Source organism: Carex rostrata, chromosome 13 (genome assembly GCF_964058835.1).
Source record: "Carex rostrata chromosome 13, lpCarRost1.2, whole genome shotgun sequence".
NCBI lineage: Eukaryota > Viridiplantae > Streptophyta > Magnoliopsida > Poales > Cyperaceae > Carex > Carex rostrata.
The window spans coordinates 11,302,794-11,354,987 of NC_135930.1; the positions used below are offsets into that span (position 1 = coordinate 11,302,794).

The window sequence follows — 52,194 nt, forward strand, 5'->3', positions numbered from 1 at the left end:
GTGCTGCAAATGTAAGAATTTAAACCAATACGCGGTATATGCACCTTATTTGCATAAGTTATAACTTTAGAAAATCAATCAGCGGGAGAGCCTTGAGCTCTGATACCACTGTTGGGTTTTCGTGAACGGTTCAAACCCATTTAATTAGCTTAAGCTGCGGAAAGAGTAAAAAAAAAAATTTTTACATCTAACTTAAGCTACGGATTAAATGAATCAAGAAGATTCGTTTAATCCTATTTACAGATCTACTCCATAATTGATTTCCTAAAGCATTAAATCTATTTATAAATTAAATAGATTAATATAACAATTTATACCTTGATTCCAAATCTCAGTTGGAATGCAGACCGAGCGAGTAGAGCCTCACCAGGGATGGAATCGACTCGCAGTATCACACGTGTGATACCTCTATTGGTTATCCACCAGGACTAACCGGAGAGCGATTTACTTCTTCTGCCAGAAATACCGTAAACCGCGGAATTCTGCAGAAACACTATTCACCGAAATAGGGACATATTAAATATATTTAAGACTCCAAGTTATTCAGTTTCACTTAAAAAGCAAAACACGAAATACCGCAGAGTTTGCAAAAATATATTTTTCCGAATCTCGTAATAACCAAAATCAGGGAAGAGAGAAAAACCGATTAACAAAGTAATCAGATTAACATGTGAATTAGCAAATTTTCTCTCTACCCTCACCCCTCTATTTATAGTGTTTTGAGGAGGTTCGCAAAAGACCAAAATACCCCTCAAAACAAATCTATTTACCAAAAGCCCTTGACACCTCATCCTTTAATATGTGAAAAGACCAAAATACCCCTTCCACACCCTTCCACACTCTTCTCCATGTTTCTACACCCCTAAGGTGTCATGCAAGGTGGCATAGGTGTGAAATGACCATTTTGCCCTTGGCCCATTAAGGCATGAATAGTAAAAGGCTTTGATTTTGGGCTTTGACTTTGGGCCTTTAATTTTAATTAAGGCTTTGATTATTTTGGGCTTTTAAACCCATAATTCAAATCCATAATTAACAATTAAAATTCCAAATCATATATATATAATTGTCATGTACAATTATATTTCTTTTCGGTTATTGTTCGGTAACTTTTATACAACGTAACGTGTACGTTTATAAATTAACCGTTGTTTCTGCTTGTCATTCTAAATGACATTTATAATTTAATTATATCACGTATAATTAATTATAACCATCTTAATATTAATTATAATCAATTTATAATTAATCAGTAAGATTCTCCGAGTAGCTCCTATATGGTGTGACCCAATAGGATCTGTGTTATGTTGGTAAACAGAGTTAAAACTGTTTTAACTTCTGTTAGTCATGGGTGGCATCTGGCAACACATCATGACCATCCAATTACACAGATGATGCTGTACTGTACAATATCACGATCCAGTAAACAATTTACTTGTGTCAGTTCTTCTGTCTCATAGCTATCAGATCAGTTTTAAGGTAGATATGTGTCATCCTTGTTAACTGTATCTTTTCTTGATCTTGAGTAGATTATCAAATATAATTACTCTTGTAATTATACCGCATGCAGATAATCTAACTCTATCAAGGGGCCCAGTGATGCTATAGCTCGTATAGAGATACGAGGGACAGATAGTATTCTTGGCAGACTATCACTTCCTCAGCTAAGTTATATATATGGAAATGCTACCGTTATGGCTGCTTTTTACGGACAGCGTTAGATAACACTTACTCATATATATTTCTTAGTGGGAACGATAAATACCTCATACTGTAGAACTTTGACACTGAATGAAAAACATAAATGACACGAACACAATTCTATTTAATGTTTCATTCGGGGTCTGTCAAATACCATGTTCCTTGAACATGTATCTATGTGATTAAAATGACATCTCGTGTCAGGTGGTTTGTAAAACTTAACCATCTTTCAATCCACATACTAACCTTATAGCGGTAATTAGTGTTCCTGCTAATTACCTTGGTTAGTGACCTTTTAAGATTAAGAGTATATATCATCTATATTATGGAGTTTCACAATTTCAGTCATGAACTCGAAATGATCCATAAATGCAATAATACTCAAGGCAACAAAATGATTTATAAATAAACATTCAATTCATGAACAAAGCTTTATGATTAATTATCGTATTATTGACTTCTAGATTATTACAAACTAACAATTTGGATAAACTCCTGCCCATTAGCATCTAGCTATCCTCAACTTTATGAAATTTGTTTATCTAAAGATATCACTATTGCTGATGTAGTCAATTCACAGGGGCAAAAGATATTTTTTAGTAGAATTCTTACAGGAATACTCCTCAAGGAATGGAATCACATCCTCAGCATACTCAGTCAGATTTCTTTTACTCACTTTACTGACAAACTTTCTTGGAGATGGGAGTCAACAGGAACCTTTTCTGTGAAATCTTTATACAACTTTCTTAATTTTGGAGGAATTGCTGTAGATAACCCTTTGCTTATTTGGTCCCTTCCTATTCCCCCAAAAATCAGAATTTTCATTTGGCTTGCTTTCAAAAATAAAATACTATCCAAGACAAACTTGAGTAAGAAAGGGTGGACAGGTTCGCTCACATGTGTGTTATGTGACAGAGAGGAATCAGTCAACCATTTGTTCATACATTGTACAATGGCAAAACAAATATGGTTTTGGATGGGTAAAAATCAACAAGTTTTCCAATCTTGGAGAACTATGCGAGATATACTCATTTTTGCTAAAACACTACCCCCTGTACAAAGAAGAAGAACCTTTTTGATAGTTTTTGTGCTACGTGTTGGACTATATGGAAACACCGCAATGAGATTTGTTTTCAAAATACACAACCTAAAACAGCTCGAACTCTTATTTTACTTACTATGTCATTGGTTGTTTATTGGACAGGTCATTCTAAGAAGGATAAGAAGAAAAAGGTACAAGGCGCAACTGAGCAATGGATGCCTGCTGCAGGCGATATTGACGCAATCCCACTTCGGATCTGGTATCCTGACGATGATCAGCTTGTTCCTTATCAGCTGCCAGCCGAGGGGAATGAGCAGTGAAGATACAGGCCCCTAACTATAGGGCTAACGTTAGTGGTAGACAAAGAGTACTAGATAAACTCTCCAACACACTCACTTTGCGTTTTGTTGTTCTTAGAGTTCATTTTGCTTGTCTAATGATGCACAATAGCAAATGACTGCTTTTGTTGGAAGTTAGCTTGAGTTTTTTAGATGTCTTAGATGGTATGGCAGAGTTGAGTCTCTGGTTTTTGATGAGGAGCTATATTTGATTCTAAACTGAGATGTATTATTTAACTGTTTCAGTGAAATGGAACCGGGCTTCAGCCTTTTAAAAAAAAAAAAAAAAATTGGTCCTAGTGATCTCATTCTTGTTGTGTAGTCCGTCACAAAAAGTCATTTTTTTATCCTCGCGAAAAGTGTCTCATTCTTGTTGTGTTTTATTTCCCCCGGTTGCTTAAAAAGTTAAAATTAATCGACCGGACTATATATCGCTTCACGAATTGCTTACCCCCAGAACGCGCCTCTCTCTCTCTCTCTCAGAATAGACGGTTAGTCTTTTCCCCATGTCGCTCTTCACTCGGCGGCACTCTCTCTCTTTTCGTTTACTGATCGCGCTCTCTAATCTCTCCGCATGCTTCAAGACGTTAATATCGCTAACCTATCAACGAAATCTCTTTTCCTTTTCCATGGCCTCAACCCTTATGTCACTGTGACACTCAATTCCACACGAACAAGAGATTATTGAGGATAATGATGTGACCACCCCCTTCAAATTACCTTCAATTGCCTTCAATCGCCATATTTTGGAATTTCGACAAATGATGAAGGTGTTGTATATTGTTATTTATTTTTTATCACTTTATCTCATATAACAGAGGAGTACAGACTCATATAAAGAAGGAATGCTTGAAATGATATTTTTTATGCCTTTATTTCAGGCACTCAATCGCATTGTCCTTTGGGTTGTGCTCGATGTAGTGGACAATGATCTGTACCTAAATGGGCATTTAAATGATTGTTCTGTTCTTGACAATGTAGTAATTTTGTTTTTTTATTTGAACTTGTTTCCTTGAGGACTTTCATGTAATTTGGGTTGGGTCTGAACTATGGACTGAAGCCTGTTTTATATATTTATTTATTATTTATTTCTTCATTTTAATTTGTAATGTATTGTTATTACTTGTAAACAATAAAGAAATACTCTTATCTTGGTTTTCTAAACTATTGGAGTCAACAAATGAATATTAAGGTAATTTTTGTTTGTTTTTGTATGGCAATCATTTTGTTTGTTCCCTTGTACCAGTTATTGTTTGTTTAGTAGTCAGTACGAGAGCAGTGAGGCATTTGGTTCCAGAATATGTACTAAGCTTTGTTAATTATCATCAGAAGATTAATCTCAGTTGTCAGTACTCAGTAGTGTAATCAAGCTACATTGCAACTCAATTTTGCATAATTTTGCTCACTAAAAAATCACATGGAGTGCTGGACATAGGATATTTTAAATAATTTAGTGTCTGTATTTTATTTTAGTTCTTTTATTTTTATTTTTTCCAAGCAAAATAATTATCTAGTACTGTTATATTTGACTAGAATCATATCTCGTAGGTACCTAACTCCTAGTGATGTTGGCACTGTTGGTGCAATTCGGGTTGTGGCACCTTGCCTTAACTAAACTGATATTCTGGTAATTGAAATACATATTTCTGTGATCTCATTTTTGATTACTTATGGTAAGGTCCTTATAAGTAGTAATCAGGTGCTTCCTTAATGCTTAATACTTGTGGGTAGTAAAATATTCAGGGTTGCACACACAGTAGACCATAGCAATGTTAGGATTGTTTAATACTTAATTTGGTATTCAATGCTGAAGTGAACTGTTACTCAGGGGCAGAGGCAGAATTTTGGACTATGGAGGTCAATATGTACATAAGCGTTAATTTTTGTAAGAGAGAAGAGATGTAAGAAAGACAATTTTTATTATTATAATCTTAATTTGAGTTTTACATGTGTCTCTATTTATAGAAAAATTCAAAAACTAGCCGTTACAACTACCAACTACCTATTAATTACAATTATTAACTTATGTCTCCTAATTTATTTTTTAATTACAAATCCCTAAACTAGCCGTTAGCTAGTTACTATTTTCAACAGTAAGTTACTGACGTTTGTTTTTCGAAAGGTATGGGGTCATTTGGTGTTGCAATCCAGAAGGCTCGCACTTAGGACGAAGACATTGCCTTTAATTTCTGCACTACTCCTGTCGAAAATTTCTTTCAGGTCTCTCTTCCCTATCTCTTTTGTCACTCAATTTTGGTTCATTTTCTCTGAATTTAATTAGTTTGCATAAGGCAAATTTATCGAATTATATATATATTTTTAAGGTTGACATTGCTTGCAATTAGAGGGATTTTGTTTTGACATGTCATAGTGGGAAGTGGTTAGTAAATCATCTTGTTTTTATACATAAAAATACTTGAAATAATGATCATCTGTTATATTTGATAGATACAAGCAGTTAATGAGTTTTTATGTGCTTTTGAGACAGAACATAACGGCATGATTAAAGGTGAGGCAAATCACATATATATTAAGTGTTGTATATTAATGATATCTCATCACTTTATATTATTTAGATTTTGTTGGGCCTGTTTTTGTCGTTGTTTATAGAGAAACATGTGACGTCTTAACCTTCTTAATCATGCCTATTATGCTTATAACCTTCAAAGCCAATTAAATATCAAGGTCAGATATAAGTTAGAGCCAACCTTATACTGACCAACATTAGTCGCGGGTATCTTGACTTAACATATCGGCTTCATTAGACTTTCTGTACTAGTGCCAACTGATAGCAAAGTAAAAGGTTAGTTTAGTCATTGTCCATAATGATTAATTACATTTTGTATACATATGCAGGATTGCTTAGAGGAAATATATTAACTATATATCAACCTAGCTCTGCAAAATTAATTGGAAGTGATTCAATGAATAAGCCATCAGTTGTTTTCAATCTCTGTTGTATAATTCAATTTTCTATAAAATATTTATGGTTTTAGTTTCAATCTTGTGCATTATGAGGAATTGTTGCATTCTTGAGGCAAAACCATCTTATATTGAAGAAATTAAAAAGTTCAAGCAACTGTGAGTTTGTTTCTCTTTTAAAAATATTTAGTCATTTTTCCTCATTTGTCTATATATGTATATATATTGTTTAATGATGCAGTACATCTACTGGTACAGCATTTGAATTACTAATTGTTACTAAAGATACACAGTACATAGTAGTCTAAAAGAAAAAATAAAATAAAATAAAATAAAAGGTAAGAAATGAATTAACATCAGTTATTCTCACGTGGGAATATCTTTCAATAAACAGTGTGAAGATTCAAACCTATTCTCAAAACTTGCAAGAGTGTACTTCATGCATGTGACAGGTTTTATTTTTCTATTTAACAAGTTTTTTTTTCAGATTTATATTGTATGAAAACAAGGTTTTGTTTACAATAAAATAGGTCTTTTAGTTTAGGTTCATGTCATTCCTTCTGTGTTGAAAGACAAATATTAACACATGTTGCTCACATATGTATCTCTCTACAGTAAAAGAAGCAATAGTACACAATTGCATGTACAATGTTATAAATTATAATTTGATAATTACACAATATTCTTGTTTGATAATTGAGTCGAAAGAATAGCACATATGGTCATAGTTAACATATTTAAATTTGTGCAGATTTACTACAATTTGCAAATTTTATTTTGTTTGGGATTTTTTATCTTAATACTTTTCAAAATATATTGCGGTAGCAATCTTTTGATTATTCGCCTGCAAATTCTATTGAACTTGTAATTTATTTTAATATTGTGCAGCCTAACAAAAGAGGCGTAAAATTAAATAAGTTATTACTATATCTTGACAAGACAAGACAAGACAAGACAAAAAAAAACTTTTACAATTGTCGGTCAAAGAGACAGAGCTTTACTGAGGAATAAGCTATTATATTTGAACTAGATATATAATGTCTTAGTCTATTTTTTTCTCTTTAGATGACAGAGTGATTTTTTTCTTTTGTTATTATCAATGTAAATTTTAAATTTGAATAATGTATATTAATGTTTTATGAAAGTCTTTTTTCTTAATTATTGTATCTATTTATATTATAGCTATATGTTATATTATAAATTTCAGAGTATCAAAATTGAATGAATAGAATAACTAATTACAATCAATATTAGAATTACATCTGCATATTAATTTTGTTACACTATATTTTATTAATTGCAACCAAAATTTCATTGCATTAGAATTGTGTGTGCATACTAATTTTCGTTGCATTAAAATATTTAAGGTTGCATTAGACTTATCAATTGCAACCAACATTTGGTTGCATTTCTTTTACATACTGCAACTATATATTTTGTCGCGATATATTATAATATTGTTACCATTTTATGGTTGCGACAAATGCACAATTGCAATTATGAATTTCGTTGTGCTATACTATCTTATTACTATCATTTTTTTGTTGCGATAAATGCGCAATAGCAATAATTTTTTTGGTTCCAATAGATTATTGCTACACATTTTATGCAACTAAAATTTGGTTGCAATAATTGTATAAGTTGCAACCATAAATTTCATTGCGATATATTATTTTATTCCTACCATTTTTTAGTTGTGAATACTATTTTATTGCTACCATTTTTGTTGCGATAAATGTGCAATAGCAACTGTTTATTTGGTTGCAAATCTTGTTGCCATGTTGGTATAGCAACCAAATTATGGTTGCAATAAGCAAATTTTTATTGCAACCAAAGAGTTGGTTGTAAATCTATTTCTATCAAATCTATTGCAACCAAATAATAGCTATTGCAACCAACTTTTTGGTTGCCCGAAGTGGATTTTGGTGTGGTATAGAGGCAATATCACATGAGTTCTTATTTTGAATTTGGTTAGGAAGCATTCCGATGATTTGTTAGAGAAGGTTGCTCTTTTGCATTTAGTTAGAAAGCATTTCGAGAATTTGTTGGAGAAGATGTCGTGGCATCGGGATTGAATTATTTGTGGCACATGAGTGGGAAGCAGATGCATCTCCCTCGCCCAGTCTGATCCAATTTATCTCTCATTTCTCCGCCACTTTCCACCCTTTTGATCCGAGATTAGGATACAAGAACCAATACTGATCTTGGGTGTGACCCTCTTTTTTGCAATTTGAACAACTATTGAGATTGCTTTGGTGATTGGTAAGACTAAAATTCTGTGTCATGATTGTATGATTTTTTTTTTTTAAATTAAAGAAAGATTTTTAAAGAAGATTTTGGTAAGACTAAATTTATGTCCTTACTTTATCCCCTTTTTTGGTTTTTGAATTTTTTTTTGGTTCTTTACTAATAAGAACAAATACTATGATATTGTTACCATCTTACCGGTTTTCTGATATAAGCAGAGAGAGGACTATTTTGGCTCTTTGGCTCTTATCCTTCTTTCTCTTGACACTTGTTGAGTTATTACCTTATTGGCTCTTGACTCTTTTTTATTTTCTTTGCTGGTACCAGTGTTTTAAAAGTCGGTTTAGTCGGCCAAATATTCGTATTTGGTTGGCATCAGAATAGAAAATGAGTATTCGGTCCAATATTTGGTTTCGAATATTCAGCCACATATTTTTTTCCGCATATTATCTATTCGGCCGAATTTTTCCGAATAGAGAATAAGAATCCAAATAAGTTATAATTTAATTTATTTAAGAATGAACTAATGTTTTATTTATGCTTATTTGTAGTTTTGTAATTTGTACTGTGGGTTATTAACTTGTTTTAACTTATGTTATGTTTTATTTATGTTTATTTGTAATGTTTATATATGTTTATTGGAGTTAATGCCTATGATTTTTCATTTGAAAATTCGAATATATAAATCCAAATAAAAATCCGAATATGCGGCCGCATATCGTATATGCGGTGGCTTTCTGAATATCGAATAAGAACCGGTTATTAAAACACTGGCTGGTATCGACTAGCTTTGCTAGTTAAGGTGACAATTGTGCAGAATTTTAGATCTATGGCTCTGATACTATGTTATTTTTTATAAGACAAGAAAGAAGTTATTTAAAAAAATAAATTATTATTGTGATCTTATTATTTGCTTTACATGTGTCTCTATTTATAGAAAAAATAAAAAGCTAACTGTTGTACTATTAATTATAACCACTAACTCCCAGTCTATTAATTATAACTAGCCATTACAATTTAAAGCTACTTGCTGTTATAATTTTTAACATGTATATATGTTTGAACACGTTTCTTTCCATTTTTTGTGTGATTTTTCTTGGGATTTTTCTTGTCTGTACAGAAGCAATAGTGAGAAGCCAATTTATTAATTATTTATTTGTTATGATTAGTATTATTATTTGCCAGATAAACCGATTTAGGTTGGAGGGTGGTTTAACACTCTGATCGGAATGTCCACGTAATTTATCAAATGCGAAATGAAGAAGGAATTCGCGTCGCATTAATAATCGATAGCGAAGATTAAAAGCAATGCGAAATGATTCGGTGAAATTTGAGAAAGAAAAAGTCTCAGCAAAATCGCATGAAAAGTGGAGATATTTTATCTAGGTCGATTTCAGCGAAGTATTAAGACGAAATAGTTCTCATCTTCTTCTGTTTTCTTCTTACTTCCATGTAGAACCAAGATGTGGTACTTCTAAGCACTTAGCGATGGGTAAAATTTCCTATTAGATATCTTTTATTTTTATTTTTTTCTCTGCAATTGTTCTGATTCTCTATATGTAGCTTACCTCCTAATTATTTTTTCAAACTAAATTCAAAATCCTAGTTGTTAGGTTTTAATGGCAGCTTTTGGATGATCCTTTTATGTACTTGGAGGGCATGATTATTTTCGGTCGACGATTGACAATTTATTCCTTTGTAAACAACGCAGTAACAAGGTTTATTCTGACATTGAATAAGTAATATTTGCTCCACTACCAAAGAAAGATAACACGTCGATCTGCACATGTAAACCATCCTTGCTGCTCTAGTTGTTCTTTCGTATTGCTTTCTACTCAGCACATGAAATCTGAACAATTATCGTTGGCTTCTTGTCTACAGTTAGTTTTGACAATAATTCTACAATCGCTCTCTTGCGTGTACGAGAGGCGAAGCCCAAAGTAAGCTAAAATGTTGCTAAGAAAACTAACAAGGGAAAAGCCCATTTGAACCCAGCTTGGAAAAGAGAAAAGCCCAAAACAGCCTCAAACATAAATAGAGTGGTCAGTGGTATAAAGCGTTAAGCATCATTTATAAGTTACTTCTCCTGACAGCTTGAAACCAATATACTTTAATCCAAAATAATTGGAAATTGTAAAGAAATTAAATAATACAAGAAAAGAATCAAGACTTTTACATTATTAAATTTTGTAAAGTGGATAAATAAGAAAATCAAAAAGGGGCAATTATTATTGCCCTCCAAGTATTTTATCCCTAGGCTTTAGAGCAAAATTTCCAGTCTGGTTTCTCAAAACTCTTGCTCAGCTACGATTTTAATCTTCATCACAAGTTCACAACTATAAACCGCTCGATAGCTTTAAAATTCACAGATCACTAACTTCAAAATTCTTAGAAATTCAATGATTTGTACGTCAGCATTTATCATGCGGCGTGGCAGAGAATAAGGAAGGATTACGGGCCTTGCTGGCACCAAGTATAAGTGTATAACTGCATGACGAAGGACACCTCCAGTATTATACCACTGGAGACGAGCCAACCAAGTACTGTCTAACAGCTGCGCTGTTCCAATTACATTCTCCAACACGTTGATTTCTTACAACTATTTACGAAACTATAAACGCGACAACGCGGCAACTCGTCAATGATGAAATTAAGTTCCATACTATTTGTAATAGTATTTGTGCATTCGCTACGTGGAAATAGTTCGAAGCTACCGTTTAAGTTCCCAACCAAGCCAGAGATGGAGAGACCTCTGTCCATATTGAGCAACCAACGAACGTAGCTTTCCCTCTATAACTGCACATCCCTGCTTCTGCTTCAAAGAGAAGATCTAGAAGAAACGAGCAAGAAGTACCGCCAGATCAAATCCGATCTGACCGGATCTATCTATTCAACATTATCGGGTCGGGTTTCTAAATGGCGGGCGCGAGGAGGAGACCTGAGGATGAGTACGACTACCTGTTTAAGGTGGTTTTGATCGGGGATTCTGGTGTAGGTAAATCCAATCTTCTCTCCAGGTTCACCCGAAATGAGTTCTGTTTGGAGTCCAAATCCACTATCGGAGTCGAATTCGCAACCCGGACACTACAGGTATGGGCTGTTCTCCCCTTTCAGCAGCTTAATTCATTGCGAATTTTAATTATTCATCAGTTTCTGGCTTTCTGTCGATCTGTTAGTACATTGATGTCTTAGTGCATTGTGATTAGGTTAATTATTAAGTGATTACATAATTGGTGAGCTAACTATCATTTCCTGTTCACTCATGCTTAGATCTGTGGTTGTGCAATGGATCTGTTTGGTTTAAGATGATTTTTCTAGAGGAGTTTTTTACTTCCTAGTAGGCATTTTTCATAGTAAATCTATCAGATGTTCACATTAAGAAGATGGATTTGATCAAATTGCTGTTGCTAATTTGGATCTTAGTTAGCTATTTTGTGGCTTATTATTCTAAATCCACGCTTAATCTGCTCCCCTGGATTTTATGATGCAGTCAATTTTGATTTATTTTACAAGTTCACTTCTCAACAGTTACTGTTCTTCCTTCAATTAGGAAGAAAGATTGGTGGGTAATGTTGGTAAGAACTTTATCTCTGAAATGTTGATGTCTTGAGGGGTAAGACTTCAGGGCATTTAGTCATGACTCCTAAGTTGCTGATCTTAATTTAATTCCTTCACTAATCACTTATAAGATCCTCTGACTGCTTACGGCAACACAGGAGGCATCTTCCATCCAGAATTAAGATCTCCACTGATGTGTCAAAAATGAAGTGAAGTTCCCATTTTGAAAAATCTAACTTATCTTGTCTCCTATCAGCCTATTTCCAAGGATTTCAGTTCAACCAATTTGTACTGTTATCGAACTAAAACAGTACTATGTATGTTGCTTATTAAGCCTATTCACCTTGTGAGGAAAAATAAACACAAATATTATATTCAGTTGGTCTATAGTGTCTAAAGTAACTTTCAAATATTTAGATATGAACATGGTCTGTTTTATTGTTGTTCGGTAACTTCTAGTTGTTTGTTATTGCTGAGAGTATGAAGTTCACAACCAGAATTTAACTCATTTGTAAAGCACAGATGGTGCAGTAGTTCATAAAATTGCAAGCTAGACTAAAAGGTAGGAAAAAGAAGCAAATATTGCTTAAATATGTGTGTTATTTCTGTTGGGAGGTTCTGCACACATGTATGTGTGGTCATTGTCAAACACCTTGTTAGCATCTCAAAATAACAATGCATAACACTGATTGTGAACCCGAAAAACACCATACATCACACATGCAAATAATTGAAGTAAAAAAATCATCATTTCCGCCAGCATTATTCATTAATAAGGAACGAATTGCCAACATGAACCATACTTGTCAGAAATATAAAACCCACTAAATTGACAGTATAGGCCAGCTTCAGCTTAATTTGTGAACCAATTTAGGCCAATGAACCAGGCGTGTTCCCAGTAGAATAACTACCAAACATTATTTGGTACTGACACTAATTTACCTTCTCTTTTCAATTTACAGCTTTGTACTCTCTTTTTTTGTGAAATGGCTGGCAATTGGCCTACTGATTTACATTAAAAAAGAAGAAAAACTTCACTCTTTTCAAGCATCATATTTCCTCAGAACACCAAACTTAACTAATGAAAACAAAGATGCTACTGGATATCTGCCAATTCATGCATTTTTACATATCTGTACTTGCATCCCTCTCATACAATTCAAATTACACAAATGTTTACTACAATTATGGCTAGTGATTTGCTTAAAATAGTAGGATTTTAATCAATATAGTCAGTTTTGCCTGCATTCATTTTCTTTTGCCTCTAGTATTGAATCACTTTGCTCAAACCAGGTGGAGGGAAGGGTAATAAAGGCGCAAATATGGGACACCGCAGGGCAAGAGAGATATCGTGCAATCACAAGCGCATACTACCGCGGGGCCCTTGGTGCTGTCTTGGTCTACGATGTTAGCAAGCCCTCAACATTCGATAACATCGCCAGGTGGCTCAAGGAGCTGCGGGACCATGCAGACCCTAACATTCGCATCATGCTTGTCGGCAACAAGACTGACCTTAAGCACCTGCGTGCTGTTGCCACTGAGGATGCACAGGGATATGCCGAGAAGGAGGAGCTTTCTTACATTGAGACATCAGCTCTTGATGCTACTAATGTCGAGGCCGCATTTCAAATGATTTTAGGAGATATTTATAGGACAATTAGCAAAAAGCCGATATCTGGTCCAGAGGAAGCAAACGGAAAGGCCAATGGAGTCAAGGAAGGGAAGACTATTGATGTGTCGGCAGCCGAGGGAGATGGTACCAAGAAGTCGTGCTGTTCTACTTAGCTATAGTTTGGGGGGAAGGGTGTGAGTTTGTGTAGCAAATTGTTATATTCTTTGCTTTTTTATTTTTTTGTGAATTCATAATTTATTGGATAGAGGTGTGTTCTATATTTGCTTTTGTGGTTTTTGTATGTTGGAACACGTATCTTTCTGTTTTTTTGTGTGATTTTTCTTGGGAATTTTGATAGATAATTTCCTTTTACCAATAATATAGTTACGGTTACTGTAATTTTGTAGAGATCGTCTGTAAAGAAGCAGCAGTAAGAAACCTATTAATTTATTTATGTATTTTTTGGGCCCAAAAAGCCGATTTAGGTTGGAGGGTAATAGAAAGTGTCAATAAAAACAAACACCATTCAAGTATTTGTTGAGAGAGAGTATCAAAAGGTAGCTTATGTAAGAAGGGGGGGGGGGATCTGTTGGAGTTGTGTAGCAAATTGTTATATTCTGTAATCTGTAGTTATTGCTTTTCAGATTATTGGAACAGAGATGTTTTCACTTTAATTCTGATTGTGTCCGAACACATATGTGCATTCCTTTTTTATGTTGTGTTTCTTCTTTGAGGACATTGACAATTTGCTCAGAATATTATTGTATATTTTGACGTGTTTACTTTGTCAAACGTTATGTAAAATGTTTGAATGGTTGATGTCCATCTAAGACATGGATGCAATGGTGCTCTACATGCCCAATTCCACCGCATCTTTGCATGATTCTCTCTACTTCTAGTGTATGATTCTTGTCGTTTAAAAAAAATGACGAATTATAATGTTGTAAAACTCTATAACAAAGTGCTTAAATTAAGCAATATAATATTAGGCTCCACTACCAAAGATGAATTGTCAGTGAGCACATCTGCACATGTAAACAATCCTAGCTATTCTTTTGTATTGTCTTCTACTTGGCCTATTACGCAGGTTTTCCAAAAACATTTTATGCCCTGCACCTCTGCCAAGGATAGGCATTGCTAGTAGCCTACTATTCATTATTAACATGCAGTTAACTAAAAAGAAAAATTACGAAAGAACCTTCTCAACCATGACAAAATAGTTACATATCTTGAAATAAATGGAAAATTAGCAAGAACAACCATCGAAGAATAGCCAGCAATAATTTCCAGTTTGCTATATTACTGATTAGCATTACAAACTCCATTAGAACCCAAGTCATAGCATCACACAATATTTTAGTCTAATGTACCAGTTCTTTCTCAACTTGACATAAAATAAAGAGAGAAAGCATAACCAAATGTAAGACATCAGAGACAATGACAAGTGAGCCAGAGGAACTTCCGTTTTTCCTTTAATCCTGCATTACCCACCCAAACTTGTGTTTTCTTTTTGCATCATGAATATCATATTCATTTTTCTGCTCTTCGATGTTTTGACTAAAAAAAAAAATTAAGTTCGGAGGATATATATGTGCAAATATTCGGAATTTCAAGGGCTCTGGTGTAAATTGTCCTGCAATTTAAATAAACTATGACGAGCAGCAGGAGCTGCTTTTTTGCTGAAGAGGTTGCCCTTTTATCTGAACAGTTGTTGTTGGCTTCTTGTCTATAGTTGGTTGGCTTGCAACCCTGAAAAGAAATTAAACATTTCAAGGAGATTTCACAATGGGACACTTCCACAAAACTCCAACAATATCACTTAAATCCCTCATAGGTGAGTAACATTATGCATACCTCGAGAAATATACAGAATATCAAATACCCTTACAAAACATGATAATACTAATCTACTACATAACCAGCTCTCCTTGGTACTACTAATTTTGCACTACGAAATTGACCAGAGAAAAGGTCAATTAGGGAAGTTTTGAACTAGATACCCCACTAATATTTCTCTTTTATAGTAGGGAAAGCACCTAACTCAACAAATTAACGAGCATACCAAATAGTGACAGGTATATACATTGAATTGGTTTACCCAGTTAAAAGGCGCAATTAAACTCCAATTGGATTATAGTCTACAAATTAAGCACTTCTAAAATGTATCTGAAGAAATGAATGATAAGGCAGGAGACTCAAACCTGACTACTGAGCCAGTTTGGTACAACCTAGCCCTGCACTTGTTTGTCTTACTACTGAGCCTAGCTTGTTTGCTATTAACAATATAAGCCATAATTACAGGTTCAAGATGATACCAGTTGAACCTGGCTGTTTGAATCCGTGTTACATAAGTACATAACTGCTGGCATACCCTATGATAGACAGGTAAGATGTTTCCATAAGCATAATAATACCTTCTCTTAATCTCAGCAGACATGGTTAAGAAAGCTTTCTCCACATTTATCGACTCCTTCGCACTTGTTTCGAGAAAAGGTATACCCAGTGAATCAGCAAATGCCTATTTTTTTTTTAAAAAAAATCTTTAGCTCAAAATATTTGAAACAGTTCTAAAAAAGTAGGATTATAAGCTTGCATGGCTTAGCTGCAAGGTTGATTAGTATACATCATGTACTGGTAATAATGTTGACACGGACCTGACAAATTAACCAAACCAGACAAATGACGTGATGCAATGTATTTATTGGGTTGCCAAGACAGTTCCATTTGATACAGACCGATTCATATTTTAGACAGGTTACATTTAATTAGAGTTTTCTGACCTTATAGAGGGTTGGATCAGGTCACCCCCAAAAATTCTTCAAATATAAAAATAATGTTAATTTAAAGTTTTAAACTAACTCCAACCCATTCGCCAGCTGTACCAACACCACACAGACAGGCAATAAAAATAAAAGAAAAAGAATACAGTTTGCCAACCAGACCATCTGAGCTTCTTACCTTGGAATCACATAAAATTGGCCACCCAAAAGTTTCATCTCTTAACCCCTCAACCCCCCACCCCCTAACCCCAAAAAGAAAAAAGAAGAAGAAAAGAAAAAAAAACACGTGTGCGTACGCACTAAAAAGAAAACAAAAACAGCCAATTAAAACCCACGGTAACAATAAGATAAAAAAGTTTGCTTCAGTACTCCAAAATTTTATTGAAGATTTGATTGGATGGTTATGTTATGTTATTGAGGTTTCCTAAAATCAAATGAGAAGGATATAGAAGTATTTTTTTCTCATGATATATTTATTAGTGAATATTTTCTTACTAAAAATTATGAACCAGTCTTAAAGCAAACATTCTGTATTTATCCTTGTTTGATCAGATGGTCAAAACTAGTTGCTTATTTTTCTCTTATAAAATATGGTGTGTTGGAGAATAACTCAAAAAGAAAAAAGAGACTTATGACCAATTTCAAGCAATACCTGAGCAGTTTCAGTCTGAACAACCTTATTATCAACCAGATCACATTTGTTGCCAACAAGAAGCTTGCAGACACTATCACTAGCATACCGATCAATCTCACTTAGCCACTGTTTCACATTGTTATAGCTCTCCATCTCCGTCACATCATATACTATCTGTGCAATAGAACATGAACACACACGTCCAAATCATATTTCAAGATTATGAATTATAAAGAGCAAATCCAATCATGTTACATGAGTCAGAACAACCATCTTAGCGTGATATTCCCAAGTTGATGATCCATTAATTGGTAAGTACTGCTGATAGCATTAATGCAAGGTGTTTTTGAAATATAGACAAAAAGAAGGTGCAAAATGAAAGTTTATCCAAAATGAAAACATACTATTATTCCATGAGCACCACGGTAGTAGCTGCTTGTGATGGTCCTAAACCTCTCCTGTCCTGCTGTATCCCACTACAACAAAAAGATAGAGAGAGATAAAAATGAATGTATTGAAACTCAACCAACGATTGTCAAAAGAAAAAAACAAATTGCCAAGGACCAGAAACAAAGGTTCTTTTCTTATTGCCCCAGCAAACATGCCTAGTTGTTAATTCCCTTCCAAGCAAATAATCAGATAGTGGCCTTATGGCATGTATCAAAGTACAAAAAGTACATATCTGTATTAAAAAATATCGATGAGGTTGGTGCAATGAACATTCTTAGTTTTCTCCAGAAATACATATGATATTTCTTATTTTGGAATACGAACCCTTACCATCTCTGGGACCGACATTCATTGCTCCAATTGTTGCATAAACCAAATATTGACTTTCCAAAGGAAAATGATTACAAAAAAGAAAACGAAAAAAATTCTGAATCTGAATGGTCATTTAAATAAAAGCTTTTAAATTGAAATTACTAAAGTTTATAAAAAGCATTTCATTTGCCCCTTGAAAACAGTAAACTCAGATATAACAATGTAGAACAAGATACTCTGAAAGTTATCAACTACATCCCTATCCTACCAAGCTGTAGTATTTTAAAAAAAAAAAAAAACCTTTTTTTATCTTTTTGTGGGACAATGTGATATGTTTGAACACATTGAATAAACATCAAATGCCTAATTTTTTTTTTTAAAAAAAAAAAGGAGAATAAGACATTACAACTTCATTTTATTGATCCTTACAAACAAATGCTCAACTGCTGGATATTTAAATAACTAAAAGTAGACTTTATTAAACTAATTACTCCAATGAAGGAAAATGATAGAAAATAAGGATATTGTTGCTATTAGAAAATGCAAAAATACTCTTACAATTTGCAACTTGACTGTCTTTCCATCTAGATCAATGGTGCGGATTTTCTGAAAGTGCATAAAGTAATTTTCATTAAATAAAATTCAATTTACAAAATTAATCAGTGTATGTCAAACTGAATGGAAAAGGCAATTGACTTACAAAATCCACACCAATAGTACTGATGTAACTATCGACATAAGAATCATCCTGAAAAGACAACAGATGTCAATTAAAAAGACTTATAATTTTGGAGGTAAACTGAATCACATGAACAGACAACACGATATATTTTTGATTTTTTTTTAAAAAGAATGAAGATGCATTTTGAATCTAATTGCTCTAATACTCTGATTGTATAAACCTTTCAAATTTAGAAACCCAAATAACAATTCCCGGATATCATTCCTATAAAAAGATTGTCCATTCCATTTCACAAGTAAAACTACCAAAAAATAAAACAAACCCAATACAATATACCCCTTGTAATAAATTGAGAAACTCGCTACTTGTTTTCAAATCTTTCAAATTATGCTCAATAGAGGACCAAGGCAAATGCATTCCTAATTTACAAATTCTTCAGATAATTTCACAGGCGATAAGAGTACGGCTAACGCGCTTCCTCTAGCATATGGGTCGAAATGCTTCTGGTGAAAAGTTGAAATTTCAAAATCCAAAAAGTCGATCTGAACCGTTCATCTTCTTCTCCATTTTAATATCTGCTTGGAGACCAAATTTTACATTTTTCTGAAATTTTTTACTATTTATTAAGCCATTTTGAAAATCGCTGATCCAACGGTAGCTTCTGATTTTTACTGTTTGGTAAGCCACCGTTGGATCAGTGATTTTCAAAATGGCTTAATAAATAGTAAAAAACTTCAGAAAAATGTAAAATTTGGTCTCCAAGCAGATATTAATATGGAGAAGAAGATGAACGGTTCAGATCGACCGACTTTTTGGATTTTGAAATTTCAACTTTTCACCCCAAGCATTTCGGCCCATATGCTAGAGGAAGCGCGTTAGCCGTACTCCAGGCGATAAACTTACAAAACAATATGATATCAAATCAGTTAATGAAACTAAAATCGCGTCTTTATTTAAACAAAAAAAAGAACTACGAATTTAAAGGTCGACAACAAAATTAATAGAGAATATCTATATACTGACAGCAAATCTCAGTAAGAGGCATGATTTTCCAACGGAGGAATCACCGATCAAAAGAAGCTTGAAGAGGTAATCGCTGGAAGGAAAAATCCCAAGGAATTAAACAAACATGCCAACCGATCAAGACTGAGAAATCGAACATTAATTGCAAAAGGAGGTTCAAAAAGAGCAAATATCAGATACTCACTAATCGTTGCTCATGGCTTGAAGTTGGTTGCTCGTTTGGGAGGATTTGCGGGTAAATGCGAAGAACGAAGAAAGGTAGCTTTCTTTGCTTGTTCAACTTCTCGTCTTTCTCCACTACTATTCTTCACAGGACTTTCTTGCACTTTAACCCCTGAAAGTTTTGAATTTCTCACAAGTATTTATAGCGTCTTTTTAGAATTTTTTTATAAATCATAATTAGAAAAAAATATATATATTTACCAAACCATGATTACTTTTTTTTTTTTTACAAAAATCATAAGGACTGTACTATCATTTTCGGTTCCGAATTTTTTTTTTTGGGACCGAAATCTGTCCAACCATTTTCACAGATTTTGAGAAAAAAATACGTTGAAAAATTGTAAAAATATCTGAGACCAAATTGTCATTTCAGTCTCAAAGAAAAAAAAATCGGGACCAAAATGACATGTTAGTCCTTATTATATTTTTAAAAAAAATAATAATGTTGGTTTGATAAATTTCTTTTTTCTAATTATGGTTCATAAAAAAAGTTCGTCTTTTTATGGTAAAACTTATGCCGGTTCAATTTTGCTAAGGTTATAATTTTGAGTTTGCATTGAGCATAATTTATATAAAAATTTATGACTGCTCGTTTTATTATCATGCAACAAGCCTGATACAGATAGGGTGAAAACGGAACGAGTATAAAAGGTCTGTTTTTTAAAAAATTAGATATAAATATCAGAACCTACAAATATTATTTTAAATTTTAAATTATATGTATAAGATATATGTACCATATAATTTAATAGTAAATCATTTTTAATTTTTAAGTTTTAATTATATGCATTCAAATAGTAGATATTTACCATATAATTTAATAATTTTACTATTTTTTAAATAATAGTGTGTGAACACAGCTACAATTTTATCTTATTCATTGTCATAATTAGATAAATATTATGAATTTTAGTATTTTTTTTAATAATATCTATATATATTTTAATAAATATTCGATCTGATCTATATCTATATCTGAAAAATAAAAATAGATACATATATAATTTTACCCGATTTTTTTATTTATATCCAAAATAAAATTTAAATTTAAAAAACTAACCAACTAGCTAATGAAATTGCAAAACTACCCAAACCGGTTAACCATTAACCGGACTCAAATCAAATTTTTGGTTATTGGTTTCCCGGATCCATTGAAATAGTCCGGTTAACCATTAACCGGAAATTTGATTTGAGTCCGGTTAATGGTTAACCGGATTTGTGAATTTTCCTTTTTTTTTTTTTAAAACAGAAATTTTTTATTTTATTTTATTTTTGTATTAAAATATTAGAAATGTTGAATATATTTCTTTGAAAATAAATGGAATACAATATAATTTGATTTATTAGAAAGACTGCAACTAATAACCCGGATCAATATTTTTCAGGCCGGATTTTTCGCGGCTGTACGAAAAATTAATATATTTCTTTATGTGCTATTGGAAAAAAATAAAAATGCTTAGATTCTGAGTTATTGATCCCGGTTCAAAAGTCACTTCTATGCAATCTAGAAAATATTGTGATCCTTCTAGGACATTTAATTTATGAAAAGTTGTATCTATTTTGAGAATTCTTTTTAAAAACAGTTATTAAATAAATTAAAGTTTTTGTTTTTTTTCCAAAAATAGAAACAACTTTTCATAAATTAAATGTCCTAGAAGGATCACAATATTTTCTAGATTGCATAGAAGTGACTTTTGAACCGGGATCAATAACTCAGAATCTAAGCATTTTTATTTTTTTCCAATAGCACATAAAGAAATATATTAATTTTTCGTACAGCCGCGAAAAATCCGGCCTGAAAAATATTGATCCGGGTTATTAGTTGCAGTCTTTCTAATAAATCAAATTATATTGTATTCCATTTATTTTCAAAGAAATATATTCAACATTTCTAATATTTTAATACAAAAATAAAATAAAATAAAAAATTTCTGTTTTAAAAAAAAAAAAAAGGAAAATTCACAAATCCGGTTAACCATTAACCGGACTCAAATCAAATTTCCGGTTAATGGTTAACCGGACTATTTCAATGGATCCGGGAAACCAATAACCAAAAATTTGATTTGAGTCCGGTTAATGGTTAACCGGTTTGGGTAGTTTTGCAATTTCATTAGCTAGTTGGTTAGTTTTTTAAATTTAAATTTTATTTTGGATATAAATAAAAAAATCGGTAATTTTACCATTATTCGCTTTATATCTGATCTGTTTTGACCCCTAAATACATAACTAGGGGTGCAAACGAATCGGATACGGATCGGATAGTGGTAGAACTATATATGTATATGCTTTTATTTTTCTTATACGAATACGAATCAGATATTAGACAGATACAAATACGGATCGGATATTAATAGATACGGATATAATTCATATATATAATCTGGATATTTTAACAACATTAATTTATTTTTTGAACAAATTATTTTTCTTATTACAAAATAAAAAAAATTAATATACTGATATAATTAAATTAATTAATTTGGTTACTGGTATCTAATTTATAATTTTTCATTGTATTAGAAACCAACAAATGAATTAAAATAATTAATTGTTTTATGTTTATTTCCACCGATGTGATCTAATTGAATATGTATCATGTATTCATGTGTGTACGTGAGTTTGTCTCTATTGCATTTCCCAAAAATTCAATTAATGGTATAAAATAGTTGCTCGGAGAGGTGATTATTTTCGGATGAGTTAGGCTGGGGTGCTATGGATAGCATAGAGGCCTCTATGCTACGGCTCAATATTCGAGTTTTCAAAATCCAAACGGTCGATCCGAACCGTTCATCTTATTCTCCATATTAATATTTGCTTGGAGACCAAATTTTACATTTTTCTGAATTTTTTTACTATTTATTAAGTATTTTACAAAATTGTTGATCCAACGGTGGCTGCACAAAACAGTAAAACCGTTGGATTAGCGATTTTCAAAGTGGCTTAATAAATAGTAAAAAAATTCAGAAAATTATAAAATTTGGTCTCCAAGCAGATATTAATATGGAGAATAAGATGAACGGTTCGGATCGACCGTTTGGATTTTGAAAACTCAAATATTGAGCCGTAGCATAGAGGACACTATGCTATCCATAGCACCCCAGCCTAACTCTTTTCGGATATATGAAAATTTAAAATATATGGATACAATTATCTGTATCGGCATCCGTATCCGATTTTGAAATTGAAATCGTATCCGTATCTGAATCACATAAATTGTATTCGTATCTGTATCTGTATCTGTATCTGTAACTATTCGTATTTAAATATTTGAATCCGTAAAAATCCGTCCTATGTAACCTAAATACTTATACTTATAATTGAAACAAACGGAAGAGAAAATTGACAAATTTTAAAATTTCGTTTACTTATTAACCAATAATTCATTTTCTTATGTAAGCGCACAAAAGAAATCAAAATTACAAATTTGAACAATCTTTATCATATCTTGACATAAAAAAAAATGTTAACAACCGCCTAGTAAATTTTATAGATGCCATCTCTAGTGTTTTGTTTACATCCTAAATCATATGTATGATGTATCCATAACGCTAAAGAATTCCTTCACTTAGATAAAGAAAAAGCAACTAAAATTATATTTATATCATCCGCATGTACAGCGATGCATGAAATTTGATGTAAATGTTATTATTTATCAAACCACTTGTAATTTGCGAAGGTCTTCGGTAAAAAATTTAATAACATTAAAATTATATAAAATTTGATACACAATCAATTAATGTCTATAGAGTTTTTCTGTTTGTTAAATGTTCTCCCTTAATTTAGAATAAATTATTAATATTATTAAGATATTTATTGTCAAAATATTATAATAATAAAAAAAAAAAAAGGCCAACAAACTAGTCTGGTCGATCGTGCTCTTTCAAGGGAAGAATAAATATATAAATAAAAACGAAGATCGAAGACAAAATGGTCCCACAGGTGACAGGCCACATCTTTTACGACCTGTCAATCCTTTATATCACATGCAAATGTGCAATGAGAATGTCGGGTAAAAGGATACACAAAAGTGCAATGCATGCTGTCAGCCCGTGTAATTGGAAATTTTTAATAAAACTATAAATTAAACAATAGAATACGATTAAACATCCAAGGTCCCGTAGCTCAGTTGGTTAGAGCGTTGGTCTTATGAGCCGAAGGTCGCGGGTTCGAGCCCCGCCGGGACCATTGGATTTCTTTTTACTTGTCTGATCCAGCGCCAAACTTTTCCAGCCCATTGTTATTATTTTCTTATTTTGCTCCATTTTTTTACAATATTTTGTTAAGGAACTTCAATTACCATATTTTACCCAATATATTACTCGTCATTGATAAAATTCAGTCCATGGAAATTTTTTTTTTGGAAAAATAGACATAAGCCATTAGAATTATGCAAAATACAAATATTCAAAAACATACAAGAATTTGCAAGTAAAAAGGAAAGTCTAGCTCAAACAAACTCCAGAAACTAACTAAGTGCATCTAACCTTAGACATTAACAGAGAATAATGCATGCTCAGAAAACAAAGGTAAAATGCATAACAGTCAAGTGATTCAGGCATTCATCAGAACGGGTACCAGTAGTACATGTGGCATAGGTGACATAAGAGCAAGCACAGGGGAGAGGGATTGTAGCGGCACCATATCCAAGTCTTCGGGCATCCACTCATGAGTAAATGGCCTCACCGTCCGTTTTTTGTATCCTGTCCAATAATCCAGCAAAGAGCATATAAGTAAAAGCATATTTCTAATTGTAGGTACAGGAGTATTATCAAAACAGATAGCATTTCGTGTTCGCCAAACACACCAACATATGGCACTAAGCACCATCAACATAGCTTCTTTTTGGTTAGGGTTTAAATTGTGAGCTAAATGAAGGATTTGTTCTAAAGAAGTCCAATCCCCATAGAAGTTTTGAAATTTGCCCATCCAGAACCAAATTTGTGCGACATATGGACATTTTAGAAAAAGGTGCAAGGTGGATTCTATTGCACAGTTACAAAAGAGGCATGTGGTATCTCCTTGCCATTTTTTTTCTAGTAAGGACCTCTTTGGTAAGAATTTTATTTTGAAACAGTAACCACATAAAAATTTGTATTATCAAGAGAATTGGTACCATCCACCACATATTAGCAAAAGAAATATGTACACCTCGAAATGCAAGAAAGTTATATAAAGAAGCAGTGGTAAATTGTTGTTTGGCATCCCATTTCCATTGAGGACAATCAACTGTGTCACTCAACGAATAGGAGGACATGAGAGTAGTTATTTCAAACCATTCTAAAAGGAGGATGCCATGTAAGGATCTCCTAAAAGTAACAAGAGTCCCTTGAGAAGTAAGGGCATGGTTAACAGTAATAGATTGGTTAGAGCAAAGTTCAAATAGTTGAGGATAAGTGATCGCTAAAGGACATGCAGAGTGCCAAGTATCAAGCCAAAATCGAATTGTTTGGTCATCTCCAACCTGAAAAATACAGCTCAGTTGTCTAATATGTTGTAATTTGCAAACTTCTCTCCAAAAATGTAGTCCATGGAAAATCAAGGGCGGAACTATAAAATTTTAATAAGGGTGGGTGAAAATTAAAATGCAAAGTTGTAGTGAGTGGGATTAGGGTTTAGGCCTTTGTAGATTGTTATAGCATAATACAACAGCACGAAATCACATATATATAATGAAGGATTTCATGATGCGGCAAGGCGATAAATTCAAAAAATTTGACCCTCTTACAAGCATCTACGGATCTACTTTATTATGCTAATTCTATTAAAGCAATTCAAATGTATGCAAATGGATATCTACTCATTCATTCATCACAAATCTATTTACTAAAGGTGATTTGGATATACCTCTACCAAATGTCAATTTGGTAAATAGAGAGAAGTCGAATTCTCTTCTAGATCTCTTGGATACCTTCGTTTGTCGAAACGGCCTCCTAGTGTTCACCTTAAACTAAACAAGGATTAGAAAGACCTTGCTAGAGGTCTTAATCTAATCTAAGCTTAGAACCTAGTTAATAACCCTTCTTGTTCTTCTACTAATTCTTCATTAGAGAAATCAAATAATATGAGAGAAAGAGGGATGGCAGCTAGGAGGGAGAGGAAGAGAAGGAAATAAATTTTCAGAAATTTTTTTGCTTGCTTACTGATTGAATACCTTCTCTACCTCTCCTTATATACAAATATACTAGGGTTTCCATTGTGTAACCTTCCTAGTATAATTCTCTTTAATAAAAGATACAACCCTAGCCGCTGCTACAGTGCGCGCTACAGTACCAGTCTCAACTCATATTCATTTTGGGTTTTAATAAACTTATGTTATAACAATGTTTTGCACATTATTAATTATGTGTCATGTATATTATAATATGCACCATATTATACCAAATAATATACATGCACACTTCTCATAAATTTATCTTCGTTCTAAGCAGTCATGATATTTATTTATCACATATATATTATTTCATGTCATATGAAACAATATACATCATATAAATAAAATATCCTCCTTGTTTCTCGTTCAGTTGGTGTGACCTATATGGAGGATCTGTGTTATGTTGGCAATGGCATAAAACATTTTATTACCATAAACTATAAGCGGTATTCTAGCTATACATTATAGTTACCCAAATAACATAGATGTAAAGTATCCTTTTTACAATACATGATCCTTTAAAGTAACGTTACAAATAACATTACTTGTGTCTATTCCTTGCCACATGATATTATGAATAATATACAAAGTCGGACCGTGTCATCTTTGTATTATATTCGTTTCTTGGTCTCTTAAGTAAATTATATAAATATATAACTGCACTTCAGTTATATTGCATGCATTATAATTCTACTTTACCAAGGGGCCCACAAAATATCATCACTCATTATAAATGAGGGGCAATGATACTATTGACATATAACTTTCTCCCGCACAAGTTATATACAAGGAACTAATATTTTTATCACCACTTATGATAAGCAGCTTTTAATACTAATTACATTATATATTTCTCATGTGAAAAAGAAATACATCTCATATCTTAGAATTCTGAGACACAATGAAAATATTAATGACACTAACATAACCCATATAATATTTTCATTCGTTAGGTCTGTTCAATATATGAAACATTTCATATACTCATGTTATTAAACGATAAACCTTTATCAACATTTATAGAACTACAATGTACTTTAATCAACATGACAAACTTATCATGGTATATTAGTGTTCCATGCTAATAACCAAGTCTGTGAACATTTTAGAGATTTATGTTTGTCATCATATAGAGTTCTATGGTTCAAGACCAAGAGCATCTTCTTGAACACTTCTATAGATAAACATAAATTTCATGGAACAAAATGCATGTAGCATCCAATTCATAAACATAACATGTAAAAGTGATCAACATAAGATAACTTTTAGAACACATATCTAACATATAAGAGCATCTACATCCCTAAAACTCAAAAGGATTTCTAAATAACTGTTAACTACATTTTAGAAATTATGGTCTTTAAAGTTTCTAACTCTCACATCCCTGAAACTCATTTTAGAGTTTCTATTAAGCCACGTCAACCACAAATTAAAAAGGAGAAACAATTCGAGCCAATCATTTGACCAACATAGAGTTTATAAACAGTTTCTTAATAAGAAACTTTCCTGCATAGTTTCTAAATAAGAAACTCTCTCACATCCCTGAAACTGGATTAGAAACTGCCACGCCAGATTAGAAACTCTAATAGTTTCAGGGATGTAGATGCTCTAAGTGCGTCATCATCGCATAATATCTTTGTTTTCTACTTTTTTTTTCTAAATTACCTTGTTAAACATATAAAATTAATAACACAATTCTTATCGTCTAAGAAATAAAAAATATATTTATTATTGTTCTCATATTTTTCTTACTTTTATTAAAATTTTCTAAAAAAAACTACTTATTTTATAAACCCTGATGTATTTTTTAAATTAAACTATTTATATTTCATTTTACATGTATTTTTGAGGAAGGTTTCAATATCTTATGTTTTTTTATACCACATTATGTTTTATATTTAATATCTTTGTTTTGAAAGTTCAGATTGTCGATCTAAACAGCTCAACATGATATCTATGTTAAAATATACTTGAAGATCAAATTTTATAAATTTTGCAATTTTTTAATATTTTTTTTGGACAGGTCGAAAATCACTATTTTTGAACTATCTAGAAATAGTGATTTCGTATATATATTAAAAACAAAAAATTCAAAAATTATAAAGTTTAATTTTTAAGTATATTTTAGTATGAATATCATATTGAATAATTTGAATTAACAGTTTGGATTTGAAAAATGAATATATTAAAGAGGAGGATTAATATTCAAATGCCTCCATTTTTAAAAACTTTAATAATTCAAAATGTAAAACTTAAAAGTCAAAATAAAATCGTTGGATTATGATCTACATCATTTTATCTATGCACGTGCAAAAAAATTATGACATTTCAATTTTAATTTGGTTGTCATCAAGAGCTTGTAGAAAATTACTAATGTGGATCATTTACGGACGTTGATTTTTCAACTTATTGATTCACATAAAAAAAACAAAATTAAAATGTGATAATTTTTATGAGCATATAGGGAAAATAACATAGATCACATCTAACGGTTTTATTTTGACTTTTAAGTTTTAAATTTTGAGTTATTAAAGTTTCAAAAAATGGAGGCATGATGGATGCACAAAAAATGAATGCATTTCAACCCTCCTCTGTATTAAATGAGGGTTCAGATTCCTCCATTGTTTGTGCCTCCATCATGCCTTTATTTTAAAAACTTTAATAGCTCAAAATTTGAAACTTAAAATAATGCCTTTAGATGTGATTTATGTTATTTTCTCTATATGCTCATTAAATATTATCACATTTCAATTTTGTTATTATGTGAATTAATAAGTTGAATATCAACGTTTAGAAATTATCCACATTAGTACATTTTTTTACAATATCTTGATGACAGCCAAAACAAAGTTGAAATGTCATAATATTTTACATGTGCATAGATAAAACAATGTGAATATTTATTTTGACTTTTAAGTTTCAAATTTTAAGTTATTAAAGTTCTAAAAAATTGAGGCACGATGGAGGCACAAAAAACAGAGGCATTTGAACCCCCCTCATATTAGGATAATTATATCTTCCCCTGTCTAACCTTCTTCCGTTTCTTTCTCCAACTAACTGACTTTTCTTTTTAGCTATAATTACCAATTCTAACTACCTAATGGTTCTTACAATTTAATTAGCAGATTTTGTCTTCCTTTATTTCTTTCCCTAATACGTACTCTCTAATCTACTCTCTAACAAATGCAAATTTTTAACGAACATTCAAAATCATTCTCTCTCATCTACACCAGCCAGAGTGGTCAAACGAGACAGATTCAGTTGGGGTTGAGCGGGAAGCGAGGGTGGAGCAAGCGGAGGTTGTGTGGCAGTTCTCTCATTGTCAATGTCATCGGAGGAAGCATCAAGGCGGCGGACGGTGCCGGCGAATTGTCCGAGCGAGCCTAGATGCCATCGAGACGCTCCTTTGGCAAGAAGTCGCCACCTTGAAAAAGGTCATCGTGGTCGATGCGGTTGGCATGGACATCGTCTCTGGAAGAAGCGCACGCAGAGGCGTATGAAGGAGCTTAAGGTGAGAAGCATAGAATAATGCATGGTGGAGTTCAAGGTGAGTGCGAAGCATGGCTTGGTGGTACTTGATAGGCCCATCTGTTTAATAAAATAGGTCTAGGCTTGTTATTTTCTTCATGCATGCATTTGATTGAAGGTTGTATTGCTCGTCTAGCAAAGACTAAAGCTTCAAGTAGCGAGTTATTTGCAAAGAACAAAACTTCATTAATGGTGAATTAGACTAGTACGTATGAAGTACTAAGAAATGACAAAAAAAAATTGAAAAAAAAATAGAGGTATGATTACTTGATATCTTAGTTATAAAGACTTGATGCCTTAGATATGAAGGCTTAAATGTGTATGTATGAATACTTGATATCTTAGGTATGAATAATTCCAATGGTGTAGCCAGCAATTTCATCAGGAGTAGGCAAAAATAAAATTTATTATTTATTAAAAACTAAAATTGTCAATACAATATTTCTATAAAATGAACATCCTTTTATTTCTAATCAATTTGGTAATCAACTAATGATTAAAAAAAATGAAGTTATGTAGTAAGTAATCATCTAAAGCACATGTTGCATGTGTTTTTGTATATTTTTTTTATTAAATGAAGTCAGTTGTTTGGAAATATATATGTTATTTAAAGTTAAAATTTGTTATTTTTGAAATAATTGTTTGTATCATTTTTAAAAATGATATAATAAATTATAATCTAATTATAATAATATAGTTGCGACATATAATTATGCAACATAAAATAATAGTTTTCAACATTTTTGAAGCTCTACAACGTCCTACTTAAAATTTGTTTATTTATTTGTCGGTGATTATAGTGATGTTGGTGAAGTACACACAACATCAATTTTGTTAGAACTTCAGTCTATTTATTAGTTTTACTCTTGCATGCACCCGTTTAAAGTTAGGCCATTATAAAAAAAAATCTGGTCAGTTTCTTTGAAAACAAATGACAGCTTTATATCATGGTCCCACAATTCAAACTTTTTTTCTCCATTTTTTCATTCCATTCCAATTCTATTCCGAACCAGTGAAAAACTCAATCAAATTAACAGTGGCTCTGGTGATTTCACCGAATACAGAGACCCAATCAGTCAATGGTAGGCAAAACTCAGATTCAAAGTTTTGAAACTTAGATCTAAGCTAACTACGATGATGGTTTTCAAATTTCAGGGGTAGGCAGTTACCTACCCCTGGGTGGCTGTGGCTCCGCCATTGGATAATTCAACGTGTATGTATGAATACTTGATATCTTATGTATCAATGTATATGAATGAATATTTCCCATATTACGTGTTAATACCATCAATTTTCAAAAGGAGATTTCTAACAAAATACATTTATCTAACAATATGTTGAAATAAAATACTATACAACGTAAATATTCACACATTAATGCACAGGCGTGAATACTTTCTATTAAATTTTTTTTTTTTTTTATAATATTGTTATCATTAGTTCAATGAAGTATGTTTTGTTTATTTTAAATATATTTTTTTTTTCTTTTGTTTGTAAGAATTCAATTATATGATATGTAAAATTTGATAGATTATTTTTGTTTCGAGAGTGAACCATGTGGCAACTATTTTTTATTTCTAACTAATAAAATTGAACTCGAAAGCAATAAAGCAATGTTCAATACTATTTGACTGCTCTTGTAAAATTAATTAAGACATGTACATGTGCTTGCAATATTTGACGATGTATAAATACTTGCAATATTTGACGAGGTATAAATTAATTGAGGTATGACGAGGTATAAATACTGAAAATATCTATTATTAATACTTTCAAATGTCATTTGATGCCATAAGAGAAATTTTTTTGATAATATATATTAGATACAAACACTTGATACGTGAACCATTCACACTTACATGACGATGTATGAATACTTTCAATACTTGTTATTAATACTTTTAGGCATCATCCAGTCCCGTATGAAAAAAAAAACAATAGAATTTGTTAGATATAAACACCTGATACATGAATTATGCACACTTGTACGACGAGGTATGAATACTTACTCGCTGAGGTATGGATACTTGTACGACGGACAACCCGAAAGTATGTCATTATGAATCTCATTTGAAAGTAAAAATTGTATAGACGACGTTCATTGTTTTAGATTTACAAAATTCTTCACAGATCATCAGAAATATTGGTTAGATTGAACGGATATAAAAAAACACATCTAAAAATGTGTAAAAGATGGACGAATGATGTGTTCATATTATTATTAATTTTTGCAATACTTGATATCTTAAGTATGAATACTTTACATGTTATATATATTAATACTTGCGCGTGTCAGTTATAAAATTTTTTAAATAATAATAGACAGTTTCTAGGCAGTTAGTAGTCCTCCAGTTAGTGTATATACACTTAATAACTGAATGATAAAATGAGAGATAATTACGTAGAGATAGCTGAACGTTTCTTTAAATATAAGGTATTAGAAGATATACAAAAAATTATTAAAGTTTGAAACCTTCGTATTCATTTATGTACTGTACAATCCCAACCTACCCGCCAAAAAACGAGTGCGTATCCTCTGAGATATCTCATATTTTGCGTGACCGACGTGTCCGGTTCCTATTCGGAGGTGACGTGGGGGCCAGTATTATTTGAGCTTTGAGATTTGCGTAGAACGTATTGTAACGGTTGAAATTTTCCAAAAAGTCACGCAAAATATGAGATATCTCAGAAAATGCGAATGCCCAAAAACCCTATATGGCTCCGAACCGAACTTGAGAAATTATAAATCCCAAAACCCTTCTTCTTCCTCGGCAGTCTCAGCAATCGATTAAAATCGGAGACCAAGCAGAGCTCCAAGCTCCGTAAATGCGGTTCGTTGTATCAAAGCCATCGGCTGGAAAGGCTCGGCTCGGCGCGCTCTACCTCGGCGGTAGCGTTGCGCCGCCGGTAGAGACGCCGGCGCTGGTGGTCCCTACACGCCGGGGTCTCCCTTCTTTCATACCGAAGGACCTACTTGAGCATTTGCCTTATCCGGATTCTCTACTACTGCACCTCAGCCCCATTCACTTGTATTCTCTCTCTCTCTCTCTCTCTCTCTCTCAGTGCGCGCGCGTGCTGCCTGCTTGTGTATTTTGTTCCGAGCTTTTCCTTGTTGACTGGTGCCAGGTGTTTGACGGTTCGTGAAAAATGCACCATCTAGTTTAATATCCCGTTGAGACATCTTTGTTTATCTCTAATGGGTACCCTTTTTAACGATAAAAAATTAACCGTTGCATACTTCAATACTTTCAAACTGTATTTGTACGGTGAGGTTAGAAGCAGTATAAACAAGATGATTCTGGTTTCAGTTTCATCACTTTATTATTTCTTTCTATTTATTTTGGCTTTTTCTGGTCTTGACAAAATTCGAGGTGATTGATGTTTGGTTGTGTAATCTTAAGTGGAGGTCTAGTTGGCACTTATTGCTTATTTGCATAATTGGTACCACACTATCAGCGCGATGCTTGTACTTACTGGAGGGTTATGGCCGTATTTTATGGTTTGTTGCAGGTGTCCTCTTAGTAAATTTACTATTTAATGACAAGGCATTTTTGTGAACTCTTTCAGCATGGAGTGCCCTTCCACAAAAATTATTAAGAATATAGGTGGGGTCCACCAAATGGTTGGCTTGCAGGACCATTTCTTCATAGCTTCACCTAGTGATTCAGTTGAGAGTTTGCCAGAGTATGGGGGCACTAACAAGCTTGGTGCCTCTTTTGAAACTCCTTACGGTCGTCGACTGGTTAGTACTAACTTAACCTTTTGTCTTTTCTTTTGCAATTTGATGGCTACTTGTCATATTTGAAAAGCAACTGAATCATTTGATGAGAAATAACTCGGCAACTAATTTGTTGACTAAATTTAATAAAATTGGTCCTTGTGTTTAATATGCTTCTTCCTTTTCTTTTTCTAATTCGGAGCAAAATTATAAAAAACAAACCGACAAATTTTTAATGCTGATTTCTGGTTTAAATGAACTTCATGGAAGATATTAGTTGAATTAATACAATAACCTGGGGATAATTTGGTCATATTTTATTTGATGCCTTTGTTCTAATGCATGTGTTATTTGCAATATTCCTTGTTATGTTTGGTGTTTTTGAGTGTGGTGAAATATGGTGTCAATTTGCAAAGTCTGTTATTTCATCACAAATGATTTTAACTTTTGATCACCCCCTAAAATATGGATTAGAGCACACATCCCTTCAGTATACAACTTTTTTGGTTATATTCTTCGATTTTGAAATACTCTTTGCTTACTTTTTTTTTTTTTTATGGTAGGTAAATCCTAAGGACTACATGGAGATGATATCTGCAACAGGACCTGACTTGTGGGCCAGCCTGGCAGATGAGGTGCCTGCATGGGTCACAGAAAAGAGAAGTAAACTCTCTATTGATAGAACTCTCAAGTGGCTAGATGATTGCCTTTCTCTTGACCAGGTTTGAGAAAATAAATAACGCTGTGGATAAATAAATCAACTCAATGGGCATTTTCAATGTTTTGTTGGTTTAGAATTCAGTGCCTTAACATTGAAAGCCCTTAATCACACTTTTTGTTTTTCTATGCAAGTTATTTTACTCAGTATTAGTGACTATCATATCAGACTGCGGTTCGACACACTAGCAACCACATGCTGTTACCATGCCAACTGTTATGGTACCAATATACTTAGTTTCATGTACATCTAAATCTTTGACTTAATTAGGCCTCAACCCAGGAATGTAAGTATAGAAAAACAAATCGAGTTAATTGGTTATACTTGTACCATTTCATAAACTTTTTACTGTATTATTTTGGTTTTGATTTTAGGAAAAAGGTGCTAGTACCTTAGGAGCAGTTGTGGGAGGGGCTAGCATAGTAAACAGAAAAAAATGTGCAACTGAGGTGTCTATGCGCAATGTATCAGGTTGCAAGTATTTTTTTTTTTTTGTTGTTGTATACTGTCTTAGGATCTATTGCAAATCCATACAATATTTTTTTTTTAGATTTGCAAATAACCTTCAAGACTAGTTATTATCATTAGATCTAATCTATTGGGCTTTTTTTGAATAACGTATTTCCATTATATTAGGACGATGGTAACTGTTTGTTCAGTTAGGTTTTGCCACATTTTCTACGAGTCAAATTAAAATAAATTGAACCAGGTGAATTTGAATTTTGATTTCCAAGTTTCTGTGATTGGTTATTGGCAACTTGGTAAAGTTGAAATTGAGAAGTAAAGTGAAAATTAGATTGACTGAACTTTCATTTTATTGTTCAAAGGTATCTGGAGATGACAAAAAAATGTAATTATTGCAAAACATTGGATCTAATTTGCAACAAACCTGCAATATACAATATGAAACAATTTGTTTTATAATATGAGTTCTCCGCTAGTTCCCCCTCAATACACTTTTCTTTCTATTTTTTTAAATTTAGTTATTGAACTGAAGGATATTTTCCCGTATATTCTTAATCACTAAATATGTCCTGCAGGATTTTGGTTAGGAGGTTTTGGCCTAGGAGAAAACATTGAAGAAAGATCAGCTTTGCTGGATGCTGTCACTGTGAGAATCACATCTTTTAATTTTGTTCTTTGTAAATTTTTAGTTTTCGTATAGACACCCCTCCTGACAGTTAGGGACCTGAGCAAGTTCTAGTCTAGTGCTAGTTACGAGCAATGCTCTGTTGAGCCCAATTTGATCCTCAGTTTAACTTCAGTTATTGTCAAAGAATGCTGTAATTGAACCTTTACTTCTATGTCCTGCTCGTCTTTTGTTTTAGGATATATTACCGGAGGAGAAGATCCGCTTTGTGTCTAGACTTGGTCTACCAGGTACATATTCTATGCTTTTGCAATCTCGTATGGATTTAATAAGCAAAATATAGTTCTTATTATGCATATTCCTTGTAGAAATTGGAATTCTTTTTCATTCCCTCTTGAATGAATAGAAGGATATATAGAGGATAAAGGATAAAACAACTTCAGTGTCAGCTTGAGCAATTATTATATTTTTATTTGTGTTGCTTAGATGGACTAGCAATTAGGGCAAGTTATAAATGGAAGTAGAATTTTATAAATATATATATATATATAAATGCAAGTACAAATGAGGTGTTGTTATTTTTAGATTTTAGTTTAGTTCTGAAATATTTAAGATTAATCATTACTCTTGTGCAGAGGAGGTCTTGCAAGGAATAGCAGCTGGCATTGACCTTTTTGACTCCACGTATTACAAACCCTAAAACCCAATATTATTTTCTTACATCATTTTTTTTTTCTTGTGAGTTTCTCTATAGTATTTAGTTGTGATCTTTGCATCAATTGGTGCCCTATTGGTGTTCATCTTCAAGCATCTACCCCTGGCCAAATGACCCAGTATACTCTTTGCTGTGATGTTATCCTTGCTCTGACCAAATTATGCTTCTTGGAAATGATTTTATTTATTATTTGATATAACTATGTTCTCCTTAATTATTTCACTGCAGCTATATCTTTCATCTTACCATTGGAGGATTTGCTCTTGTCTTCCCCCTTGACATTCTAGGAGAAACACCCGAAGCATGGTCAAGGAACAGCAGTGGCAATTGCACAAAGATTAACTTACGTGCTACTATCTATAGGTAAGTATTAAACTTGCACACCCTTCCCTTAGTAACTTAGTTCTATGGATTAACAAAATATTTTTTTATCTGCACTAGTAGTATCAGGTTGCTTGGATAGCATTTTATTGACATTAAATTGCTAAATGCTGAGTCTTTGCTTGGTTTTATCATTATACATATAGTGCCGGGTTTTTTATCTATAACATAAAAAAATACGAAATTCAAACATAACATCAGATTCCCAAAAACTCAGAAAATAACACTGCTGCTGACAAATCAGCGGTAGTGAAACTGTGAAAGTGTGGGGGCGAACCGAGCAGACCAAAATTGAAATAAACAACGGTTAGAGAAAGTTATTTCAGTGGGTCCCACATTCACTTAATTGAAATAAACAATTCAAATAAACAATGCTATATATATAATTTATAGAATAATGTACTGCTGATTTTGTCAGCGGTAGAGCTCTTTCCACTCCTGCTGATTTTGCCAGTGGTAGTGTCATTTTCTGAGATTTTGAGAATCTGATGTTATGTTTGGATTTTGTATTTTTTATGTTATAGATTAAAAAATCAGCATATAGTACCTCTTCTCTTAAAAATGAACAGATATTGTCGTAGCATTTATGATTTCTTTTTTACTACTGTTATTTTAGGAAAGACACATCTCCTATTGTGGACAAGTGCAGGTGTTACACCTGCCAGAATCACACCCGTGCATACCTTAATCACCTTCTCAATGTCCATGAGATGCTGGCGCAGATCTTATTGGAAATGTATATCTTCTCATTTTACTCTTATGATTAATTGTCCAGTCATATGTTGACTCAACTAACAAAGGCCAGATCAACCATAAATTAATTGTGAATTTAAATTGGGTTGTGTCGATTAATTTGGTGAGCTAATCCAATCTTAACTATTCATTATCGTCTATTTACAGTTCCATTAACCCCAATTGAGTTATATCTCGAATGTTGATTAAAATGAAGCACCATAATCTCCAGTTGTTCCATTAAACCTAGAGGGGTAATTAAAGGTACTACGTTATATTAATCTTTCTTGATGTAGAAGTTTGTTTTCTTTTAATTGGAGCAGACATAACACACATCACTATTTGGGTTTCTTCCGGTCAATAAGACAGGCGCTGCAGCAACAAAAGTTTGAATTGTTTCGCAAGAGATTCATCGAGTCCAGACGAGCCCACCTGACAGAAGCCATGCCATGCTCATAACCAATAAATATACTTGTACCCGTTCCCATCATCATACGTCATTTTTTTTTCAAGGAAAATGGAGGAGCTCTAGAGTGCTTGTAGTTTTTAGGGTTTAGATTATAGGTTTGCAAGTTATTCCCTCAAGAAAAAAATTACATTGTTGATTTTGATCCATGACCACTGCTCCGGTATTATTTTCCCTTTTAATGTGTTTTTTGAATATCTCAATTGAGGTGCCATCTTCTGAATTTGACTGGCAATTTTGCTCGTGAATCTTCATCTGTTTCATGCTTTTGCTGATCCATATCTCTCAAGGTATAAAATTTTATGGAAGTTTTATTAGCATCTAGTGAAAAATAATGAAATTTGCGAAAGGCTTTGACTAGGGGCATGCCGCTGTTTACATTCAACACCGTACTTATCTAAATCCCGGGTCTCAAGGCCTCCCCGTGAAGACTTTGAATATCAACCTACCCCTAGCTAGAAATTAGTACATAATCAACATCGGGAAAAGAACACTTTCAATTAATCTATTTGATGATAGAGCCTTGTGTTTAGAAAGGGAAAGGGGATTAGAAGATTATCTTACCTTCTATAGAGAAAGGAAAAAAAATCAGAAATAAATTACACATACTTTTCAGCTGCCAATGATGCCACAACTAGATGAGCGAGACAAACATGAAGGAAACAAAATGTCAAGTATTAATATAAACTTTAAGAAATTGATAAAGCCATGCTAGAACAAGACTAACATAGATTATTTGCTTCTTTCCCAAACAAAATCTAAGGTACACAGACCACAAAACAAATTAAAAATAACAGATAAAAGCAAGTACGGCAAACATAAAAGAGGTTTATACAGACAGAAACATGCCATGCCATACATATGTCAACCCCCACCTAAAACCCAAAAAAAATCCAAACATTCATACAAGAGAGGATGACACAAAAACCCCTTGAATTAAGGTTTGGAGTTTACAAGAAGGCATCCTTCTCAAGCAGCTTAAGCACTTCCTCTTGGTTATTCAGCTTGGCCACGTCGAGTGGTGTTTTTCCATCCATATTTGACAGTGTGCTACATGAAAAAATAAACACACATCATTACAAACGAACAAAACATTTGTGCATGCCTAGAGAACACTTGTATCCACTATCACTATCCAACATAGCATTTATAACACATTGAAGTTTCTGATTTCCAAAAGGAAAACTTGTATGCCTAGAAAGCTGTTATATCCAGCATGCCCTTAACAGCACCCAACACCAGTCCAATCAGTAGGTTGATTTGAGTCAGGACTTATTGACCTATGGTTACAAACTTACAGAGTCAGTTTGTGGTAGGTTTTGTTAACCTCTGGCAGGTTCAAGCCCAATCTGTTTATAAAATACAAGGGTTTTTAATCCAAGCAACCTATAAAAATGCACTCCAGCATAGCTGACAATTTGGCATAGTGGCCTGACCTGACCAATTTAAATTGACCCTACAAATATATCACACAATTTTCAAGTTGGCATTTCTTGACCCATCTGCCATGTACATGGGTCTAGTATTTATACTTTTGGGGTCGTCAAAGGCAATATCCGATATTAAGCAAGAAAGAGAAAACATACACAGCAGCACCATGTTCCAGAAGAAGAGCGACACACTCTTTGCGACCATAGCCAGCAGCATAGTGCAAGGGGGTGTTCTTATTCCTATCCAGTGCATCCACTGCTGCACCTGCCTCCAGTAGTATCTGCACGCACTTTACCTACAGTACAAATACACTTCTGGTTAGCTTAAGGTGTCTTTTTAAGATATAAGGTTTGTCCTAGTTACTTTGTTAAAGTTTCCACAAGATATTTTTAACCCTCCAAGGAAGGGCAACAAGGGTCTAGGTTGCATGGAAGTGATATTTCTGTACTTTGTAAGGATCACATTTACAGGTTCTCGCCTAGGAACAAACAATTACCTCGCCATAGCCACATGCAAAATGCAAAGCACGGCGACCCTCGCCATCTTCTTCATCCTTGTCTGCTCCTCCATCCAGTGCTTTTTTCAAAGCCTGCACAAGACAACCATTTTCTAACAGTCAGGTAAATCAAACTAAATAAGAAGTTGATTTTACTCTATCTACTGAGCCGGTGAGCATAAATGGTATGTTGCCTTTTGCAATATAGCTAAATGGAACATTTATTAGCTAATGCTGTCTTCAACATCATGTCAAGTAAGCATGAAAACTGGTGTGAATTTTTCAGAGATTCAAACAATTAGTTTAAAATTTGAGTCAATAAATTGTTAGGCGTCAAAACAGGGACAAGACCTGTATGCAATTCAGTACCATCCAATCTAAACGTAAAACAACATTTTTCAGGATCCTCATCATTTACATATAATAAAACAAGCTGGAATAAACCTGATACAGTAAATTGGCATTCCAAACTCGAAGCTGATAAAGTAAACATCAATAGAGTGAACCAACATTACACACCCAAGAACGAGGTTGATGTTGTGATATCTCAGATGTTGTACATGCCAATATTTAAACTTCTTTCAGTTGGTTTACCACTACTTAAAGGCCTACAACTACAAGCCAATTTCCAAATGCTGTCTAGAAAGAACTAGCCATGAAACCTGCAGAGCATAAAGAAAAATAAAAAAAAAACAAAAGAGTTACCTCAGCATCACCAACACTGGCGGCTTGATGGACAAGTGACTCTTCTTCTTCATCATTGGCATCCTCCTCTTCAGGGGCCGCAACCTCCCTTGAAGCCCCAGCACCAGCAGCGGCAGTAGAAGCCTCCCCAGGCATGCCTACCCCCATTGCCTGCCCGATCTTCTGCAGCACATCTGGATCATTCCAATACCTGTACAATCATTTCCGGATACTCAAGATTTATCAAATTTTCATTGATAAGGATAGTCATAGTGAAATCATCCATTATGCTTCATCCACCAAATATGCACCTATCTTAATCTATTTTAACTGGTTATCTGCAAGTTTTCTCAAACTTTTGTGCAGTATTTTTGCATTTTCATTTGACCCTTCTCATCATCATCAGCTGTCTTAAAAAAAACATATTTATCTTATTAATACTGCAGCAGAGAAAATGAAATACTTCATCATAGCTTGGGGACCGCCACTCTCAATTTCATCAAGAATGGGCTTAAGAGAAGGGTCTGATTTAATCTGAGACATACGTTCTTCTATCTGTTCTTTCTGGTTGGGATTTGTCAGACTCTCCAACATTGTTGACATTGTTGGATCCTGAAAAATAACACATATACATAAACAATCAATACATCTTGCTAAAGTCTTAAACAATCCTTGATTTAAAAGCGACTATTTAAGTCAGCTTAGCATGCAACATCTGATTTGCATTGGCATTTTTTTAGCTCTATTGGGGGGCAAGAAAATCAGCAGATCATTACCCAGGTCCCAACTGGACAATTTATGTTTATTTAATTCACGAAACAAAAGACAAAAAAGGCCGAGGATGTAGAAGCAGAACCCCGGTAACCATGCAATATATCCGCGTATGCTGTGTTTTTTTTTTATTATGGGGGTGTGGGGAGGGGGAATTTACCTGCATAAGTGCATTGCCGAGACGTTCAGCCATGGTTATGAAATTAGGGTTTTGCATGACCTGCTGCATGGTGGAGATGTACTGCTGAGGATCCAATTGTGGGACCCCCTCATCTCCAGCACCCTGCACGCTCTTTGTTAACTGTTCCGCCATCTGGTTGAACACTGGGTCCCGTGCAATCTGTTCTGCCATATCCTTTATTGATGGGTCCTTTAATTCAACCAAAAGCAACAAATACGATTGATTTAGCAAGTATATAATAATCTTTATTTAAAGCTACTACAAGTAGAGGGTTTAACTATGCGAGCATACAACAAACCAAAATTCAAAACAAAGGTATCACGCATAAAGGAAAGATGAATGAAAAAACTAACTATTAAAATCACATTTTAAGGACCTTTTCACAATGGCAACAGACAGAGGGCACTCTGGTGATGGAAAATTTCATTTTTAACATTGTCAGATAAGAAAAACACCCCATCCAACAAAATATGACAGCAGTTCCCCTGCCTGATAGGATCTTGTGAAAAACAAAAATGAATAAAGGAATCACAAGCATACATTAAGCAATTCAGTCATGGAAGAGAAATCAAAAGGGTTCCCTGGTATATTCCCTGGTATCCCTCCAGTTTGTGGTGGCGTGCGTGAAGATCCCTCAGGTTTGGAGTTCTTGTTCTCTTCTGCAAGAAAAGAAAAAGAAAAAGAAAAGGCAAAATAATAAGATAACTAAGTTAATTAATAAAACCATTAGAATGGCACAAGGAGACAGCATGCTTTCATATCTGCGAAAATGATTTTCCAAAAGGAAGTGATACACATTATTTATTTTAAATTAGTCAAATTCGATACTACATCGATGCTTTGGCTGATTTAGCGATTTATGTGCAGAAGCCTAAAAAAAATCCGACACGGACTACTAAAACCGATAATTTTATTTTGGACAATTTCCACTTGATCCCAGAGAATACAATTACTAGCTTAATACAAAACAAAAAAAACCGAAAGTAACTAAACTTGAAACTAAAATCAACTTCAGATCTAGCACTAAAACAAGGGGAAAAGAGAAAAAAAAAAAAAAAAAAACAGAAATTGAACCGCATATTAGTATCTGACGGATAAACAAACTGCGGAGAGAAATTGGCGATGTACCTGACGACATGGTGAAGAAAACCTAGAGAGGTGACCGGAGACGCGAGGGGATGGACGAAGAAATTATAAGAGCGCTGAATTATAGACAAAAGAAAAGTAAAAGAAAAACCCTGGCTTTTTTTTGTGGTCTCCAAATCCAACGAAAAATGGAGATGTCCCTTGTGGCCTTGCGAAATGAAGTCCAAGTCTATTAGACTCCGGATTCTCTGAGGTAACCCAAAATTTTAGTTTAAATCGGGACCATCCGATCAGAATCGGGTTCAATCTGTTCGAGGTGGAATGCATGGAATTCCTTTAATATCGTGCCAAAGCAGATCGGACATCTGGATCTAAATTCAATCTTGTGAGTTACCTTAGGTGATCTGATTCCTCTGCATCGTAATCCATTCATCTGGATTGACCTTATTATTAATTTATTTTGTTTAATTATTATTATTATTATTAATAATTATTTATAATAAGATACTAATTATATAATAATATATTAATAACAATTGTAATATATTATATTATTATAATAATTATTTATATATTAACAATATAACATATTAATTATATAATTATATTTAATAATAATTATTAATAAAAAGATGCTACTAATATTTAATAATAATTATATAATATTATTATAATAATTATTTAATATATTATCAATATAAGATATTAATTATATAATTGTACACTAATAATAATTATTAATAATAATATAGTAATTATATACAAATAATATTCTATTATAATCATTTAAGTTAGACGGCCATGACATGCAATAAAATTACACAATCATGTGAGGTGATTTAATTTAGGCTGGCTTAAAGAACAATTTATGCTATCTTAGTCCGGTTCAATTAATACCTGTTTAGTGGAATAACGAGAACAAAACCTCTTATTCTACCTTTTAAGCCACAATCAAATATGGAGTAAGGCCGCAAGCAGGAATGATTTTATTTGTTGTTAGGGACAACCCATTAAAACCGTCAAACAAGTTTTAGTAAAATAATATAAAAACAAGATATATAATTGAGGGTTAAAATGTTTTATTATTTCTTTTGTTCTAATTATATCTCAAGTTTTAATTTCCGATTTTGTTCATATATTTTTTTTTAAAAATATATAAAATTTGATTTTCAAACACATTTTAATATAAATTTAATATAAATATTATGTTAAGCATCTACTTTTTGAATTTTGAAAACACAGATATGGTTCGTATGGATGTGAAGCATGACCGGAACACAAAAATGATGAGACTTAATCCTGATAAAAAAAATAAAATACATACGTATTAGGCAGAGTTATTTAATTACTGTGATGGATTAAGATTAATACACTGAACACTCATTTAGAATATTGATAATATGCGATTTTTGCGGTCTTATTAATGCAAAAAAAAATAAAAAATAAAAAAATACTAGCGATACTCGGAAGTGCTTCCTTCTCCTTGTGCAAGGAAAGTAATTATTAATTCAATCCTCTCAACGATTATTTACTGTAATTATTATTAGTTTTATTGTAGTTACGAAGTCAGTTTTGTCAGTGAAAAATTATAAAATTTTCCCAAGCAAGATCAAAATTTTCAAAATGAAAAGTAGAGCCACTGGTTGCAAAACATCATTGATTTGTATTAAAATATTATACGTGATTTTTTAAAATAATGATGTTTTAGACATGTTGTGCCCGTTGAGAGATATTGCAGTTAATAATCGTTTTTTGTAATAATAGTTAATTTTCATGCTATAATTGCATTATCAAAAACATGTTTTGTTGCCTGCTTAAAAAGGTTAAGCTAAAATTAAAACTAATTAAATTTGAAATTAAAACTAATTTGGCGCCGTTGCCGGGAAACGAACCCGGGTCGTCCGCGTGACAGGCGGAAATACTTACCACTATACTCAAAAAGCTTGATGAGTATTTTGGAGATAGGAAATTGTGATTATTTTTATAGTCTTTAGACTTTTAAATTTATAAACCTAAATACTCAAAGAAATGTTAGTTGCAAGCGCACAACCTATCATTGTAGTACTTTGGGTGTCGTATCATAGAGAGTATGGTAAGTACTTAGCTTAAACTTTAATAATTAATTTCAGAAAATAAAAGAAAGTAAAGTAAATAAAGTAAATTGGGGGGGGGGGGGGGGGTTGTTCTATCAATCATAAAGTTGGGTTCAATATCCGAAGAAAGGAATTTAAAACAATAAAAACAAATAAAATAAATGTTGGTTTGCTTTCTAGTTGAGGAGATCTAGGGGTATTCGGTCTACAATCCCTTGATAATTCCATCTATTCGGTATTTGTTTAAGTTCATGTATGATTTGATGAGGTTTCTAACCTAATATGTCATTAAGGGTCACTTTCGTGAATTAATAACGTGCCTAAGTAATTCGGACTTCACGGTTAGGTCCTTCACCGTAGCTACCTAGACTATAAGCTCTTGTTTGTCTCTTCTCTCCTCAAATATTGGTATTTCACGATTAAGTCCAATATACCAATATCCGATTCGATTTGAGATGTCCTAATTAGGGTTTGACTTCACGGTTAGGTCCTTCACCAAGTCCATAACCTTAATTTATGTAGTTCCGGCTTAGATTACAAATTGGTTACTAATCCAAATCTAAGATATTTGCATTCATAATTTGGTACTATCCTATTGATCCTAGTCAATTTTGGTTCTTTCGAATCCAAAACGGGATAACTACAATTCAAGCACTAATTATGTAATTAACACAAATGATAATTCATAGAAATTAACAATCAAATCCCATAAAACAATCATAACAAAAAAAAATCCAAATAAAATAGAATTAAACAAGTTCATGCATTGACCTAGACCCCTAGAGAGAGATCTTCTCTCTCTAGGAGAGATCCATTACAAAAATTGGCAAAAATAAGAAGAAATGATTACACCATTTCTTGAATCAAAATCCTCAATCTTGCTGACTTCTTGCTCGAATCTCCTTCTTCTCCCTCCTAGAAAAGTTTTCCTTGGCTGCTGAATTTTACGTTAAGTGTGTGTTTTATGGAAATAGACATGCACCCAGGGGGAAAGAGAGAGATGAGAGTTGTCTCTTGAATGGGAATGAACCCCCCTCTTTTATAGCCAAAGACTATGCCCAATCAATAGACATAGTTGTGGGGTGAGTGGGGTTAGTGGGTGCTATTTTTGGATTGTTTGCCAGGCTGTCTTGTCCAAGTTTGGCTGTAAAAACGCGTCCCTAGTGCGCCAGAAATAGAAAAACTGTCAAACCGTATAATTCTGATTGTCTGCGGGTCCAGTGCGTCCGCACTGACTCCAAATTTCCTTTTTTGGATTCTCAGGTTGTAGATCTTCTCGTTAGCTTTCCAAAAAGTGGTCATACGCCCAAAACGGAGTTACGAGTCAAAAGTTATGTCTATTTTAAGCTCAGGCTCCAGTTCTGCGTTCTGCTACAGTGCGTCCGCACTGAGCTCGGACTTTTCATGTGCGATCAGATTTCGGACGCATCGAAATCCGTGCGTCAGCACGAATTTTTGATGCCTAGCTTATTATATTTTTTTAAAATTGGCGCGCGTTCAGAAATCTATCTAAGTACTTAATGCGGCCATATCAAAAACCGTGCGTCCGCACTGAGCATTTTTCTTCGATTTTCTTCATTTTTCTTCATTTCCTGCAAATTAAAACCAAGGAAACGCAGTAACTTAATTCTAGGTGTATTTTATTCACTTTATATTCAAAATACAAAATATTTGGTGTTACTTTATAATAAAAACTAGATCGAATGTGTATGTAATTTATGCTTATCAATGTCAATTGCAGACTTTATATAGAATCAAATGTTTAAATAGCGTCTATCGCGTCATAACGGAATGACTAAAAAAACAGCCTTATATCCAAATAGCGTCGTTATAGCGCTCTATAGCGTCATAGCTTTTATGGTCCGAAAATGCTAACTATAGCGCGCTATTTAGAACCTTGTAATAGAATTATGTTTCTACAAGGCTCGCACATGCCACGTCCTACATCAAAACTTGTGGTATATCAAAGTTCATATCATCAATAATTAGGCGAAATAATGTTCAAATAAATATTATTTTTCTTTCTATTGTTGCCACCGAAATGACTACAATCTAATTTGGGCAAGTATAACTAAGTCATTCATCGTTTATGTATTTTAGAAGGAAAAAAACATGGATATAATTGTATCAATATATTTTTAGGAGTGAATGGAAAAATAACAGAAGCATTATTTATTTTTACTTTTTTACATGGATGTAATTCATCCATATTATTTGTTTCTTACATAATATTTTCTTATATCAATCTATTATTAGCAATAAATGGAAAAATAACCTCTCTACATTTTTGTGTGTGTGTTTTTTTATGGAAATATACATCCGGACCATCATTTTGACTCTGGCATCAGAAGCAGAGACTTTTAAGCTATAAAATTGAATATAAATAGTAATCAATTATATAAAATTTTTATATTACTAATGAGATTAATGATATAATATTCATAATATTTTATTCTAAACTATATAAAAAACTATATATAAATTTTAAAATAGATTCCTTATAGTCACTTTCAATAGACACCGAATTCTTTTGGTCCCGTTGTGACTAAATCCCGACTGTTTTTGTGTGTGTGTGTGTGTGCGCGCACGCAATAGAGTCAGGTACCTGAGGAGATACGGATTCACGCAAGTGTGTCTCGGTATCAGCCTACGCCTCCATTTTCCTTCAAAATGGAGGGGACATTCTCATGGAGAAACGGGCAACAGACTGAATATCGAAACTCATCACCGGAGAATGGCATCGTCGTCTACGTCTAGTAGCTAGAGATCTCTTCAGATCAAATTTCAGCTAAGAGAATTAACCTTTCGTGTTTCGTCCAGTGATAAAAAGGAATATCCTCCACAGCTCCCGGATTCACAATTGGAAACTAAAAATTTCGATATTCTTTATAAATATTAAGATTGAAAAAACTAGAATTCTATTCTTCTCTAAAAATATTTTCCCCGGAGTTAAGTTGAAACTTCAATTTAGAAAGAATGTGTGAATTATGTGTTTACAAATGTGTAACAAAATAATGAAAGAATATCAAAACTCTAAAAGGCGAAACCAGCTCGGATCGGAACAAGAGATAGCAGATACTCGTGAATTGATTTAAATCGTTTTCCTTCATATGCAAATGAAAAAATTCTATTTTTTTTTTCGAATTTATTTTGATCTTATATCAAATAACAATAACTTGTAAAAATCTAAGATGTGAACAAATTAACTTGTGAGTTATGATCTTGATTTAAGGATTTCAATCAAAATGAATATAAAAAGCAGTAACTTTACGTGCGTGCAAAAAAGTAATATTTTTATTCTGTTAATTAAACTTACGTAAATTAAGACTTGATCAAGACAGAAAAATATAATCATTTAGTTTTCTCGTATAATTAAGATATCTAGGAATACGTTTCTTTAGGGTCTGTTCGGCGTCTCTGTTGGAAATAAGAATATGAATAGGAACTGGAAATTTTGAACTGAAAATTACTGTTTACGTGAGAAAAAAAAATTCAATCTAAGTGAATTTTTTTTTTCCACATAAACAGTAACACGCTGAATAGGACCTTATTGTTTTAATGCCTTCCCTTGGTGCCAGCTTTGACAACTAAGTTTTTATTGGCCCAGTGATTCTTATTTAATATCTGAAAATTTTGCAAATTAAAAAATAACACGTAGCCTTTTTTTAAAATTCTAAACAAAAAAACATTTAGTCGACATCTAGATCAAAGATTGACCACAAAACAAGGATACCACTTCCCTAGACGAATTTCTATCCTCTGAGGTATCTCAAACTTTGCATGACTTTTTAGGAAATCTTAACCGTTCAAATATGTTCTGCACGAATCATAAAGCACAAATAATATGGCCCCTGCGCTATCCCCGAATAGATATCTCAGAAGTCAAAGGCGGATTTGATGTTTTTTTTTTCTTTGCAAGTCTATGATAGTGTGCAGTATGCGTAGCTGTTGCAACTTGCAAGCATACCATCTAATCCAGTATTAGGTTCGATCACAGAGACAACAAGAAATATAAATTTCTACTAAATTAATTAAAACTAGATGTAAAAAGAAAAGTTTTTTTGTGGTGGGGGAGGGGGGACACGTATCCTCTGTATTAATGTACCGTTTGAGTTAATTTCTGAACCGTACGATCAGAATTTGGGTCAATCCGGTCCAAATCTATAACGCACGGAGCCCTTTAATATTAGTACAGATCTCAATCGGACGGTCCACATTTTAACTCAAAATTTGAGTTAATGCAGAAGATATGAATTCGGGGGAGGGGAGGTTTGTTTGAATTTGGTTTAGTTTGTGAATTTCAGTTCGTAAGTAAATAATTTAAACAAACAAATAAAATGAGTTGTGGTAGTTCAAGAGATGAAGTCAAGGGGCTTTTGGAATACAATCCTTTGGTTAATTACCTGCTTAATTCGCATATATATTCATGTCTGATTTGATGGGTTTTCTTTTCTCAAATAGTATCAAAGGTCACTTTTGTGAATTAATGCCGTATCTAAACAATTTTGGTCTCATGATTGAGTTATTCATTCTAGTAATCTAGACCCGAATTTTTTATTAATATCCAAATTTAATATTAAATTTTAAAAAATAACTGGATCAGCTGTGATTTTCGAAATCTACCCTTTCCGGAAACAGAAGCTAACTCCGGAAATTTTTTTTTCGGAAATAGGATTTTTTTTTTCCGGAAATAGGATTTTTTTTTTTTTTAGGAAATTTTTTTAAACGTGTGAATTACAGTTAGCTTTATGAAGGAATTTTTTTTTTATTTTTCAGTTTTTATTTATAATTTATTTATTTTTTGTATTGAAGTATTACAAATATTTAATATATTTAAAAAAAAATAGATGAAATACTATATAATTTGATTTATTCGAAGGACTACTACAAATAATCCGGATCAACATTTTTCATGCCGGATTTTTTACGGCCGTAAAAAAAATAATATAATATAATAGGATTTCGTTCAACGGTAGGCATTCAACGATCGGTATTTTCAAAGTTTTCAAAGTCCAAATAGTCGATCCAAACCGTTCAACATGATGGATATTTTAAAATGTGCTTGCAGATCAAATTTTACATTTTTCTAATTTTTTTTACTATTTATTAAGATGGGTACAAATATTCAATGGTCTGAATATAGATAGCGATTTTGTTAAATACTTAATAAATAGTAAAAAAATTCAAAAAAATATAAAATTTGATATGCAAGCACATTTTAACATATATATTATATTATATATACATATACATATATTATATTATATATACCTATACATATACATATACATATATTATATTATATTAATTTTTCTTACGGTCATAAAAAATCCGGCATGAAAAATGTTGATCCGGATTATTTGTAGCAGTCTTTCGAATAAATCAAATTATATAGTATTCCATCTATTTTTTTAAAAACTATATTAAATATTTGTAATACTTAAATACAAAAAATAAATAAATTATAAATAAAAACTGAAAAATAAAAAAAAATTCCTTCATAAAGGGTTAGCTTAAAATATTTGTATTCCTTCATATAATTTTCCTAAAAAAAATTCCTTCATAAAGCTAACTCTAATTCACACGTTTAAAAAAATTTCCTAAAAAAAAAAAAAAATCCTATTTCCGGAAAAAAAATTTCCGGAAAGGGTAGATTTCGAAAATCACAGCTGATCCGGTTATTTTTTAAAATTTAATATTAAATTTGGATATTAATAAAAAATTCGGAATCTAGACCATGAGCATAGATTAGCCTAAATTATTCCTAAATACTGATACTTTACGATTAAATAATTCATACCGATATCTAGTCAATTTAGAGGTCCCAATTAAATACTAGGTTTCACCGTTAAGTCCTTCATTTAATCTTAACCTTTAATTCTTATAGTTCTGGACTAAGACCAAATTTGATCAATTATAATCTCAAATCATAAGATATTTATGTACACGATTTGGTGCTATCAACTCTTGATCCAAAGCTAGTTAAGTAATTAAACATATATAAGCAAGATACTAATTTGAAGCATACAAATCATGCAATCACGTAAATATATTAAATCAATAAGAAAAAACAATAAATAATGGACAATCATAATAGAAAACAAACGAAATAAGATATTTTTAGCACAAATTCATGTTTACAGCCTAAGTCTTCAGAGAGAAAAACTACTCTCATGGATGTGCTAACATCCATGATAATATCCAAGTAAGAATACATGAAAAATATAGAAAATAACAAGAGTAAAAGAATACACCCATCCAAAGGCGGAGATAGTATGCAAGAATTGGGTCAATTGACCCCCATTTTTTTTTTTTTCAAAAACATGTAATGAAAATATAGTTTTGCTATATAAATTATACTAAATGTTATGGATACAAGAAAATTGAACCCCATATTTTTGTGAAATTTTTATACTATTGGCCCCTATTGTATTTCAAAAAAAAATTGATTTGTGAACAATTTGGTGAACTCTAGCATTTTAGAACACTTTTGGACTATTGAAGTTTATTTTATCCAAATATGTAAATGTTAAATTGTTAATATAAATTTTATTAAAATTATGTTATTGAATTTTTTTAGTATGTGTTTGATCTAGAGGTGAAAACGGATCGAATGTGGATCGGATAGTGGTAAAACGGTAAAACTATATTCGTATCAGTTTTTCTTTTGGAGACGGATCAGATATTAGATGGATACGGATACAGATCGATATATGTTTTTCAATACTATTATTTATTAAAAAACATATAAATATTATCTAAAGTTTATAATATTTATTTAATTATAATGATGAGCAACATATTTTTTTCATAATATACATTAAATTATTTGGTATATATCTACTATTCGGATACGGATAATTAAAATTTAAAACTACATACGTACTACTATCCATACAGATATTCAGATATTGAATATCTGTATCTAATATCCGACCCGTTTAGTTTGACCCCGGGCTCCGCCCCTGCACCCATTCCCTTGTGTTGCCTCGGTCTTCTCTCTACAATCGTCCTCAGAAATTCACGTCCCCTCTTTTGCTTCACGCTCAGAAATCATTTGCCAAACACACACACACACACACGGTACTTCTTTTGTTTACAACAGGATTACTGTTTGGTCATTTTGTAATTTAGAAATATATAAGTCACACGAATGATTACAAAAATTCATTGCCATAAATTCCGTCCCACGGTTTCCAAATTTGATTTACACCAGAAAGAGGTTAAGGCTATTATTTGTGTAAACTTATCTTAGAAAACAAATTATGCTAAAAAAGATCCCCGTCATCTTCGACCTCAGAAACAGTAAATTCATATCACAAAAAGTAACATGATATATACAATCGCACAAAATGGTCCTTCATATTTACGAGTTCCCCGTTTGAGTTCTAATTTTTACATGAGAATTTTGAGGGAAAGTTTCTGAAAGATAGACTATTTAGTAGAGTTTGGCTAGTGTAATATCAGTGTCATTTCAACTTATATAACTCCAACTCTAAAACCAATCAAATCGACTTCAAACGGTAAATTCAAACCGTTCAAACCGATCTACTTCATTAGTTGTCCGTTTACATGCAAAATTTATAACTTTTCAAATTAATTTAGTATTAAGTCAAGCGGTCAAATGTGTGAGTTTTTAAGTTAATTTTAATACATTCATTTTGTAATATTTTTACCGTTTGATTTGATACTAAAATAACTTGAAAATATAAAAAAAAAAAATGTATGTAAACGCATCGCTCATAATGTAAATCGGTTTGAACGGTTTGGATTAGTCGTTTGAAGTCGATTTGATAGGTTTTAGAGTTGGTATTATATAGGCTAAAATGACACTGATGTTATATTAGCCAAACTCCTATCGAGTAACTGAAAAAAAAAATGACATAAAATTTGACAAATGAGAAATATTGCTTGGAGACTGGAGAGCTATCTTTTGACAAACTTAGATGCATAAAAAAAAGTGAACTATAACCTTAAAAAAAAAAAAGTGAAAATGTACTTGGGCACATTAAAATTTTATATAAGCTTCATATATATATTTTTTTTTTACTAAGAGAAATTGTCGTTGTTAGCGTATTATATAATACCACGCATATAAATTTTGATGCATTGAAATAAATATTTGTACGTGATTCATCAAGCACGTGCGTACATATTGTATTGGATGTATTAATAATTTCACCATCATCCAAATAAGCGTTTGGATTTTGCGAACTACAATTAACAAAACAAAAAAAAATCATCAAATCCATCTTGATAAGCCAGTTTTATCGAGGACAATGATATGACTAGGACTAGTTTGGTCAAACACGAAATATTATAACAACCAAATTAAAAATATTCAAACCGGGGACTTAAGTGAAAAATGGTGCTAGCTTATAATGAATGTCTTGATCAGTGTTGTAAAAAACGTCTGTTTAGACCGATTAATCG

The 52,194-nt window shown here is 32.6% G+C and overlaps 4 protein-coding genes and 1 non-coding gene across 6 annotated transcripts; 3 read left to right on the forward strand and 2 right to left on the reverse strand.

The window, feature by feature from the left end:
• The first annotated feature begins 10,913 nt into the window (after positions 1 to 10,913).
• On the forward strand, positions 10,914 to 13,766 carry LOC144564048 (ras-related protein RABA2a-like). The gene is made up of 2 exons (XM_078313545.1): positions 10,914 to 11,337; positions 13,099 to 13,766. Exons 1-2 carry the CDS (start codon positions 11,164 to 11,166, stop codon positions 13,588 to 13,590), a joined length of 666 nt encoding a protein of 221 aa, XP_078169671.1. The 5' UTR covers positions 10,914 to 11,163; the 3' UTR covers positions 13,591 to 13,766.
• A 912-nt stretch (positions 13,767 to 14,678) lies between these two features.
• LOC144564049 (ras-related protein RABD1-like) lies at positions 14,679 to 19,671 on the reverse strand. Its single transcript, XM_078313547.1, has 8 exons — positions 19,483 to 19,671; positions 19,299 to 19,371; positions 18,294 to 18,341; positions 18,152 to 18,199; positions 17,236 to 17,307; positions 16,850 to 17,005; positions 15,832 to 15,935; positions 14,679 to 15,166 (listed from the first exon to the last, which is right to left on the reverse strand). The coding sequence occupies exons 1-8, from the start codon at positions 19,494 to 19,496 to the stop codon at positions 15,067 to 15,069; spliced, it is 615 nt and encodes a 204-aa protein (XP_078169673.1). The 5' UTR covers positions 19,497 to 19,671; the 3' UTR covers positions 14,679 to 15,066.
• A 3,960-nt stretch (positions 19,672 to 23,631) lies between these two features.
• On the forward strand, positions 23,632 to 23,705 carry TRNAI-UAU (transfer RNA isoleucine (anticodon UAU)). Its single transcript has one exon. It is a non-coding gene; the product is annotated as a tRNA-Ile (tRNA).
• An 8,217-nt stretch (positions 23,706 to 31,922) lies between these two features.
• LOC144564557 (uncharacterized) lies at positions 31,923 to 37,267 on the forward strand. Of its 2 annotated transcripts, XM_078314156.1 has the most exons (10): positions 31,924 to 32,228; positions 32,767 to 32,941; positions 33,481 to 33,639; positions 34,010 to 34,106; positions 34,676 to 34,746; positions 34,964 to 35,015; positions 35,361 to 35,409; positions 35,669 to 35,803; positions 36,438 to 36,557; positions 36,877 to 37,267. In XM_078314156.1, the coding sequence occupies exons 1-10, from the start codon at positions 32,026 to 32,028 to the stop codon at positions 37,010 to 37,012; spliced, it is 1,197 nt and encodes a 398-aa protein (XP_078170282.1). In that variant the 5' UTR covers positions 31,924 to 32,025; the 3' UTR covers positions 37,013 to 37,267. The 2 variants fall into 2 exon arrangements, with proteins under 2 accessions (XP_078170283.1, XP_078170282.1); XM_078314157.1 differs by lacking the exon at positions 36,438 to 36,557 and having other exon boundaries at positions 31,923 to 32,228.
• A 449-nt stretch (positions 37,268 to 37,716) lies between these two features.
• On the reverse strand, positions 37,717 to 41,879 carry LOC144564558 (ankyrin repeat domain-containing protein 2A-like). The gene is made up of 8 exons (XM_078314158.1): positions 41,711 to 41,879; positions 41,123 to 41,241; positions 40,562 to 40,771; positions 40,094 to 40,242; positions 39,652 to 39,841; positions 38,947 to 39,039; positions 38,606 to 38,745; positions 37,717 to 38,069 (listed from the first exon to the last, which is right to left on the reverse strand). Exons 1-8 carry the CDS (start codon positions 41,718 to 41,720, stop codon positions 37,970 to 37,972), a joined length of 1,011 nt encoding a protein of 336 aa, XP_078170284.1. The 5' UTR covers positions 41,721 to 41,879; the 3' UTR covers positions 37,717 to 37,969.
• Between the last annotated feature and the right edge of the window lie 10,315 nt (positions 41,880 to 52,194).

What these genes read in the sequence shown, in the direction of transcription:
- LOC144564049 (XM_078313547.1), bottom strand. An exon ending in AGACAGTCAAGTTGCAAATT is followed by an intron (nt 17,308 to 18,151) that starts GTAAGAGTATTT and finishes TTTTTGTTGTAG; the next exon opens with TGGGATACAGCAGGACAGGA. An exon ending in TCTGCTGAGATTAAGAGAAG is followed by an intron (nt 15,167 to 15,831) that starts GTATTATTATGC and finishes ATTTCTTTTCAG; the next exon opens with GGTTGCAAGCCAACCAACTA.
- LOC144564048 (XM_078313545.1), top strand. Translation starts at nt 11,164, where the DNA reads ATGGCGGGCGCGAGGAGGAGACCTGAGGATGAGTACGACTACCTGTTT. An exon ending in TCGCAACCCGGACACTACAG is followed by an intron (nt 11,338 to 13,098) that starts GTATGGGCTGTT and finishes TGCTCAAACCAG; the next exon opens with GTGGAGGGAAGGGTAATAAA.
- LOC144564557 (XM_078314156.1), top strand. Translation starts at nt 32,026, where the DNA reads ATGCGGTTCGTTGTATCAAAGCCATCGGCTGGAAAGGCTCGGCTCGGC. An exon ending in GTCTATGCGCAATGTATCAG is followed by an intron (nt 34,107 to 34,675) that starts GTTGCAAGTATT and finishes TATGTCCTGCAG; the next exon opens with GATTTTGGTTAGGAGGTTTT. An exon ending in ATTGACCTTTTTGACTCCAC is followed by an intron (nt 35,410 to 35,668) that starts GTATTACAAACC and finishes ATTTCACTGCAG; the next exon opens with CTATATCTTTCATCTTACCA.
- LOC144564558 (XM_078314158.1), bottom strand. An exon ending in GGTCCCCAAGCTATGATGAA is followed by an intron (nt 39,842 to 40,093) that starts GTATTTCATTTT and finishes ATGATTGTACAG; the next exon opens with GTATTGGAATGATCCAGATG. An exon ending in TTGCATGTGGCTATGGCGAG is followed by an intron (nt 38,746 to 38,946) that starts GTAATTGTTTGT and finishes TTTGTACTGTAG; the next exon opens with GTAAAGTGCGTGCAGATACT.